This window comes from Glandiceps talaboti, chromosome 2 (genome assembly GCF_964340395.1).
Source record: "Glandiceps talaboti chromosome 2, keGlaTala1.1, whole genome shotgun sequence".
In the NCBI taxonomy this organism is placed as follows: Eukaryota; Metazoa; Hemichordata; class Enteropneusta; family Spengelidae; genus Glandiceps; species Glandiceps talaboti.
The window spans coordinates 27,573,790-27,634,737 of NC_135550.1; the positions used below are offsets into that span (position 1 = coordinate 27,573,790).

The 60,948-nt window shown below is 34.4% G+C and overlaps 3 protein-coding genes across 4 annotated transcripts; 2 read left to right on the forward strand and 1 right to left on the reverse strand.

Moving 5' to 3' along the window:
* Positions 1-20,735: 20,735 nt before the first annotated feature.
* LOC144450207 (nuclear pore complex protein Nup133-like) lies at positions 20,736-42,183 on the reverse strand. Of its 2 annotated transcripts, XM_078140800.1 has the most exons (35): positions 42,020-42,183; positions 40,920-41,047; positions 40,385-40,488; positions 37,604-37,828; positions 36,952-37,032; positions 36,514-36,612; positions 36,141-36,263; positions 35,659-35,715; positions 35,453-35,517; positions 35,174-35,244; positions 34,705-34,784; positions 33,922-34,024; positions 33,217-33,285; positions 32,726-32,807; positions 32,180-32,222; positions 31,645-31,758; positions 31,181-31,340; positions 30,636-30,745; positions 29,756-29,862; positions 29,222-29,324; positions 28,353-28,472; positions 27,676-27,775; positions 27,077-27,120; positions 26,660-26,882; positions 26,007-26,140; positions 24,965-25,004; positions 24,632-24,756; positions 23,940-23,999; positions 23,675-23,741; positions 23,400-23,461; positions 22,761-22,817; positions 22,244-22,324; positions 21,884-21,945; positions 21,667-21,752; positions 20,736-21,184 (listed from the first exon to the last, which is right to left on the reverse strand). In XM_078140800.1, the coding sequence occupies exons 1-35, from the start codon at positions 42,154-42,156 to the stop codon at positions 21,048-21,050; spliced, it is 3,459 nt and encodes a 1,152-aa protein (XP_077996926.1). In that variant the 5' UTR covers positions 42,157-42,183; the 3' UTR covers positions 20,736-21,047. The 2 variants fall into 2 exon arrangements, with proteins under 2 accessions (XP_077996926.1, XP_077996932.1); XM_078140806.1 differs by lacking the exons at positions 20,736-21,184; positions 21,667-21,752; positions 21,884-21,945; positions 23,400-23,461 and having other exon boundaries at positions 22,272-22,324.
* Positions 42,184-42,460: 277 nt separating this feature from the next.
* LOC144451627 (protein ZNRD2-like) lies at positions 42,461-46,779 on the forward strand. The gene is made up of 4 exons (XM_078142524.1): positions 42,461-42,567; positions 43,678-43,835; positions 44,294-44,378; positions 45,288-46,779. Exons 1-4 carry the CDS (start codon positions 42,561-42,563, stop codon positions 45,740-45,742), a joined length of 705 nt encoding a protein of 234 aa, XP_077998650.1. The 5' UTR covers positions 42,461-42,560; the 3' UTR covers positions 45,743-46,779.
* A 4,006-nt stretch (positions 46,780-50,785) lies between these two features.
* Positions 50,786-59,927, forward strand: LOC144447783 (protein FAM89A-like). Its single transcript, XM_078137868.1, has 2 exons — positions 50,786-51,074; positions 54,924-59,927. Exons 1-2 carry the CDS (start codon positions 50,811-50,813, stop codon positions 55,164-55,166), a joined length of 507 nt encoding a protein of 168 aa, XP_077993994.1. The 5' UTR covers positions 50,786-50,810; the 3' UTR covers positions 55,167-59,927.
* Positions 59,928-60,948: the final 1,021 nt, after the last annotated feature.

A 60,948-nucleotide genomic window follows, 5' to 3' on the forward strand; every position in this document is an offset into this window, starting at 1 on the left:
ATGAATGGCTGTCTCTCAAAACTAAAACCAAAAGTTAGGATAAGAAAAATGTCACATCTTTCCTGATACAAGAAAAGTGTAGTAATAGTGGATAGGTGGTAACTTGCCTTGAGTACTTAAATTTAATGGCTGGAAAAGTTAATGAATTATGTAAAAATAAAAAAAATGGGTTAAATTTAAACCATATCAATCATTGTTCCTGGCATCCTTTGTCCAGTAATGGTATTTCTACCTTGCAATCTGTCTTCCATTTGTAAAATATCGGTAAAGAGGGGTGGCGACATACCCATGTCCTCCGAACCCTCTGAACTCTTAATGAGACACGATACGGTAACTGTGTCATACCGACAAAAGATCTGGTTAGACCTGTAATCACACCATACTTCACATAATGACATATTTTAAATCTACGATGAATTACAACTGATTTCTACTCAGCAATGATAACACCAGTCGCTAAAACTAACCCAATCAATCCTATCAACATAGCACATACAATGCATCCACCACAGTTGGTAAACATATTTCAAATTTTAAAAAGTCATTGGAAAATTCCAATGATTGGTAGGGATGACCAATATTATTGATTGGTATGCTTACACTTCCATTGAACTTGTCTGCTGTGTAATCAACAGGTTAAAGCTGATAAATAAATAATTATGTTGACTAGCTTCTTACACTAATAATTCAACAACTATAGGTATGCAAAGAACAAACAATAACTGAGGTGTCATTCAAGTTGAATGGTAAAAACAATAACTGAGGTGTCATTCAAGTTGAATGGTAAAAACAATAACTGAGGTGTCATTCAAGTTGAATGGTAAAAACAATAACTGAGGTGTCATTCAAGTTGAATGGTAAAAACAATAACTGAGGTGTCATTCAAGTTGAAGGGTAAACTTCATAATATTCCAAATACCATGTGGTCCCACATGCTACATGTGTAAGCCATGTGTACTTGTTGACTTACATGTAAGTCTGCGTCATCTCAAAAGGATGTATTTTCCTCTAATATTATGATCACAATACTTGCCTTTCTTTCACAATTTGATGTTATTGTTTTATCATCAACTTAAGTCACTGCATGTATCGATGGTTTACATGTATTAACACAATCAAAGTATAAACAGGTACATGTATTCACAAAATGTTATCAACTTTTTTCAAATGTGATTTACAAATGTGTTCTTTCCGCAACATAATTGGATAGTTAATTCAAGTCAATAACACTTATACTTTCTCTATCGTTTCATGTGTGTGTATATCACAAGTCTTCTTGTACCAGATCTCAGGTTTAAAAGTTAATCTCTCTATTTGGCATGCTGTACTTTAAGATGACATGAATAAATTATATTGTACACTATATATGGAAGTATCACAAAATGTTCTAACCACTTAATGCCAAGCAGAACAGCTATGTCTGTGTTACATACCATTTTTAATAATGAAACTTTTCCTCTTTTTCTTTCCAAGTCTAGAATCATGTCAAGAGGAGGCGTTTGGCCTATTTTTTGGACATAATATTTGAGCACTTATTGACAAAACACAGATGTGTATTGTTCTAAGGTGTGATCATTTCAAGGACTCAGACTACCTGCTTCATCATACTCTAGCAGCACTTGATCTTTGCTCATATTGAGTCACACAAGACAAAGAGCTGGCGACATACAAAATTACCGTATTGACAATGGTGTAGTGCCATATACATGAACTGAAATCTGAACTTTTAAATTTCAATGTTTTGCTATCATTGTATTAAAATTATTGCAAATGTTGCAATAAATATAGTTTAATATTGAATATTATTACATAATCAACTTTCTCAGTTGCTATTCAGAAATACAATAAAAAATACTAATAAACAAGGCAAATATTTTTTACATGAATTAATTTATGCACGCCAAATTTAAATAAATTGTTAATTTATTCTTTCTCTGAAATCTGATTCTTTAACAATTCCCTTCCAAACAGTAATATATTATGTATATCTTATCAGATCCACTTTTTTATTATTAGATTTTTAACAACTTTTGGAAAATAATTAAACACAAATTTAAAATGCATCTTCTTTTCATTGTAATATATAGTCATCAGCTGTAATGCCTGGGAGCCATTTTGTTATTTGATGACAAATATTATGCTGCATTATGGGAAAATTTTCAAACTAGAAACCAGTGTAAAGATGATGACTATATCAGATATTCTGTATTTAGTTATAGCATACAAATATATGGAACTGAAAAATCACAAAAAGCTCTCAAATGCTCATCATTTTGTGACATAAATGTGCAAATTGGAAAAAAAAAAGATATCATGTATGTTAGCCATGGTGACTGTCAAAGTAGAGTTGATGGAATACCAAGAAGTTTGACACAGAGAAGTCTACTGTTTTTCATTTACTTAGCTCAGGCCAACACAGTTGAAATATTGACCAGTTAGTTCTTGAGGTGCTAGCAAAGCAGTATCTTTCCCATCACTAGGAAACCTATCAAGCAGGATCAGACATCTAAAAGCTTCCATTTCAAGTAGAAAACAAACCTATCAGTGCTTCAGTAACTGAGGAACAGTACCAATCTTTGCCCAGTAACACACATTTGGCCAGTTGGTCAGGACCTACGTCTTTATTTTCATATAAATATTGATTAAATGAAGGAATACATGAAATGTTGGAGAGCATTACAACAATAGGATTATAACCACTTCAAAAGATTCAGTGTTCGGTCAAGTATTTGTTGTAAAAATGACAACAGTATATTGTAATTTTCGTCAACCTTTTGCCATCTTTACTTTAATCACTGACTGAGTTTTCTTCATACAACAGGATTATCTACACTACAATATCAGTAATTATAAATTGTACAGTTCAAATAAATGACATCATACAACTCCTGGCTCCATCATCAAATAGCCTGTCTATACACTGCTGGATCTGTGGCCATGCTAGTTTTCGCTAAAACAGCTTAATCATCAAAGTGAACTGAAACTAAACTTGTTTTTATAAATTTGAGAACCTGCCTAGTGTCGGATGTCTCTCTGACAGCTACAACTAAAAACAGCTGTTTACATGTTCACACAATTGAACATAATTACCATTTTTGCAGAAAATGTGTATTTGGTCTTTATTAATATGCATTTCAAAAATGGCTACCGTATTAAAATATCCAGCTTTGTTATATTTGCAAGCTGCATGTTGCGTGTGACCCATGGGGAAATTTGGTATGTGTGCTATTCTATTTTGGTGAGGGATGGCCTTATTATAATCAGCATATGGTCCTCATCAAGTCGTGAAATCAAGCTGTATTCACCATATACAAAGTTTTACTGGCCCTCCAATATACAAGTATAGCTGAATTGACATTGGGTGATAAAACATGGCTGCCATTTCATTTTTAGTTGTGTATATGATCCAAAATTTTGATACCAATTATATTGTAGGAATTATTTCTATAGTCAATCTAAAATAAAGCTGAGATGCACCAAAAAATAAAGCAAAGACAAGATTTTGTTTGAATAATTTTTGACAGAAAAGTACATGGAAAGGTTATTATCAACCAATGATTATAAATGGAGAATGAATGGTACTTGGGCCAAGCCTTTAAACTCTATAGTGGCTATCAATAGGCTTTCATAGGTTGCCCCACTTGTCCTTCTTTTTCCCCACTATCTCGGTGTTTTACCTGTTGAGGGGTGATTGTTATCGACAATAATAACACCAAGAGAAAGCTTTAATACTTAATGAATAGTACTTCCAGTCCATGTGTTCAGGAATTCATCAAGTCATTGGTTAAGCTTTCACCATGTATGAATGAAATTTAAAAGCATTTTCCATCCTTCCACATGACTGCTAATATGACCGCAGGCAAATTTTGATTTGGTTACCCAAATGACTGTTTAGAGTAAACTAGAGCATCTAGATTGAGTTACCGATATGCGTAGGGGCTAGTCATAGTGTTATGATAAAAATACCACTCTATGCTTATATATTGCTCTAACCATGTCACTGATATGCAACTCTGATGGAAAAAGTGAGGTCACCAGAGGTCATACTGATGGTAGCTTTACATATACGCATATTGCATGTCTGCATTATTATAAATAAATTGACGACAGCTGCCGGTGGCTTTAGTCTACACTATGTACAAAGCAAATTTGCAACAGCCAGTTTTTAGGCATCAAAAATATTTTTCAAATATTTCAAACAAATAAAATTTAAAGTCCAAAATTTCAGTGCCATGAAAAAATCTGATAAAAATATTATTAGTTATCTTTTGATGAATTGTCTTTTGTTTGATTAAATTATTCAAAAATATTGAATTCATAAAGTGGTCGTATATTTCAAAAATTTGTGAAAATGTATACTTGTATACTCTATTCTAATATTTCATATTCATATTAATATTTTTTATAGTCTGATGTGCAGCATATAGCTTATCAATGCCATCTGAATTTTTCAACAATGCTTTCTTTTTTAATAAAGAAATCGCTCTCTGTAGCTACAGATTAATTCTGGCATAGAAGAATAATGGACATGGTTCATTTCAACCATCCAAGAGTTTATTTTTAAATTTTCTGAACTACACATAAATTCATATTCATAACCAGCAAAAATACAATATTGGTGTAAATTATCAATATGAATAAAAAAATTGTTGAATTTTGATATGACTCAGCAAAATATGTAATGATAGCATATGGTATTTTATATTTAATCATGGATGCAAAATTCAAGGTAGGTTTTATTTCTATTGTTTTTCATAACAGTTGACAGTAGTTTCGATAGCAACAGTCAGTTATACTTTTGTGTGTGTCACTGTTAGTGTATATAGTAGAAGGGGTACAGAAATAGATACCACATTTAGAATATATAGGACCACAGACGCACACACACATCTGTTCTTAAATCCTCAAATCGGCCGTCTGTTCTCCTCTAAAAGGAAGTATCTAGTTTACTATTGAAACTGTGATTAATTAGCCATGAGATGACAATTGTACCAACTTTCCATCTGTTTTCAGATCAAATTTCAAACCCACATATTTTTTTCATGCGTAATACCTACAAAATAGAACCAAAGTTTGCCAAAGTCATAATAAAACCACATTTCAAATGCTCTACATGTGGCCATTCCACTGTGGTCAGGGACGACTGCAGTTCTGTATTCAAAACCAAATAATCTAGGCAATTTGCTTGTTTGAAGAGTTTGACATTCTGAGCACTCAAAGGTCATTCTCTGACCTCATGGCAAGAGAGGTCATAGGAGGAAAAAAATGGATAGATGATGTGAGAATACTGTGGATGAAACTGTAGGGAAATGAGGTGTTACCAAAGGTCAAATTCATGTATGAAAGGTTCAACTGAATGCAGGAATGGAAACTTCATCCAAATTCTAACAGCATTGAGTTTTAGAATCCCTCTTGGGACAATACCCTAGCATCCTATTATCAACACTACAGTGATTTCTCTACCTACCTCACTAACAAGATTAACTGTATTTATCTTTAGTAACCATAGCTCACAACAGTTTCAACACAGACAGTTAAATGAGGTGCTAAACACCAAATACTGCCACAACCATGAACACTAAGCCTACCAGGGCTTCTAGGAGACCAAAATATAAGACAACACTACTAGGAAGTGTCCTGGGGAGCACACTGCTTGGTGTCTTCAAGATAATTGGGTAGTAAGAAAACACAGATTGCAAAGATGTCTCCTGGTGGAATATTACTGTACTAGAATGTGGGCTTGATTATTTACCCTCACTTAGATTCAAGTCATGCAAGACAAATTTCACATGAAGGGTGTTCTCGGAACTAATGAAATGGAAATTATGACTTGGCAGGATATGATGAAATATGAAGACATCCCCCCTTGTCATATTATGTCTTCCTTTATCTTCACAAATAATCTAGGGTACTCAAAATCTAATGCTTCAATAAATTATTTCAATTCTTTGATAACTTCTTTTACAGATGATTCTATGACATTATAGATATCTTAAAATGATATCATACTTCAAACCATGTAAAACCAAGACCACATGCTTTATGTGTGACATTACTTTTTTTATTATGTAATTTTTGTATACTTTTTTATATATATTATATAGGTGACTTAAATATTTACCACAAATAAAAACAAATTATTCCACACTAACTCTGAATTTTCATCTAAAAGTTCATCAATTTCAACAAATTATTAAATCAATATTAATTTGGATCAGAGTCTAGTCACTACATAGAATGAATGTCAGCCTACATTAAGTACCCAATCATATCACAGTAAATATACCTAGCTTTATTCTACCCAATGCACTTGTCTCTGAACAAACAGCCGAGAGAAGGGGAGTTCCCATCTTGTAGTTCTTCCAAAGCCATCAAATATTGACTGTTATTTCAACAATACAGTTATTAATACATATATTTCTGTGATAAAGTCATGTCACGATATCCTACCCCTACAATAAGCTAACAACCACATATTATGACTGACAGCAGCATGACACCTAGCTTAAATCCCACAAAAATGGTACCTCTATCATTTAACAGAAACAAATCAATAACTAGGATTGATTAGTGTGTGGGTGGCTGTGCCTCCTTTCAAAAGTCTCCACACGATCACTGGGATTGCACCTCCTGTTATAAAACATTATCACAGTAGGGCAACACATAGTTTGGGAGAAGATACTGTAGTATTGGTGGTCATTATTAGTGTTTTTACTTTCTAATTTGCAAGCACAAAAACCTACAACTTACTAGCACTAGTGTTTTTTACTCTGTGTAGCAAATGAAATGGAACTATTTAAAATATCATATTGGAGTTTTGAAAACTAAAACTTAAACACTCATAAAATTACACTCTTTACACATGTACACTTCAAAAACAAATAACTGAAGTACTTTTCATTAAACATATTAGTACAAGTATATGGAATACTTTGTTGAAAGAAGAAAGAGCGTAATTTTTCCTCTATTGACCATGCTCACAGCAAAGTCAAATAATGAACTGAAATGCACTTTATAAATTCTTTATCTAAGAAATCAATACTAATATTCAAACATAAGTGCATTTATCCACAATAGAAATGCAATGAATTGTTAATGGTTTGGTCTAAATGATGTTAATTAATGACTTTAAAAATAACCCCACTGTGTTAATGTCATTGTTTTTCACAGTTGGCCTCATTATGTAAAGCACTAAGGTACTTGTACACTTGCATACTACAAACCTTGAGCTAACTTTGTTAAATCATCCTAACACAAAGTGTTCGCCATGAATCACAATTCATCACTGTAAAACTCACTCAAGCATTACTTCTACCTGATGCCTAGTTGTGGGTAAAAAACTAATATTTGTGTGTGCAGTGGGACTGTGTTATATTAGTTGTACACCACCATTTTTATGAGTCTGTATAAGTTACAAAGTTCGACCCACTGGGTGAAACATGCCAAGAACAATGACTGCTCAAGGACATGACTACCTTCACTAAAGTTTTGTTCTAAAACTGAATACATATTGTCATTTAAATCTTGCTTCTCCACCTTTCACTTGTTGTTTGCTGTTCCAATTTGAACAAGAACATCAAGTTCTTTCTCAGTTTGTTGTTGTCAAAAGCTCTGACGTCCTACAAGATGATTTGTAATCGGGGCAAATGTCTTCATTATCATTTCGCCTTACTTCAAAGTCAATGATAACCTTGTAGGTTAGAACAACACACTGAACTACAATAGTTATGGCGTCTCTATTGTAACCAAGGAAGTTTGGACAACCAATCTTGCCCTCGGTGAAAATACTGTTTCTTAGAAGAAAAAAAGATACGTCATCTCAGTCAAACTGTCTTCTTCACTTTATCACCTTGAAAGGGATTTCTTAAAGATGGTTTACAACTTAGGGTTAACTTAGGTTTATTAAGGATGGTTTACAACATAAGGTTAACTCATAAGTCAGCATGTTTGAACTGGTGGGGCTTACAATTCTAGCCCTTCCCATCTATACTCCTGCCATTGTTATAGGAATGGAAAGTACCAATTAAAATGTCAAGGTAGAATATGGTCACCTTGTACAACAAATTGGAAGGCATGGCTGTAACAAGGTTACCGCTCAGTAACCATGGCGGACATACCCTCATATAAATCATTCAATTAAGAATGGTCCAGTCAGGGCTCTGGGTCCAGTCACAGAGACGCTAGTTCAAGATGACCTGTTATCAACAATTTCTTTACCAACAAAGTACAATAACACATGAAATGGGTCTACTTCAAAATGAAGGATGAAGCTAATAGTGTCTTTTTTAATAATACTCATTAACACAAAGTAGGTGAGAATTGACAAATTAGATTACATGCTCTAATCTGTCAAGAAAACAGACATCAGATATTTTCTTTTGACAAAAAAAGGGATTTCACAGGATTACATTTTGTCACCTTAACTTATCAGGGATTAGAAGTGTCAGATGTCTTATTTATCTACATAACATATCACAGTTATAATTGTCCATAACACCCAAGTAAACTGTTACTACCAGTAGCAATGCTGATTTTTCCTAAACATGTTCCCTACTTCTTTCCTGTTGACAATTAAGCATTCCTGCCAACCAACAATCTCCAGGAATTCATACCCCATGTAGTGACAGGTAACAGTAACAGTAGTCAACTGGTGATAATGAACTATCAATTGTTGTCTATCTTCAAAATTGACACACTTGACAATGAGATAGGATGACCTTCACAGTGACATATAAACACTTGAAGCCACAGTAGTGCTACTTGAAGTGCTTATGAACTTGTCCATTTTCAAGCTTTTGAACTAGTACATTTTAAAGCTTTTGAACTTTTACGAAAGTTTTTTTTCAGCTGCCTGGTGTACTATATCCCAATCTGCAACATTTGCAGGTATACATCATTCAAGCCATTGACCATGGATTTCCTCATATGCAAACTACTCAAATCCTAATGCTAAAACTTCTTACATGATCAGCAATATATGCAGGGTTGTTAGATAACTTGTTTTACCTAATATAGTTTTGAGTGAATAGGTCAAGGTGAAAGTCATCTAGCTGCTGGTATACCTAACTAACCTATCAGTTGGCTGCATCTACTTCTAATGTATACATACATACATGTCAACTTATTACATCATACACAATGACAATAATGTATCACAGGTACCAGTAAAGTATTCTAATTTTAAATTTTTTTTTTACATATCATCTTATTTTTACGAAAAGTCTGAGGAATAATCTACCACTAGTACCAGCAATTTATACCAAGACATTTCTACAAAAAGCAGTATCTCCTGTAAGAAAGCCACAATACTGATAGAGGACTGTGAAGGACATGCTTGTGATTCTTTCTAATGGTGGAATAAGTTTTAAAAGTTGAATCTAGACTTGAAACCACTGTGATTGAGACATGTAAGTACTGTACACTATTTATTTTAGTTAGGTTGGGTCTCATTATTTGCAAATATCAAATTCTGTCTCAGGGAGAAGAGGAGAAATTTGAGTACAAGTCCTCAGTAATTACCTGGCAAATATAGTTAAGGTCAAAGCTCTTGGGGAGTACAGCAAAATGTGTCCAACAGGCAACAACAATTAATGATACTTTTAATGGTCAGAAAGTGAAACAAAGACAGCAGACAAACTGTCAGACAAAGATGTTTTACTCCTTGTCAGATTGGATTGCTCCCTTGATTCAACATCAATGCACAATCTTTCTTTTACTAAGTATCCTGTCAGTGTCACACTTTTTAATGAGAAACATTAGCGTTCATGGTTTAACAGGCACATTATGCTACAACCATTGGAGGTCTAGCTAATCCCATTTTTGTGCACACTGTGTCCAGCTTTCATGAGCTGAAAATCTGCCTCAGGTTACATCCCCTATCATGAATTTGATAATACGTAACATATACATTGAATTGAAAGCCAGACAATATAAAGAACTAAAAACCCACTGATGGTGAGTGGGCATTGTAAATAAAGCAACTAGATTTGATGGGCAAGCTGTGAATGAATGGACATAAAAGAACTGTTACATAACTTTTAAAAGTCACCTCCTTATTGAAATTTCCTTTCATTCTAATGATTCAACTCTAAGAAAGTTGAACACAAAAGAAGAAAATCTTTTTTTTTTCTTTGAGACAATTGCTTTTAATCCAACTCCCTGTTACTGGTAGGTGGGAAACCGTACTGCCACTATGAGATGAGATTTAGCAGACATGCAAGGTGCCATGATACATCGATGGTGACACTAACCAAAATCAATTGGCAGTCGGCCATAGATAAAAGATCAATTTTGTGTATTTTTACTGGGAGGGGCTTATTTACAGAGCATCTTAAAACTCTTTCAACCACCAAGAGCAAGTTTAATGGGGTTACATGGAGTTTAGAAAGCATTCTTACATACTCTGTTTGGTGTTCAGCTGGTTCTGGTTTACATGGAGTTTACAAAGAACTCACAGATACTGTTTGGTATTGAGTTGGTACTGGTAGTGTGTGTTGAGCTTTGTGAGTTTGAGGAATACAATGGAGCTGAAACGATTTCAAGTGGCAGATTGAAGGTTACTTAAAACCATGCATGAACTTTTTTTTTTCTTTTTTAATAGAGGAGACATCAGGTGTAAAAGTGCCTGGAGCGAGAGTTGTGTAATTACACCTTTTCTTACAGAACAACTAACATCCGGTTATTCCTTGCAGGCTTGATTTTGGTACAATAGCTTGGATAAACGTATCATACAAAGGGAAGACAGTGTCATTTCCTTCCAATTCTATGAACACAATGCCACTGTCATAGAGGTAGTCATCACATACCCCCCTCCTCAGTGTATTGTCAGCTTCCCTGTAGTTCCCTGTATCATGCTGAAATGAAAAGTTTCATTTTCTTCCCATGATGCATTGCCATGTTTTAGTGCTTTAGAAGTGTAATTATACAAATGAATGTTTTCATATTCATTTCATATGCTCATAAACATTTCATAACATTGTTGGTTGACCATACAAACATTAGTTTGATTTGATAAGATAGCAGTATTGTTATGTAAACAGTGAAATTGGAAACCAACCAAATAACAGTTCCTGATTAGAAAGAAATGAACCAGAGAAATTGTTGTGGTGACTGGAACTACTCAGATCTTTTTAAACTTAATGCCCTGGAAACAAAAGAAAAGCTGTTATCTGAGGGATTTGAGTTGTACATGTAGCACTGGCCCCTACATGAAAGGGTAGGGTCTAAGCTTGTAAGTCTATTCTCATGACATAATGTTTGACACCTTTTTGTCCTGAAACAGTTTTTGTTACTGCCATACATCCATCAAACTCCCTTCATCTCCAACTTTGAGATTTTGCTATGGGTAACTTAGACTACAGGCTGCTGAGAATGGGCTGACTCGCAAACCATGTATAAATGTCAAATGGGGATTTTCCAGCAAGATTTCTACAGAACTTCACACTTGTGAAAACAACAAAATTAGAGGAGTGATCAAGCCGTCAACAAAACAAAAGAGTGTGTTGTACAATACTGAGACAAAATACTTTAGCGTAAATGACAGCTTTTAGACACTGTTGTGTTTCATTCTTAAAGTATACTGTCATTTGGACTATGATATATCTGTCAACTACATGTAAAAAAATATTCAAAGTATTCAATTCAATTGTTTTCAGTACAAAATTCAAGAAACAGTCAACAATTTGACATATGAATGATATCTATCTAAATCCTTACAAGTAGAGTAAGCTAAAAACATCAATTCAAAATAACCACACTTAAGTCACCATACTTCAAATTGTCTGCCACTATATTTACAGCAAAGCAGGTGGCTATACAAGCCTAACTGACCAAGACTATAGTTATCTCATAGAGAAATTCAAAAGAATAAAGCCAATACCTGAATATAATGTCCTTCACACCGGTGTCGATATGACAACTGAATTCCCGAATTTCAACAATATTATTCCTTATACAATTTACCCCTATATTTATTTACAACTGATGATTTTCTTAGAAGGAATAATTAGAATTATACAAGTTTTTCTCTCAAACTACACATGCTATTATGAGAATAACATTGAAATTCTAAACTGACGGAATTGAAATGAATGCATTTTAATAGTGGTTTATTGTAGTAAAGGAATTGTTGACCCCTTGTACAATAAGCACTGACCCAGTTGGTGTACATTTCAATTGTAAATAATTAGCAGTGTTTGGTATTCCATGTAAAATACATCTGAATTGAAGTCACAACAGAGCACCCTGACTGGTAGGCCCTTGAGAAAAAGACGTACTTGGTGTGCACCAAGGTGAATACAATACTAGGGTATCATTTTGTCTGGAAGCTAGGGGATATGAATCCACCTGCAACATGTTTCAATGTAAGCAGGTAATTAGATAGGCCAGGTAAATGTGCAAGACAACACTACAGGTATTTAAAAATCTAAGTCAGGTGTAGAAATAAACATCAACCACAAACCACTAAATGTGGTACACAGATGTAACCTGATGCAAGGTCTTACTTGCACAGGTTAGGTAAATTACAAAGTATCGGATAAACGTTATGTCAGGAGTTTAGAACTACGAGAAGATCCTGATTTGTATGATTTTAGTTCAACTTGCATTTGAGAATAGAAAATAGTCTTTGCAAACCTGAGTTTGAGTAGCCTTGCTTTTCAGAGTGAGACCATACAAAATGTACTTAATAAAGGTGATAGGTGAGAATGCATGGCACTTTGCCTACTGACAAGCCAGACCTGGTGCCCCCACACACACAAATCTTGGTTGCCAGGATATATGATATTGGTGAACCAGTCATGACAGGGCACCCAGCAAAGATAACACCTACTTGGTCTAGTTAGATTTGACCCTCTCCAATCATACAATTCCATAATGCCCAATCCAAACATCACTACTTTTTTCTAATTTTAGTCCAAAAATACAATTGTGGATATGTGTTGAACACAAGGGTTGTAATCTGTTTGATCGCTATAGAATATTGAGACATTGTACCCTTAGACTCCTTCTTGAACTCAGGGGACAACACAAACAGACTGAATGGCCAGTCTTAGCAAACAAATCAACAATCATTTGTACTATTTTAGACAGTTATCAGTACAATCTGTGAGTACTGGCAGATTTACTGCTCACTCTGAACATGTTCTGATTTGTATTTATTAACATTTCTTTGAGCTATATATCAGATTGTTTGCTTACACTGAGGTCGGTACTTTCTGTCATCATAATAAAAGAATCAGCCATTAAAATTTAAGCTTTCAAATTTGCTGACTATTCTCTTTACTATCCCCCTCTGTGCATAAATCCAATATGATGATAAACGTCAGTCATATTGATCAAAGGTGAACATGAAACAAAACAAAAGACATCAAACTTCAAAATTTATTTTAATCTTGGTACCCATTTGCCCTAAACTCTTCAAACAATGTAAACAAATGAGGAAATTATCTTATTGAACACTGCACCTCAAAAATAGATATCCTGGCAAGTTTCCGTAGTGTGGAAATTTAATCAACAACAGAAAAATGTGGGTTTGACTTGCATCCTTAGAGACACCGGTCAACGCGTGCCCAGGGATATCTTTTTCAACCACAGAAATAATGACATCTATACTGTTTCCTGATCTAGGAGTGTTTTCTGGGCTCTCAGTGCCGACTGACTGACATTACATAAAAGCAATCCTTCTCCAATGTCTGATTAAATGCCTACTTGATTGAACTTGGTACACAAAAGGTGGACACACCACCATTATGACTATGGCCTTGAAGTTGGAATTTATTTCTTGTCTATTTGCATCTAACAGTGAATAAGTAAGAAGCTCTTCAAAGTTCAGCAAACTTTACTCCCTCTCTCTTAATGGCAGAGAAACAAGCCAATGTCAATATTGCGTGGGTAATTTTTTTGATTTGATAGTATAGTTTTACTAAACTTGCTGACAAGGATAACAAAAGAAAAAGTACAATAGGAACTGTTTGGACCCCTCAGCATACTGACAATGTGTAATTAGGCAAATATTCAAAAACAAAAGGTTGTAATTAAAACAGTTGAAATAAAGATGATACACAGTTTGAATCGTTTAACACACACTTGACATAAAGTGATGCGATAAACAGAATGTTTTTTGTAGCAGAAGTAATGGTTTTACCAGATTTAATTATCGCCAACAGATAAGATTTGCGTTCAGTTTCTAAGTTTGGAACATTTAAAATAAAAGTCCATTCAGAACAATGTCACAGTGAAATGACAATTGTGGGCATTAATCCACCACAACACAGGAAAACAATGCAATTAAAAATTTCACAACTTCCTGATGAATAATATTGATACTATTCCACAACCAATTGTTAGTGTCCACAGCCTGTAGGTATGTTTCTATTCTGTTTGACCTACGCAATTGGTACACAGAACACGTCAACCACGTAAGAAAAACTCTCCTGTCTCCTGCCATTGTTGGCCACTTTTCCAAAATTGACAGAGAATCACACCTGTGTATTTTTCAAAATAATCTTAATGGTCGAGTCTTTCCACTTTAACACATCACTTTTATTGGGTTGAATCACTGTAGTGTCAACTGTGCCCTAAAGTCAGTTCAACAGAACAAAAAACACAGTAGCCCAATGGGAACTGTGTTCACTGTCCTCTATTTACGTGTGTTAGCACAGTGAATGTTCATTGAGTTTGTTTTACGCTTGTATTGGCTATATACATGGAAATTCATCTACAAAACTTATGTAACTGAGCAGACAGTTTTCAATTCTCTAGGTACTAGCTGCTATTTGCAGTCTATTCACGTTCTATCCTACCCTCTCTAATGGCTATGGGCTACCACTTCAGATACGATAGTAACGACACCCCCTTTTACATGTATTTGCCTTCTTTCAAATATTCACTAATATTATTTCGATAGAGGAATGTCATTCACTGTTAAGTTCATTCCCAAATGTGAAAGTTCACAAGGACATTTTCTCAACTTTGTTCAAACAATGTTGTAAGCACTGTCAACAAGAGATAGTAGTATAAGAAAACTTTGTTGTATAATGAGTAGAATGGATTCCACAGACTGTCACACTTCCAGTTTCTATTTTCCCTTTCAATGTATTTCCTGGACCATTGAAGATGGCACTTTCTACAGTGAATGTTGACTGACATAAGTTTTTTGTTTGACACCAAATTCTAACTATGTGTGAAAAGAATATTCAATTCTTGCCATTTTCACTTCTCTTCCATATTGTTATTTAAATTAACATGAAAATATCAATTACAAGGCAATAATCGGTTCTTTAAAATATTAATTTACAATAGAATTTTGATTTTCAATTTCTTTCATTCTGCAATACTATTGGGAAATTATTTCTAGTTTCTATTAATTAGTCTTGAAGTATGAAAAGTAATAAATTATAAATATACGGACTTATATATACCAACCCCTAAGCAAACTCTCTTTACAAATAGTTGTGTTAAAATATTGTCACAGAAAAAACAGAGATATACTTATAAAAAAAAGAAAGAAAATTAAAGTGGAAACTATGGTTTTAATAACATAAAAATAAATACTAGATACTGGTTCTCAACTTCAACTTTGGAAAGAGGGGACTAGAAGAGTGGTAGTTTGAAAACTTATTCACCCCCTCCAAAGTATGATTTTCATCAGCATCCAAGGCTTACCAGTTGAGAAATAAATACAGCAAGAACTGTACATATGTATTACACTTACATATTTTCAAATCATAACAACAATCGTATTTGAGCCAATGGCAGGGCTAGTACGCGATTGCTAGCCACAAATAAAATTTATAATGAGCGTCATGTGTGCTAGGGAAGCGGTGTTGGGTATCACTCGTAGTAAAACTTACCAGCTCTTGGGAGGCATATCCTGGGTTATTTCTATCCACCGACAAATACGCATAATCATATACAAAGTAACGTGTCCGCTCCCGATTTTTATCGCCATCGGACTCTGTCACCTAACGAAAAATAGAAGTCGCGTAGAAAATTGTTATCGCATAGCTCGGGGCGAAGAAAGCAAAACGGAGCTGTGAGATAACCCCGTCACACATGGTTGCGAAATTGCAGTTTACAGTTGCGAGCAGAATGATTCGTGAACCCCTCAACAAAGCACCACTGACGGATCGTAACGTAAACGGTAAAGTTCAAACGCATGGAATTTTACTACAAAACAACCTACCTTACTATTCGTGAGAGCGACGGTACTTTCATTTACGTTCACAATATACGTAGCCCCTTGCTCGATCTCCCTGCAATAAAAGAAAACCAGTGAACGATAAATTGCAGTGCAATATTTACACCGGCTTCAACAGAGTATAATGCACGCAAACGCTATGGATTACGAACTCTATACCAACTAATCGATGAACAAACTTCGGACCAAGCCAATGTAATTCTGTTCGCATTTACCGGCTCATACACATGCTTACCTAGGGAAAAGAGGCCTGACACGCGCCGCTACTTTTACACTCGCCATCTCGACGGATCGGGCATCATTTCTACGTCATTTTGCCCGATTTTCGCGTTACGATTTTACCGACGACACACGTAGATCCTATTTCGACGGCTTTTCGCTTTACGCTTTTGAAAACACACGCAAGAGATATCGACAAAAGACCCCCTAGCACGTCACCATTTGTTATGGACAAAGGGGCGGAGTATCGACCTCGCCAATCAGGATCGACAGTGGCTGCCCTAATTAACTAATTCAACTTTAGCACGAGTGGATTTACTTTGGTATTCAGCTAGTATTTATTATTTGCTTTTCATGAGCAGTTTGACAAACGAGAACATTTCTATCAAAAGTTAGTCTTATGCCAAATTCCACCCCAATAACCACGATCATTAGAATGATCAATGATACACATAGGCTTATACATGTAGCTGTCTGTCTATCATGAAAATAAACAGAAACAATAAACAATAGATCATTGGAGGTTTTTTTCTGTCAATGAAAATTTCAGTAGATACGGACTAGGCTGACATTGACCGACATTGCGAACAATTCAACCTAAATTGCGAAAAGAAAAGGAGGACCCGTGAACAACTTGATGAGTCGTTGGGATATGGATCGGATTCATTGAGATTCATCGAACTTAATAGTTGGTAATTGTACCATACAAGTCAGAATTAAAACCATAATATTTAGATAAACTTGTGTTATTGTACGTTCACATTGAAGCATACAGAAATTAATGAAAAAAATTACACAACCAATACGTCTCCAACTGGTGAAAACCAGACCAAGAATGGTTGGTAGGCCGAAAGGGGATACTAAAGTGAAACATCGTCTTAGTGCATGGAGATACGAACAATACAATTAAACCGTAGAAACTGCCATGATCTGAGAAGTATTTGTGGAAAACAATTTATTTACTTGATCGGTGGGAAAACAAGACACTTGACAGCGCAGTGTTTGATGATTCCACAGATACTGTTTGTACTAGACACCTATGTACTAGGAAATGACTTAATCAGGGTCCAGAGAGAAAGAACAACGGTCACCTCACTACAGCTGTCTTTTAATTAAATAGAAACAAGTAAACAGTTAACTGGTATTTTGGTGACCGCAACGAAAATATGAACACCGGTATATCGGCTTGAGAATGTCCTGGTTTCTCCGCTTCAATGAATGCTCAACATCGTTGTGAAAGAGACGTGTGGATCTTAACTTCGATAAATAGTCATGTTTAGTAGCAACACCATTATTACATAAAAAAATATTGTAAGTTGTGTATTCTGTCCTGCGGAAGGCTAAAAGTGTCGTTCTTTACTAAAGTTGTCCTTCCTACCTCCATGATTATAATTTATATCTAGCTGTTGATGTATATACACTACAGGGTTTCGAACCGATCTTCGATTTCTTGGAGGGGAGAAGACGTATAGAGCTAAACCACAGACGATTAGTGTTAGTTGTCTGTGGCTAAACTTACAATGATGTAAGATTCATGTTGGTTTTAATGACTTGCAGGAAAGTGCAGATCACTGCAGAACACACCAAACACTGTTATATCGAATGACAGACACTTTATACTGCTATGGAGAAGAGCATCGGTGACTCATCAACAAGGGTAAAAAATAGTTGTATTTTCACTGGCACTAAGCCTATAACTACATGTATCGGTAAAGATCAGCGGGAAAGATGAGCACAGAAAATTTAGTTACGCGAAGTTTGGTCTACTGACATGAATTTCCCAGCAAGTATGCAGAAAACGAAAGTGTTTCTTGTCACGATGTGGAAAGGGTTGGAAAATAATGTATATTCATGGGATTCGTCCTTGTCTGTGGATGTACAAAGCAACTGGCACTTGTAGGTAATTACATGTAAAAATACAACTGCAATGTATAGATGGAGAGCTGAGACTCGAGATGCACACTAGTATCTTAGCATACGCTAGTTATCTTTTCTTCTTTTAGTCCACGAGACGAAAGAGGGTACATGACAAAGAAAACGAAACAAGAGAAACGGTCCACTGAGAATACGGAAGATCATATACTTCCGGACCCGCACCAGAGTGTTTGAAACCCAAGGGAGGGGATTAAGAAAGCACGTGACATTGTTTTCACGTTTCACACTATTTTAATAGGCTTAATGGGTTTATCAAATATAACGGCGTTCCTTCACCCTTACGCTAATTAGATTTGACAAAGACATTCTACACAATACAAAGGTATGCTCAAAATAGATATGTGTTTGAACGTATCCTCAATTTGTTATGGTTGAATGAATTCATCACGTGTATCACTTTCACCTAGCTCTTATGGCGTGCACTGGTTCCCTGTATTTAAAGTACCGCAAAGCTATGAGACGATGCGCTATCACGCAGCGCCATCCAGGACGTGACGAAGTCCAGCCTTTTGTTTTTTACATGTAACACACTTTGTCATTGGCAAAAGCAACATGGAGGAAATCACAGTTTAGTAGGCCTACTACATGTATGTGCGTTTCATTATCGGTTCAGCAAACAATGGTTGTGAAGATTTTCATGACGTTTTCGAAACATTGTTCCTGGATAAACATCATACAGCCGACTACGGAGCCTTTCACAGATTTGAGGGCAAAGTCCTGAATGAATTAAAAATTTTACCACTTGGTTTGAGTAACAAAATATACAATTTGTAATATTCTGATGACAAATAAAGATTACAAGTTTTTATGCAGGATAATACAATGAATGCCATAAAATGTTTGATAACATTTAATATGACATGATTTGATAATGGTTTTTGAAAAGTAACGAACTTCAAAATATGATGTAATATAGACAGTAAAGCTATCCATTCATTCATAAGATTACGTTGGGTATACAATAACAAGTTATTACTTGTTATGACTTATCGGAGAGACAACATGAGAGAAACGTGGAGAATCTTATAACTGACCCCCTAGCTTTAGGTAAAATACTATCATAGACAGCGAGACTTAACAAAGGATTAATCAAATGAGGACATATACATAGTAACACGATATCTTAAATGACAACAAACATGGCTAGTATTAGACGATGTCAACTGTTATACAGATTTAGAACAGATACAACTACTTTGACACGACCTTTGCAATTGATAGAATGGTACTACAACCATGGAATTCATTGATTTATAAAAATCACAATTTCTCACACACCCCACCCCCACCCCATAACTATGACAATTTCTCACTAACTGTTACAATCTACTTTGATGTTATCTGTAAAGTGCACCACGTTTTAAGTCAAAACTTTGTTTAAAACTCGTCTAGTTTGCATTCAAATTTGTGACAACAAACACAACTGACTAATGTTGTTTAGTACTTGTACCAGTCTGTCAAGGTTAATGTGCAGAATTAAGTTTTGATCAAGGAGGAACTCTACAGTTAAAACATTTATAAAAAAAAACATAAAATGTGACATGAGAACATTAGTAATATAAGTAGAATAGTGGAATTTTATATCACTATTGACCTTAGGATTTATGAAGAGCTGGTACAACAAAGACTTGATTATAACCATTCAGGTCTACATCTAAGATCATGATACAAGCTAACCAGATTAAATGAGGTACAATCATAATCTGTCAGCTGTGGACCAATATACTAGTACCACAATATCAGTCATAGTATTCTTTTAAAACCATGGTGACCATTTATGGTCCAGACAAAGCATCATGACCTGGTTCATCTTATTTTGAAACCCAACTGCTGAATTGAAACTTTAGAGACAAATACCTTCCTTATCCACATTTCAAAGAATTTTCTTTCCATTAAATGTTCTCTTCTAACTAAATTAGGATGACACTGACAGAATTAAAGGGAAACTAACTGACACATCTAAACATGAAATCATCAAATCATGTCTGGTTCTCGAGATGACTTTTGAAATGTTAAATATAAAATCTATCTACAACGCCATAACATTACTGCTACCTATGGATACGTTTTTGGCATAGTTAATTAACAATACATCAAACCTTAACAATTTCTTATCTACATTCATTCCTAACATCTACCTAATATGCTGTGTATTTACAGAAACAATTATGATAATTTCTAACATCAATAATTTTACATATATAATTACATAATTTGCATATGAATTGCATTTTCCTTCGCTTTTCCACATATGCAATTATTTCACTACATATGAAAGGCAATACTGATTTTTACTTTATGAAATGAATGCAATAGACAACTTTTAGTTTAGAAATACTCCAGGTTTATTATTTCATAAGTACAAACTGACAAAATATGACAATATCTGTTTGAGTCACACAATACCTATGTGTGAAGTGAAAAAAAACATTTTCTTCCTTGTAAAGTTTTGGAAACTCCTTTTATTCAAATGTGGCCATGTAGGCGTATCTTATATTTCTGTGAGAGAGAATTGTCCAATGGTTTGTTGTCAAATAAGCAAGACACACTTGGGGGGTCAGGACTCTTGATTATCAAAGCCAGATAAATGAAACAAGGAAAAATATCTTTTGTCATCATCAAATATGACAGCGATCAATAGTTTCTTTGCTGGTGAGTTCAATTTGCCAAGTAAAATATTTACAGACTCTGTTACTTATTGTAAAACTCTTTGAATTTGTTCATATCCTGCTTTGATAAGGTACTGGAAATGAGGGTTGTCTTTAAGGCCTCCAAGCTGTTCAGCCTGAATAAGAGTTTCTACGTCTGGAAGACACTCATGGAGATCCAAACCTGTGAAGAAATATGAATAGAATCTGTCAAATCTGACCTTCACATTCATGGCAGTGAGAGCATGTAATTCCTACAAAAGATAACAACAGACTTGCTTGACACTTCACAGACAACTGTATCACCATTGTTTGTTTATATATCTAAAATCTCCACCGACTTGAAAATTGCAAATAATCTAAACTACCATAAAATGTTATTCAAAATTACTATGAATACTATATTTTTAGATCCTCGTATACTATTGAAACTTGTCCTTTGTGCTTGTCTGTTTGTTTTTTGAATATCTCATTCATCTGGATTTGTAAACATAAAACTAATCAGAATAACATTTCATGAGGCTTTTCTGATATCAAGTGACAAAAATATTATAACTTGATTCAAACCGAGACTTGTAAATGAGATTACATACGAATGACAATTTTGGAAGAAAGTGTAGAAGTACTGGTAATAAAATTGAATGCTAATATGATAAATCAACTTACCACTATTGTAAGCTACCTCTATTGTTTTGAAAAATATTGTTTGTCGACAGGAGGCTAGAGGTTCAGGTCCTTGAAGCTGTAACCAACTGAAAATGAAAATGAAATTTTATTAAAATACGAAACACAAAATAAGTGTTTTACAAATAACATTTATCAAAAGATCAAAGGACAAAACAACAGTTTATATAAATTTCAAATCTTCAGAAATTTGACTTACTTGTCTTTTTTGATTGCTTGGCACCATATGTGAAGTTTATAATCATGTAATTCTTCATCATCCTAAATAAATACAACAATTATGAAAGATTAGACAAACTTGACATGTTATCCTCTATAATGGGTGATAAGATTTCTATGCGGTAAATACTCTCGTGATCTATGCGGCAAGTACTCTCAAAAGTTATTTGGAGCAATTTTTTTCACAACCTTTTTTGATACAATCATATCACAAAACATGTACACAATGAAACCTGACTTTATAACATTCATTGATTTGCATTTTCTTTAAAACTTTTCATGATATGAGTAAAGTAGGAGTATAAGCTAGCAATGACAAAGAACTACAACATATACATACCTCTGAGATGAAACTCAGTAGATCTAAAGCACTTTTGAAATCATTTTCATCTGAATTGAGGTTTTGTTCATTTGTGTACAACTGTTGAGAAAAATAGAGTTTATAGCATCTAACTGAGTTCTATTTCCAAACACAATCTTGAAAATTGCTAAAGTTTTTGACTGCACACTTCAGTCTCTCTGTCAACAGACTGACCCCACCATTCAGTACAATTTTCAAGTTTGTGTCTGGAGCAAAAGCTATGGTTTGCCAACACAGATGAATTTTCATTTGAAGTCATGAGTTTATTGTTAAAAACAAAAGCAACACAGAGAAAACACACAATTTAGCAGTAAATTTCTTGATTTCACATGTCAAAACTTTTCCCTAACAGTATGTATTCCCAACAATCAAAACTGAACAGAAATTGATCTTAATTTAGTTTTAGCCTCATATGCCATCTTGCTGTATTTGAATTCCTGGAAATTATCATAAAGTTCAAAAAAAAAATAGCTCAGAGTAATTGCATCATCCTTACCTGTATAAGCTGCTTGGCAGTCAAAGGGGGCATAATATCAAGGTCAATTTCAAAATGCTGTAATAAAACAAAAAAGACCATCTATTCAAACCTACAAGATGAACTTGATCAATATTGCAGTGACATCACTCCAAATAACACTGGTAAATATATAAGCATAGTCATCATAAAACAAGTCATCCTCTCCCATATTTCACGTTGAGGGCAGTATAGTGTAATAATTACGTTACCAGGATGTGTGTTACCCTGTAGATCCTAGCCAATTTTATAGTTGATCCATTTTGTCCTTTAATATTGCTCCAATTTCTTTATCATGATGAGTCACTCACTCAGTGAAAAAAATTCATATGAATGAATGATTTGAAAAATATAAACATTAAATTTGCTAAACATATGGCAATTCAATTACAAGATGTAAATTATTATCAATTATATTTGAGTTAGCAAATCACACAACACTTTGAAAAATTTTCCATTACAAACTACATTTCTTTTATAATTTTTCCCCCAGAGATCCGTATTCTAATTATAATGGGTAATGGTATGGAAAGTTCAAGCTGAATAGGTCTCATAAATGGATCAATATGATGACTTCATTTTAAAGAAGAAAAAAGAAAGAGATTCCCGATGTATGTATACCTCAAGTACTTGATTTGGCAGTGATTCCTGATGTAGAAGTAAGGCTTGTTCATTCACAACTTCTACAGTAATTAGAAATAGAAAATATTGTATTAAAATATTAACGATCACGAACACACATCGTGAAAATAGAAACGCCTGCTCATCAAAGAGATTATGTAAAGTGTAGTGCTTCTACCATAACCTCTACACCAACATTATAGTACATGTTGATGTCTAAACACAAAGTCATACTTAGCTACATGGAACAGGACATGTTATAGAATCTTACTTACCCTGTACACCTGCTGGTGTAACTTCATCACTCGCTAAAGCTGATAACTTGCTCAAACTAAGCAGTGTCTAGAAGTTAACAAAAACAGAAATCAAAGTGTTTAGAAATGAACACAGTCTGAAACACAAAAACCAAGGTGTTTAGAAAATTTTCTGATAAAATGATGCAACAGTGTGGACAGCAAACTTCACACTCTTGCAGCAAGTAAATAAACTTTGTGTTACTTTACACAATACAAATGTATCACAAGAGTCAATGTATCTTACCTTTTTCTTTGAAAAACTACCGGTTTCTTTGTAGGCAAGTCTTTTCAATGTGTCATGTGCCTGTAAACAAGTATCAAAAACAGCATTAAATTTGTAATACAAAATATGAACATAAAAGTCCATAAAAGTATGGCTTATAAAACAAGTTGTTTCCCTTTGGTTTCACAAAATTATTGTCACAGAAAAGCGCTGTGCTGTGTAGTATTAAAGTGACACAACATTGTTTCACATCAGTGAGTTTGTCATGTTTGCCTTGAGATATTGCTTGACTAGAAAGCCTACTACCCCATCCTTGAAAATAATCAAAACCAAACAATCCCTTTTCTCTGCAGAGAGCTACTAAAAACTGCATCAAATGTACAGTACAAAATCACAAAATGTTTCCTACTCCATGTTTCATGACACTGGTAAAACAAGCACTTACAGATATGGACACTGGCATCAAAAATGAGTATGGGGAACTAAAGTTGTCTAAGTTTTTCAAAACAGTCAAAAATTGTTTTAGCACCAAAAGTTGTCATAACGCATCGTTAGGTGAACATGACACAGATACAAATTAAATTGTGAAAGGTTATCCATATAAGAACAACAGCAACTTTCACAACATTAGAGAGATCTTTTCTAGAAAAAATATGAAAACCATGGTTTCTTAAAATCATTTAATTTCCCTGACAACATATTGATAAACATACCTTTTCAAAGGCATTCATTTGAATATCATGAAGCCAGCTGAGATGGTCATGTGAGTCCAAGAACTCACTAAGAGCTGACTGCTGATTGGCTGGTAATGGCTGGGATAAGAGTTTACCTCGTTTTCCTGGAAGACAAACAAATCTTCATCCATGAAATTTAAAAATCTCTACACTTACATTAAATTGAAAGATTCCAGGAATTTGTGAAACTAGTGTAGTGCCTTGAGCAAAATTTCCACCCATGCTAAGTTTTTGTGAAGGGTATACAAGCTCAATGAGTATAGCTCTGAATACATTGAAAATCATCATCATCATCATCAAGTTAATACTTACCTTCATCCAAATACCATTTAAATACAAAATCTGTAAAACCCTGCAGACAGAACAAAGAGTATTTGGTTCAATATGTGCTCTAATCTTCTCAAACAAGAATGATAAATTATCACTGACTTTGTACACAGTAGCAAATATTAAATCAATACCAAAGTAATACTGCACACGTTGTCCATTTTATTGCACATTATATTATAGCATTACCAATTCCAGTGAATTTTGTGACGTCATCGCTGTACATTATTACTGATAATGTACTCCGTTATTGGGCATCGCGGCCCCGGAACGAGCATAACAATACAAGCTTTAATATTTGTTCTGTTTCTTCACGACTAGGTATTTTTTCGAAATGCATGTTGTTACTTATGATTGTCATTTCCACTGTTTAAAAATACAACGCATTCATGAAACAAATTTGTGTTCACAGCAGTTCATTGGAGTGTATATGTGTGTACGTGTACGTACGTGTGTCGCTATGATTAGTATTCAGCTTCCGGGCCGAACATGGCAGACGATGTTCAGCGCTGTGTATATTATACGTTGTTTTGCGTTTCTCGGTCTACAAATTCACTGGAATTGGCAAAACTATAAAATAATAACAATAATGTACGTCCTCCCAGTCCATAATGGACTCAAGCAATCTTTGCACTCCATAATGGGCTCGGCTGTCGCCTCGCCCATTATGTCGTTCAAAGTTTGCTTTCGTCCATTATGGGCTGGGAGGGCGTACATTATTGTTTAAGTATTAGTTGTTGAAATATCTGTGGTAGGACTATAAAATACATTATGCCAAATTATTTCAGAAACAGCTTATGGCTGGCTTTAACTGGAAATGCATAGATCGTCTTGTGTACACACTTCACACTTAGGTTTATGAGTAGAATGTTCACCACAATGCTCCACTAACTGCACAGCTCTTTGAAATATTTCCAAAGAATTGTATTTGCCACTTTGACAGATTGACTGCACAGAACAGCTATAGCTATTCACACATAAAGGTATAGCAGAATCTTAATTTGTTTTTATATAAATGTTTGCATACCTTATCAGCAAACTGGTTCATATAACGTTGTAACCTTTCTTGGTTATTTGTATCTTCACATAACTTGACTAATATGTTGAAATCACAATACTTCTCAGCTAATGATGCAGCTCTGTCTAACTGACTATGGTCCACTATAGGATGTCAACAACACAGACAAATAAAAATAAATAAATAAATAAATAAATAAATAAATAAATAAATAAATAAATAAATAAAATAACAGTTTTATGCACTGGTCTGAGAGCAAACACAGCACTATCAGCTTTCTAATATATTATCTTTTGGTGGCATGTTGGATATCAGACTTCACAAAGATCTTAATTACTTCTATCAAAATATACTGTTTAATTAGATTTTCTAATACAGTGTTGTGGATTGCAATATTCAATACACTATTCATGTTCATATAACAATTATGAGAAATGCTTTGACCAACTGTTAGGTATTTCTACTTCACAATATACCATATTCTATAGATTTCTCCGCATGCAAGGTCACTTATCATTCATTCAGCTGTGTTATGTATGGCCCATTATAATCACCCCTACTACCTGTACACTTTGGACCATCCCTATTCTCATAGTTAGGATAGCTGATACTATTACACACACATAGGGGTGGAGAGGATAATGTTAGACACAAGAACTTACCAAATGGTATAATTAGAGTATATCTCTGTTGTTCAAATGTATGGAATATTTCACTATAATAGTCATTGTCATCATCATCCCCTGTCTTGTCTTGGATGGAGTCTAACTGAACCACATAACCATCAAGTAAAATATCAGTTAAGTCTAACAACTGCTGAAATAGGGTGCCTTTCTGTTGTACATCATCTGTTCCGTTTACTCCAAAATTCAACACCATACCATGCTGTATATAAATTATAATAACAAAGTCACTTAGTAGTAGCTCTATGACATTGACATGACATAGAAAAACAAACTGAGAAGCAAATGACAACCTTCAATTGTTGGATAACCTTTGAAATTCTGCCACATGGCCACCATGTGTCTGTCACATGACCTCCATGTGGCTATCATAACATAGAAATGAAATTGACACACCTGTCTTGCAAGGAGAGCCCTCATTCCTCTGGGACCAGTTGAAGCTGTAATAAACATATTCATACAAAATATATCATTTATCTCAAATGCTTTAAATTAACATTTCATAAGTATATCAAGAAAGATGCCAGGAACATTATACATTTATGTATGAAAGACTATGATGCATACAAATGAATAGTCAGCTTACTGGAGGATGTCGTATTTCACAACAATCACAAACATCCCATCCAACCAACTCAAATGTTTTAGGGAGGCTACTACGGTAAATTTTACCTACTTCTTTCATCAAAACAACATGGTATTTCCCAGTTTTAGGGAAGAGTATGTATCATTTGTTCATTTGGGAGAATTTCTATACTTCACAGTAAAGCTGTAGAAGAAACTGAAGCTTTTGACCCAGGCACATTCATCAGTTAAAAACATAAACACTTGCATGTTAACAACTACATTTGCATATAACTTGCATGTTAATACCTATATTCGCATATAACTTGCATGTTAATAACTACATTTGCATATAACTTGCATGTTAATACCTACATTTGCATATAACTTGCAATCAAATCTTCCTGTGAATTGATTAATGACATAATTACCTGTCCACGGAAGAAATTCTCTGTGTGAAGCTGAGTAGTTAGTTGATTGGTATACTAATGCCTTAGACTGTCTGTATTGCCATGCTTCATGTAACATACCCTGTAAATCAACAAACATTGTTCTGTAATTTGTATTAAATTTCTAGAAAATATTTCGCCCTCAACTTTTGAGGAAATTAAAATCTTACAATAATGTGAACCACTACTTTTATATGAGCATTTCATGCTTCACTGAAGTATAGACACTGAGACAACAATAATTAGCAGTAATGCAAGGTCAAAAGCTAAGCAATTACATGGTAAGTGTTCTTAGACACATTTATGCAAGTTTTCATAATGGCACACAACCAGTATTTCTGATGGAAGGTTGTATGAAGTGCTTTTCTTTCAGAAGAGGATGGGGAGTGTTTACAACACTTTTGAATTTCATAACCCTATTGTTGTCATATACACAAGATTTGATATAGCTACATAGTAAGCAACTCTTTGCTAATCTAACAAACAAGGTTGTTTTTATCTTTCATGGTTCACTCATCAAAACAGTCTACTACATGATTCATAAACAAAATGTATGATGTTGGATGCTGATGTAATCTGATCACAAAGTGTGCTGTGTTCCTAGGATTTCATGTCACTATTGCACCACAAGAGGGCGCTGTTTATCACATGTATCTTACCTCAATGACTGTATTAACATTTGACACAAACGTAATCTGGTCATGAAGAGCCATTTGTCCATTCAATTTTTCCTCCTCATAGTCTAAAAGAGCCTCCATAATTTCATGGATTCTGGAAACCTAAAACAGGACAAAACAAGTCTTCCTTCATACAAGACACAGGCTGCAAGATATTTCAGTTGAATTAATAACTGAACATTGATTTCATGTACCCGTACGTTATATGAGAAAAACAACAAAACTGTTCACATACAAACATTGCTTGTAATTAGCAGGTAAATCTTTCTTTTGACATTTGACCATGAAATTCAAGTTCAGGATAACATGACTACACTTAACCCAATATTCAGTCCAGAAACTATAAGTATAGACGTGTAAATTGAGTCTGTTGAACATCTTTTTAACTGGATATATTTTTTTTGAGATAAAAATATCTTACATTCAGCTAACCCTGATGACATGAACAAAAGTGATAGGAACATCATGTCTCATGTATGTACACAATTAGAATCAATCATTTGGTCTAATTTTCATACAACAATGTAGTTGATATATTGAAGGTCAAGGTCATTATATCATATTTGTATTAAACATGACTTTCACCAGATTATGTAGGTTTAAAGAAAAACATGGATCAAGTCTACTTATCATAGTCTAAGTTTCTAAAACACTATCAACGCTTTTCAAAATAAACACCGCACATCTAAAAATAAATTTCCTTGCAATATTTTGTGCATCATCAAATGTATGAAATTTATATGACATGGCTGAAAAGAAGGTATGAAATGTCAACAAATTTGATGTCAAGTGTGACCTTTATTCTGAAATGACCTATAACCTTTGACCCACATATCACTATGGATGCATACCTCCCTGTAGAACACATCTTGTGGAGTTAATCCAGATGGAACTTTCAGATTCCCTCTCTGATGTAAAACTTTACGTATAGCTGCATCAACCACATTTGGATATCTGAAAACAGTAAAAAAATCAAGAATTTTTATAGATAGTAAAAATTATCAATACTATGGAGCAATAAAATACTTCTTCTGACTACTACAAAGTGGGAATGAATATGAAACTGTTGTATACCATGTCATTCTATGATTTGCTGTAGTGTGATATGTTTGATTGTTTCCATGCACTGTATTCTCTATAAATTATTAGATAACAAGGAATAAAATCTGATATAAAAAACTCAATAAAATTATTTTTGGGGTTGTTTTACATATAGATATCTATACTCCCCTTGGATGTGATAGTTGATTTATGATGGCAATAAAACTCAAGTGTATATATGTATTGAATAGTTAATATTTCATAAATTCATCACACATGGCAGGAAAATTGAGTTATTGCCAATATTAATATTTATGACCATATGAATAGGAGAGTAAACTTACGCTGTGTGATGTCCACGAAGTGATATAGCTGCCATTAACTTCTCAGCATGTTCACATAACATTTGATGAGTACAGACTTGTTGATCTCTACTTATCATGCTACTAAGCTGTTTTAACAATTGGTGGAAAACAGACAAAAGAATCAACATGTCAATTTCACTGATGCAGGATATCTCTTGAAATTCACATTTCTTGCAAAAAATATGCAAATCTGGTTTCAAAAGTTCTTAAATTAAATACTGAATATAAGCAATGATCGCCAGGCCATAGACTCTTTTGGATCTATTTCTAATGACATTAATATCAAAGGTCACATTTGCTCAATTCAAAGTACCTTTCTATTATATTCTATTCTATTCTATTCTATTCTATTCTATTCAATTCTAGACTATCCATAAAATATAAGTAGTTTACAGTGTTATTGTCAAACCAAGATGACAGTAATGATGTCATCATGAATCTAATTTACATAATAAAAGTTTTTCCTTAACTGAATATGCATATGTGAATATAGGAACCAATTCTTTAAAATCATTAAAGAGCACAGTACTGAGTATTATATGCAATGTTGTTTATTGACTGCATCCCCTCTAAAGATTAATAATTCCTTTGCAATGCATACACTGCTTTGTGGCACAGTTTGTAGTTGGTTCATAAAAGTAAAGCATTCTAAATTCACTTGAAAAGATACATGCACAAACTTAAATAAACCACAATTGAATTCTGTAACCCACTTATACTTTAACTTATACTTTACTAAGAACAGTACAACGTTATTACTACCGGAAAGTCCAAACATATTTTCAGGGTTGATAAGTTATATTGGTGTGAACAAAATCTAAAAATACAGAATAACTAATTGGTCAAGACATTCACTCACCCTATCCCATAATCTTGTGTTCTTGAGAAATGACAGGAAGTAGTCATGAGCTTTCAACTTATCTTCCAGTTGATGAAGGAGAATTAAAGAGCTGGTAGAAGAAGCTGCATCTGAAATACAAATAGAAAATTGAAGGAAGTCAGAAAACTACAAACAATGGCTTTCTTTGGTTGGATAATGTTATTGTACATGAACATGAAATCTCATAGATTCTGTAACACATCTTCAGTGAAGATCACATAACAATGTACTGAAGAATTTCTATTTCAGTTTGATTTATTCTGTGACAAAGATAATGGCATAGAGGGATACAGACACATACACCCAAAATACTCACATTTCAAAATTGAAATTTGTTCCAATTAGTAAATTTTCATACTTATCATCTATGAAATTATAACCAGATAGTTGCTGGGTTTTAATTTCTTTTTACATACATCACATTTTCACACAAACTTGCATACCAATGATTACATCACTTCGCCATGAAAAACAAACAGAAATTGCAAATCCTGAGAATATGCTGACAATGCTACAAAACTCACCATGTGGTACTGATTCTGCCCATCTTGGGTCTGATGCAGGGTAATCGTCAATAATTTCACGACTCAGTGTTGCTACAGTTGTGTCTATGGTAGCAGCAGGTTCCTCAAGGAGTGCAGCTGATGTTGGGAATATTTCATCTACAATACTTTGAGCTTGATCCTGTATTGTGCATCAAATCAGAAATAGAATTACTTGAGTAAAAGTACACTTTAATCTCTACTAGTATATATCACACATAGGCACATAAAATGACATTTTTATATCAACTATCTATTAATACTGATTTCATACCCTTGCAGGAAAGCCCAAACAATGGTTGAACCTGTGTCAAGTACAGAAGGGCTCCTTTACAAGATTTGAAAGTTGATAAGTTACAGAGGTGTTATTTTATGATCCGAAATCATATTAAAGTTAGTAAAGGCAGGAATAAGTCTGAGTGGACATTTCCTTTACATCAACTTACAAGATTGTGTCTGCATGCATGGAGGAATGCAGCTTTAAGTCTGTGTGTTAAATCTTCACTAAGACTGAGTTCTTCTACTTTATCTACCACAACTGGTGTTGCTGTCAGCACTGACTGAAATCCAAAAAGAGTTGAATGATTAACTTTTGCATAAATATTCAGTTGAATTTAATTTTTAGAAGGCATACAGACAGGAGGTATAAGAATGCACATTAATGATTTCAAAACGTTGATATCAAGTTACAATATCATAAAAATTTCAATACATATTCATACAATCATACATACAAGTTATATAATTGTTGGCATTAAACTGAGCTGTGAAAAAAAATAGGGAGATTTATTGTTTTATTTCTTGACATTTACTGATGTTTTGATGTTCATAGTCTGGAATTCGTGCTTTCCAGTACAAAAAGTTGTTTTTAATGACTACAACTCAGGCTATGATGATTGGAATACAGCTAGTCATAAAGACATTATTAAAATTGATCACTTCAACAGAGAGAATCCTGATATCTGCCAGATAGGTACCTACCTCCGAGCAGACACTGGTATCGACAGTAGCAGACAGGTCAAAACTACAAAATAAATCAAACATTTAATTAGATCTTTTATTATTTTATATTGCTCTCTCTCTCTCTCTAATATACAATTGTATAAAATATGTATGTATTACTGTTATGTTGACGAGTATCACATAACATTGAAATCTAATTAACACCTGTCAAAAATTCTGTTGTTATTACTATATGACTAGCTTACCTGCCTGAAATCAATATGATACCTAATTCAAAACAGAGTGTTTGCTCTAAAGATTTTAACCTGTCATTCTACTGCTTACAGATAAAATTGACCACTAATTAACGATACAATGTCATTTTGTAAGTAAATGAAAAACATTCGTGAATATGCTGATGATTTTAGTGACAAAAATGCAGCTAGTGCATTTTTAAGTTTTATCAGTACTCTTACTTGGATTTAATCTACCCACTACATGGCTGTTACTTATGAATATAGTTAGAACAGTCATTGCACTGGTATATACATTGTGGCTTGTACCATGGCTGACATGACTACATACCTAGACACTCTCTGTTCTTGACTTCTTAAACTTACTAAACCATGGTTATTGGAAAAGAAGATTGGTTGCTTGGTATAGGAACCTATAACACATAGGATTAATATTATTAGAATATCTTTGCAGGACATGAAAAATAAATGCATAGGTGTGATACAACTATATTTGGTTTGCCAGTTGTCATAGGATGCATTAACTCTCAACTTCACCCCTTGCCACCCATTTTTTAACTAAAAATGTTCAACCATGTTGAGTCTTATTGTTGAAGGTGATGGCTTTTTGAAAAAGTGGGTGGTTATTCTTTTTATTTACACTTTCTTACTAACTGATATAAGTTATCAGTAAAAATGAGTTACACTTTGGCTGTTGAGTCATTTGTCAAAGGCAAATCAATCCTTTCAATCTTGGCCAAAACTTGGACTTAAAAACTCTCTCTACTATGAACACTCATCATATCACAGTTTAGTCTAGATGTATTTATTAATAAACCTTACCTGATCCAAGTAAACAGTCTCCGGGGGACTGGAAGTCAATCCTATCATAGGAAGCACTTTTGGATGAAACTGTCAGAGAGAGAAAAAGTATAAAATATCTCATTATTGAATTGTTTACCTATCTATTCTATGAATAGACTGTATAACACTGGTCAATAATTTCCTATACTTAGATTATTTCATTTGTCGAAAAAAGGCAGAAAGACCAAAAAGGCACAATATGATATAGCTAGGTTTAGATACACCTTGGTGATATTTCTAACACACATACAAGTTAACTTCAGTTTATACGACAACATATTCAGGCTGAAGAACTACTTTTTCCAAGTGATTGACATCAAGTCTCACCCATATTGTTGCTAGTCTATCTGACCTTGCAGTCTACAACAAGTCCTTCCAGTCATCACGAAAAGAATACACGATGCATATTTTCAGTCTTTCATACATTGAGAGATAACAGGTCACACCATTTTTTTTTACATATTCACAAATCCAGAACATACAGAACAATATAGTTTGAGGGTTTGTTTTCATTGTTGTTGTTTTCAATCAATAACAAGGTACATTATTGCATTTATACTCAACTCTTCAATACTATGTACAGAAAGAATAATTTGTGAAGTTTTTAGGAGTAACACAGTTGGAAATACCAAAACATAAGACACACAAATTGAATAAATTGGTAATTTAACACTAGGCACCAACCTGAGAAAGAAATTATATAATTTTCTGAATACATGTATGCAGTCTTGCTTCTAGGATCAGATAACAGTAAACAATGGTTGAGAAGTTTGTCTTCTATGGATGCCTGTGGAAAATGTTAAATTACACTGTTAAGGTACTACTATACAATCAAATTCTCCATGAATTTCAATTACGATAACCAAGCTTTAGAATCTTTCGTGTGAATTTGAATTTCTCATAAAATGCTGAGTTTTCTTACAGGCTAATGCATGCAAATGACTCTCAAAGGTTGCCAGAAGAGTACATGGAGAATTAGAAGGCATTTTGTAAGGATGTAAATGAACTAACTGTATCAGTACCCACTTAAAAGAAATATTGGGGTACATGAATGAAACTATGGTCAGATTTGATACCCATCTATCCTCAACGAACACTGTATGAATGGAAAGGTTCGTCAGAATATCATCAACTGCAGTCTAAAAGCAGAAAGGTTTACTGTAATATTGACTGCCACAGCAAATGGTGGGAAGGACCCTGCTGATTTGGATACATATTCTATCATTTTACTCCATACTGCATGAAGTTGATATACATTATAACAATAATTTGACTCCCTATGACTTAGCAATAATTAGCATAAATTAAAACGTTGTTGACAATATCCCATATATACACATCTGTTTTGTTTTGTGTCACCTATAGAGTTTTACATGGACAGTTGTGGTACACCTAAAAAGCTATAAGATGACCTGTGTAATCTCCCTACATTTCTGAAATAACTACCACATTATTAGTTCCAATTACCTCATACTTGATGGAATATTTCAGCAAAGTAAATGACATAGCATACAGAGGTGTATCACTCCCTGATGTATCAAATACACCTACAAATAGTTAAACAAAAATAAAACATGTACATGTTAAAGGTTGATAAAAGAGATATGATTGGGCAGACCATCAAAGGAAATACTTCACTTGATGTCATATTTCTATGATGTATGTTCTTCATATGATTACTGGCTTCATTTTATAAAGGTAACAGAAACATCAATTTTTATCACCAAGTCAAGACATTTTAGTGAGTAAGTTCGGGTATCAGTTAAATTTTTTGTTTTCATTATAAGAGTGAATGTAATATCAAGCTTTCTTTTTATGCTATCCTAACAGCTAGCTTTCTAATAATATTCATTATGACACTTTGTGATAGTAATATCACTTTGTTCTGTATTTTCATTTACTGTGTTCTGGAACGAGATGCAAGAACAGTACTTACCTACAGCATAGTACATTGTGGGTATAGCAGTTTTGGTATCATAAGCAGCTCCAAGTATTGCAATACCATTCCTGTCATAGCAGTATGAAGTGGACATGAAAGTGTCAAACATTAGCATTGGGATTGTTTTTATAGAGCACTGTAGGTTTACTCTTGGAAATCAATACACAAGTGACTACATTCTAGTATTATGCCTATATGAAAAACACCTACAAATTACAATCAGCAGTGCAATAACAACAGGACATCAAACCTGAGTAAAATAACAAGACGAATTACCTGACAAGCTGCATGTCCAACATCCAAACTTTGATCTGACCAGGGTCCTCAATGCCATCAACATCCTTTGTTAAAAAAATAACAAAAACAGAAATAAGTACTGAGTTATAATTTGAATGTACTTAGATTTATTAAACATCAATTTATTGATAAAGTATATAAATATTTCTTTCTTCATTCATGTGTCCCACTTAATGTCAACTTACCAATTCTTGTATGAAATGATCTCTCATCATTTTCTCAACTTGACATTCATACAGAATCTGAAAAGAAAAAACATTAAAATCTTAAAAATTAAACCATAATTATGACATGTGAAAAATTCACACTTTTTTCACACCTCCACACACTAGTTAACTATTGTAGAGAACATCTGTATAAATGTATACACATCATGCATATTATAATTTGTTCTCATGTGTGAGGCTATGGAAGTTGTTTCTACCTTTGACCTCAGTGCTGAGATTTGATAACATCAAATACATAAATCATATATAGAAACACTACATTTCTGACCGACAAAGAATTACAGATATTAAGATTATATTTGGAAGTACCCTGTGTAAGATAACCAATCACTTTTTCTCTACACTGAATTTTCTCAATATCTTTACTTCTTATTTGTGCATCAAACAGCAACTGTAAAGCAAAACCAAACATGTTGGAACGATGCAAGATAAAGAGTTACCTTCTCACTGGTACCATGACAAAGCTGCCATTTTTGGACCACACTACCAGTCAAGGCATAGAAATACTTATTATCATCATCAGCATCGTCTTCTTCTAAACCAGCAAGTACACAATGTGCAGCCTATAACAATAAATATGCAAACTTGAAATTTATTGTTTTATGTGTACCTCCCTTCATTTTCTATGGTAAAAGATGTCCACCTACATGGAGAGAAATTCTTAAATTTCTATGCCTAACCAGAAACTTACATAATTATCTGGATATTCATGTCATATTTTACAAATATGGTAAACACTTCAACAATGTTTCTGTCCATAAATTGCACTGATTTTATCCACTTTGTAGAGTCAAAGAAATATGAAACACTTACCAGCTGACTAGACTGTGTCCTCTGAGATCCAAATATAAATGATGACATCCTTGAAAACATGCCTTTATTAGGACTTAATTGATGCCAGCTGACTGTGTTCTGAAAGTTAAAAACATGTCTTTGCTAGGACTTAATTGATATCAGCCAATTGTTTTCTGAAAGTTAAAAATATATTCAACCCCCCCCCCAAAAAAAAAAAAAAAAAAAAAAAAAAAAAAACAAAAAAAAAACATGCCTTTACTAGGACTTAACCAATGTTAGCTGACTGTTTTCTGAAACTTGAAAGTACAAACATATTACACATTTCTATCTGTACCAGGACCTTGTAGTATTTGCATTGTATTTGAATACATGTTAACAGTGATTGCAGACAAACACAAATTATCCCATCAAAGTTAATAACTTAGATAGAGAAAAAAAAGGAAAGAAATATCTTACCTGCATTCCAGAACTTGATGGTGACAACAACAGTAGTTGGTTGGTGGTGGTTGCTAAAACATATTCACATGGATGCTGAAGCTTCAAATAAAAAAACACAGAGGTAAAGTTTTAGAAGAATGAACTTCCAAGTCGATCACACGAAAGAAGATACTAACAGTTATTAGAAGCAATTGCATTTTTGTCCTATGGGATAAAAGTTAAAATCATGGTGTTTTTTTTCAATATTGTGAAACTAAATGTATTGATTTGAAGATTTGAAGAGACTAGAATATCAAGTCCAGGGTCATCCATGTAAAACACTCTGAATTTTGATTAACCTTTTGTACAGTATCACAAAACTATATATTATTTGTGGCAAAAGGCATTATCATAGTATGTAATCAAAGTCATTATCATAGTATGTAATCAAACTAAAGTACAACATGGCACTGACTCCCTGTGGCACAGTGATTAGAGCTAAGGATTAGCAGTTGGGAGGTCATAGGTTGGAATCCCAAAAGGCGACAGATGATTTTTCAACTTAAACCCAGATTGAGTGTTCTACAACCTCAATGGCTATATCACTAGACCATGTCTCCCTCACAAGACAAGTGTGAATTTGGAGCTTCCAAAATAGCCCTGTCACAGTACAACTTAGCTTGGTTCTTACCTGTACAGCAGTCAGACTGAAACACTCTTCACCATTAAGATCAGCACTGGTCTCTACAAAGGCACCCTCATTGGTCAGACTTGGCCAGTATCTGATGATACCATCAGGGGTGACGGCCATGACACTGACTGTTGGTCCACCATCACTGGCTGCTACTACACTGACTAAGTCAGCTTTGTGTGATAAGTCACTGGGTGGCAAGGGTAGTTCTTTACATACAGTAGCCTAAACAAATAAAATAACACAACACAATTAAACTCATGTTTCACAAGAAATGCAAGTTTGACGCAAAGTCCATTTCATGTATGATGAGTTCAAGCAAGCTGCTATGTTCCAACTTCTTCATGGAATAAAATCATTGCATTACCGGTACCTTTCAACTTGAAATGTTTTCACTAATATCAAGTGACAAAAATGGTACTAATTTGGGAAATTTTAAAAGTGTTTGTTTTTCTTGCAGGAAACAAGTCTTCCTTAAAGTGTACATGCAAAGGTACATACTTTTTTTCGTAATTATGTTTATTTTGCCATAAAAATAAATGAAATTGCATTCATACCTCTAAATATTGCGCGCATTGGCAAGAAAGTCGCAAAAATACTTGCCCCCTTAATCCCCTGTGCTTCGACTAACTTCGGCACCGCAACCAGCTCACGAAAGGTGCCGAGGTCCCACGTGTTACAAAAGCCTTCTAAGCCTTTGTGTAATGTTTACTTATGAATTACTAATTACGCTTGCCATATAGTATTATCTGTAACTGTACATATTGTGGTGTACCAGTTTAGTCTTCCGACAACAATGGTTCCTTGGTGTTTTGTCGGCAGCACCCGCAGTGAAACATCACCCTACACACATTTCCGAGTGATATAACTGAGTAGGTAATAATGGGTTAATGGCAGTTGAAATCACGTAAAAACTGGACAGTGACGCCATACAGTGAAAGTCGGTAAATGTTACCGGGGCCGGGGTTCTCCACGCCACCGGTGTAGCCATGATCAAAGCGAAAAAAGGAAGACAAATAAAATAATTTGAAATGATGTTTTCAAGAAAGCAAGTTAGCTTCATAAAATATTTTCATTACGATAGCATTTGTTTTTAAACAATGCGTAGTCCGATTGTATGTTTTGATTTCCATGTTGCTGGGAGTCGATCGTTTTCATTGTGATACATCACATACATCGTCGGAATCATATCAAAGTAAAAAGACGCAACGCTCATTATAATGTTGCTATTTTTGTTTCCATTGTTTTGTCTACATGAACAATTACTGTGTCATGCCAATCACATGTCAAAAGTGGATGGACACAGCAAAGTACAGTCAGCACTAAGCTTCACGCTCCCAGGTCAAATAACTTCCACAACGTAAGACATGTCTATCCATAAAAAACTCAAACAAAAATGGTCGGAGACAATACACCACAATACGGCCGGCTTCAGTGAACATGGGCCGTGCTTTGAAAGAAGATGAAACCACTTCATGTCACTGTGTGGATGGTAATGAACGCAGTAAAAATGAAATAAAGTACGCGTACACATAGCTTTCAAGAGGGACGGTTATCCAACAAAACGTTCTGCTCTAACGAATTTGTGGGTCTACTTTCGCGAAGATTTTGAATGGTCATAGATTGAATGTACTGTTACAACACGCTACATTTGAACAACTTGAGAGAATATTATGGGGAACTCTTGAAGCCATTCTCATTCTCTATGTTTGATGGGTATGGAAATATTACATAATTTTCGTTTCGATTACATTGTCTGCAGGAGCTGTTTTCCACCCATTGAATAGTTATGTCAACAAAGGACGCTGATAACAGCATCCACTTTATGTAAACAACACGGCTTCACTAGGACATACTCATTCACTGCCAGAGGAACTATCGTTACTGCTAGCGGTCGGTTCGAATGAATTTGGCTAAATCACACCATCAGATGTTAATGCTGGACTGTATTGCTCTACGCTTGAGGAATCTGATCAATATTCAACGTCGGGTTCTGGCGAAAACGGGTTTTGAAGTTGACCTTCTGGTTCGACCATAATGGCTTTGCATGTAAAGATACACTGACGAATGCGTTTGTGTTCCCGAAGTGACGTCATAAAGTTCCAAATCCTGTCCTATCCATATGCAAATGAGAGGTACTTACCTGAAGGTGCTCTGTGGCTGAGCCAAGAGTGCCTCATTTTTCGCGCAATTTCTCGTGTTAGAATTATATTGTACTATTACAAACCCAATTTCCTTTATTTTTATGGCAAAATAAACATAATTACGAAAAAAAGTATGTACCTTTGCATGTACACTTTAAATACATAGGCCCACTACTATACAAGGTATGTTGTACCATTTGGCTAATAATAATAATAATGTTGGGTTCTTATATAGCGCTTTCCCACTCCGTGCTCAAAGCGCTTTACAATTATTACCCCTGGCTCGGATCAGAACAGCACAACAGCCCTTTAGTCTTCCTCAACTCCCCGGGGAGCATACAATCCATTGCAGCCATTTAAGCGCATAGGATTAAAGCCTTCACATTGCAACCTACATCCTACCAGGTCCCCAGTTATACAGCTGGGTTGACTGAGGCACACTCGTGGTTCAAATCTTGCCCAAGGACTTTAGCCACTCAGAAACAAACAGCAGGCAGTGACGGGGCTCGAACCTGCAACCTGTAGATTCCAAGCCGGTCACGCTAACCATTCACCCATCATGACTCCTACATGACTCCTAATTATAAAACAAATGTCTGAATATGTGCAGAGAAAATGGCCAAAGTACAGAACTCACCCTGACAATCTGTGATTGTTTATATTTCCACACAAACAATCGCCTACCACATACTAACCATGCCCATCCACTTGGATCTATTTTAACACTTGTTTCAGTGGTACCTACAGAAACAACAAGTTATGATAAGGATCACAAACAATTCATTTACAATGCCAAAATACTACAAGTCTATACATTATAAGAATGGTATTTACAATGCAGCATGTTCCATATAAATTGTTATTGTGATTTTTTATCACAATCATTCAGTCTCAAAATCTGTCTTTTATTCCAAAAAGCATGCACCCTCATACAGGAGAATATCATTTCCATTATTGTTCATCTATTTTTCAATACGTTAATTGTATTCCTTTGACTTTTAATAGCAATTAAAATTGTGAAGAGTCACTCTGTACTAATACATATGTCTCTTGATACAATTTTTTATACCATAGATCATGATATATTTGTCAGTTTACACTTAATACTGTAATTTACAGGTAATTATGGTACACCATTAAGCTGTAGGAATTTTATACAAGATTTGACTTACGATCTGCCAACATTAGTGCCTCTGTGATTAGTACTGGTAGAGATGTTCCAAAACTTTCTACAACATGCTGAGCGGATTCTTCTACAATAAGAGATGTCTGTAGAGCTGATTTATTCAAAGCTGGACTCCTGTCAACAAGTCACATAATTATTGTAATATACCAAATACATGGCATGCAACTCTGCAGGAATCACTTCAATTACGCCAATGGTGTAGTATAATCTTGTGAAAGAAGTGCAAATAATATCTTGGCTTAGAAGGATTCATTAGTGTTATCGGTATTAAATTTTGAGATCTTGGGTATTTATAATCTATTCAGCATTCCACAAAATGGCTTAACTTCAGAGAGAAGGGACACAAAAACTCCTAATAGAAGCAGAGAATGTGGTCAAAATTGACTATTATGTGTGCGTGTACAGAACTACACAGTCAGATAACTGAGAGATGAGGAGCAAACTGCTAGGCATCCTCTTATCATCACAGCTCATGCATCATCATAAAACATCAGTACTATATTATGATGAAGAATCATCTGTGCAGGTGAACATTTACAAATAAATGTAAACTTTGTGCTGCACCAAAATACTTTGATAATTCCCAGCAACCTGAGTTCTCAGGTCTTCTTCTTGTATTGTTTAGACAGCAGCAATATACAGCAATAGACAAATAGGAATCTAAATTATGATTTCATGTGTAATAGAACATCAACATAATAACACAACACCATGTTCACAATAAAATACAAGCTGTACATTGTAGTAATAATCTTACAAATAAATAATTGAGTTATTAAGAAACAGGCAGAATTTATGGAGAGGACTAAGTCTCAGGTGAAAAATATTTTAGTCAAAATTTCTCACAGCCTCTTTAAATATTGGTCTCAAAAAAAATCATACCCCCCTCCCTCCCCCCCCCCCGAAATGAACTAAACTTTTCGTGGGGCCAATCCCCTCAGGCTCCCTCCCCTGCCATAAATTCTGCTTGTTCCCTTAATTCTTATGTCCGAATGGTTGTCCAGTGCAGTGTGACATTCGATTATTCAATTTATTGTTTGGTGGTCTGAGTCTCTATAGTATACATAACATGCATAAAGCTCTTACCTGGCAACAAATGGTGTTCTCTTGCCCGTTGAAAACATTCCAACACTTCTACGGCCAGCTGCCGTTGACTTTGACACTTTCGCACCCGCAAAGGGCGAATAAATTGACTGAGAACCTGACACACGTCGAGTGAACATCTTTCTTTTCCTTCCTAATCCATGTAATCTAATGTTAGCGCCAGTGTAGGTTGTAACCTTTGACCTACCCAGAATGCAGCTGTAATCGGGGGTGACACATTGATATACAAAATGTATATATTTTCCGAAAATGGATACAAAGCATCGAGAAAATCATATCTTATTGTATTTATTTTTTGTGAAATTCTTAGATTTTAATGATCCAAAAGTGTTTATTTACAAGGACTTTTTCATTCGAGAAGTCTAAAGTTTGAAACAGCGATTGGGGTAATACCCCTTTATAATCACATGTTTCAGAGTTCCTCTTTTTTGACGAAGTAGACTGTGATCGTAAGCGAACTCTCCAAATATTTCCCCAAAGGCTTATATTCAACAAGTATATTCCCATCGAGACGAGTACGACAATGAGTGGTGAGTATTTCACAGTTTCATCATCTCATCGGAGGACTTGATTACATAGGATGTGGATCGCGTAGTGGGTTTTATGGTATCCTTGGAAAGAGAGATTTGACAGTTTACACTGACTACTGGTAGATGCTAGATGTGAGAAGAGATGACACCAAAACTTTGTACTAGTATTAATGTGTCTCAAGATATGTTTTTGGGTGTGATTTTCATCTCCGGTCGATGAATTTATTGAACTAATTTTCGCTAAAATCACAGACTTGTTTTGACTCTAGATAACAAAGATTTGAATTTTCACCTTAAAATTCAACAAATGATGTACATTATACTTAGCATGTAAATGAATACATGTTTATAAACAACTGTTCAACAACAAAGGAACATAACTGAAACGCTAACTAACTTACACTGGTTTCATTTACTAAGTACAGAGAACTTTATACAAAACCACATTTACTTAATTAACTCCTCCGAGACTTATTGAAATTATAGTCAGAGAAAGTTTTGAAATATTGTAAATTTGTTATTTCACATGTTGCACCAAGTATAAAGTGCTTATGTATATGTGGACATTGAGGCTATCAGTGATGAGATTTACATTGTAAATAAAACATTCACTATCTTGTTTATTTTTGTTTTTGTTATTGTTATTGTTATTTGATGATGATGACCATTGGTACTGAATTTTATCACATCTGTGTTTGATGGCCAATGAATATTTTGTAAATAATGTTACATTCTACATAAAAAATGTGGCTAGAGTGTTTAGCTGAAAGTCAATTACCACCTCAACACAACAGCACACCCCATTGGGCATTGAGTTGCTGATGGCAGCCAATCAGGTTAACCGTTTGATGGTGATCGAAGCTGAATGCCTTTCCTTCAAGGCAGATGATGGAGAGATAGCATAGTCATAATGCCTTGATTATTTTCAAGAGGGTTTACAAATGCTACATTCAGAAGCCAAAATTAAAAATTATCCAAGTACATGTAGTAAAGCTTGAATCCATAATGGTGATTTCTTTGTTTACAAATGCTACATTCAGAAGCCAAAATTAAAAATTATCCAAGTACATGTAGTAAAGCTTGAATCCATAATGGTGATTTCTTTGTAAGGCATGGATCCAGACGATTACACGTGGGAGCCACCAACAGAGTCTCAGATGAAAATTCTGCAGGCGAAGAGAGAAAGGACAGACAAGATTAGTGCCATCATGGGAGATTATTTGTTGAAAGGATATAAAATGCTTGGAACTTGTTGTGATACCTGTGGTGTAAGTAGTGGCTACATGACTGACTGTTAGTTTATATAATTTTTGTTGGTCTTTTTGTTGTGATATCATGGTCCTTCATGAAAGGTTGTTCAAAATTTGATGGGACAAGTTTCAAGTCAGTGTAACCTTTCTTGTACACAATTCTTACCGATAGTTGCATATACTTAGGAATATCATTAGCAATGATAACATTATAAAAAATTTGTAGAATATACCTACAAAATTTGCAGAGAAAAAAACAATTTTAATGGAAAAATGGTTAGTGGACATACTGATCTCATATTGATTCTTCTGTCCAAAGAAAGCCCTACCAAAGCACGTTCCTGTAATTTGTGTTTTAGTAACTTCAAGTCAAGTCTTCAGTATCATGGGAAAGGGAGTTCAAGAGTTTATGAGCTATGTGTAGTTGAGTATTATTCATGTGATTAAAGATATTCCTTTGTCCTTGTTTTTTTCAGACCATTCTTTTACGAGACAAACAGCAGAGGGATTATTGCATTGCATGCAATGAACTGGACTCAGAACATGCCAAAGACAATCCAGGTAAAATGCTTTTGGTGTCTTAGTAAATATTTATGTGACCATTGTCATCTGTAGTGAAGTGTGCATAGTATGGAAATTATGAGTATGCTGATATCAAAATGTTGTATCTATAAACAAAGAATACCTCGGTTCTCTTTTTGTATGTGTTGTATTATGAATGAATTGGAAATAGTACATAGCTCCTGATTCTGGTTTTGATAATGGTCAAGTTAAGTAATTTCTTTTGGCTCACTACTTTGCATCATTCTCTCTAAACTTAATATCTCAGTTCTGTTTGATGTATTATATTATAACCAGGAGTGAACAAATCATTTTGTGAACTGGTGGTACCCGGACCAGTGCCTTAAAAAATCCAGTGGTCCTGCTGAAAGAATTAGTGGTCCCAGGTCCCGCTAATTTGAAACATTAAGTCTTGCCTATGAATCTGTATATTCAGACGACTTTTTAACATACTGTAGTTATTAACAGTAAGGTACTGGTCCGACAGACCAGACAAGGTAAAATTTGAGTGGTCCGCCCCAAAAAATCGCTAGTCCTGGACCCAGGACCAGTGGATTTGTTCACCCCTGATGACTATGAGTTCTGGGAATAGCCCATAGCTCCTGTATCTGGTTTTCATTGCCGAGTATAGAAAAATAGAAATTCTCTATAGACCAGTACTTTGTATCACCATTGCTAAAATTTTCAGTGATGGTTCACAGACCATTCTACTTTTGAATACATATTGGGTAGAGGTAGATTTATGTTCTTTAAAAGTAGTGTGTGTACATGCTGTGATACCACTATGATGTCTCTTAGTTTCTGATATGCATAGAACTCTTGTGTTTGTACATTATGTGTATGTGGGATAAAAGTCATGTCCGTGTTGAATTTACAGTGATACATTGTATGTCTTTTTTCTTGTGTCAGTTCTGAGTTCAGAAGCAGCAAGAGTGCAAGCAAGGGAATACACTCTAGCTTCCCAGTCAACTTCCCACTCTGTTGCTCCATATGAACACCCATTACAAAATCCACAACAAGAAGATGGTGCAACAGCTATTGAAGCACCAGCCAACATGAATCCAGTGAGGTCTCAGTCAACCAGTCAACAACAACAACAACAACAACAAAAGCAGCAGCAACAACAGCCTGGCATTGCTATTAGTGTTAGTTCTACACAGGCTAGTCAGTCAGGTGCAGATCATCATCCACACATCGTTGATAATGCCATGGAAGTCGTAAATGCTAAGTTAGCATGGGCCACTGAGGAGCTGGCTAGGGCTACATCAGTTGAAAAATGTTCTCAGTTATGTGAACTGATGAAAGCTTGTGCAGAGGCATTAGTACCTCTGGAGCAGCTGAAAAAGAAATTGATGAATGTGTAAAATCAAGTGCATGGAATTCATGTAAAACTTTTCAAGATATAGTAGTCTTGATACCCCAATTCATCATCATGATGTTTCAAGCCAGTTCATCTGGCACCAAAATGTTTAGGGGACATACAACAGATGCCCAGTGAGCTTCAAGAAAATATTCTTGCAATGGGTCAATTTTCAATGCATTTGATGCCATATTCCAGTATTGTTTCTCTCTGCCAGCTTTTCAGTCATGTACACTTTTAAGGATAATTTACTTTTTTGAACCATTTATTTTGCTTTGTTGTTACCTCTTTATTTATATTCATAAATGACAACAACAGGGAAAAGTCTTCCCAAAGATCAGTTCATCGTAACCACTATATATACTGCCCTCAGTGGCAGCCACCTGTTATTTGTTGTTTAGTGTTTGCAGCACGTCTGTTACTACCAGGGGGCATATACCTTATATATAACAATATTATAATACACATGATATTATGATATTAGGTACATTTTTTTCAAGAAATACCTGTTGTGAGTGGGTTAAGAGATATAAGAATGACTAAATGATAACTGCAGTGAACCACTTCATTAGCTTGACGAGTTTCCTTGTTAGTCTGCCTGGCACGGCTATTGTTCACATTTGCAGATACAAAAAAAAATGCAACCAGATGACAGATGATTGTGTGTATTCAGGCAAGTATTTAAACCTAATGATACTTTTTCATCACAGATTTATGGCAACATATTTTTTACCGATCAATTTAATTTATTGATTTCCGGATGAACAGATGAACAAAGGTATTTGAATGGGTACAGAATATGATACTAGTACAACTGTATCTAATTAGTACCTACAGATTGATGACTGGTCCAAACAAATTATGTTATGTATAATTGAATAAAAGATGTGATGGCATGTAGCATAATGGAAAAAATCTGTTCAGATATTTACTTCACATTTGGTTGATATTATTTGATTATTTACATTTAATCTGTTGAAAATCATGACACCATAGTGTTCATTTTATGAGTTTGAAAACTCCATCAATAAATGGACAAAAAACAGTGAAAGACAAAAGTTTGTCAAAGTACAATTTTATTGTGTGAAGTACATGATTGTGTGTTTGATTTTCTTCAGACTGCCCCAAAAATGTACCCCTGGAAAGCCATATAGAAGACAAACTTGATTTGTATTAATTACTGCAGTATAATCTCTCGACTAATAGTTCACAAACAAATGTGATGTCCGGCCAACCTCATCCTCCCACTCACCTCTTTCCCAAACAAGGCATTTGTATAGAACATGATACTCCGCATAGCTTTATGATTAGTGGTATGCAGCGTATGATTTACAGCATTCTCCCCAAACCATTATATAGTAGTGGGTTCCATCCTATGATTTACAACGTTCTCTCTCAGCTTTCACAGAATGTGGGTTCCATCTCTTTGATTCACAAGGTTTTATGCTGGCATTTATGTATTATTTGGTTTAATCCTATGATTTTCATGACCCCCCCCCCCCCCCCCCCCCCCAGGCTTCTTAGAGTTATGGGTTCCACAGAATGGTTTATGAGGTTCTAGTTCCATCCTTTGATTTACATGGTATTTCATGGCTTGTATAGAGTAGCAGGTTCACTCTATGTTAAACAGGGTTTTCACCAGGTCTTATGAGAGTAGCAAGTTCCATTTACAGGATTCTCCCCAGGCCTTTATAGAGTAGTGGGTTCCACCCTATAATTTACAGAGTTCTGCCCAGGTCTTTGGGTTCCACCCTATAATTTACAGGGTTCTGCCCAGGTCTTTGGGTTCCACCCTATAATTTACAGGGTTCTGCCCAAGTCTTTGGGTTCCACCCTATAATTTACAGGGTTCTGCCCAGGTCTTTGGGTTCCACCCTATAATTTACAGGGTTCTGCCCAGGTCTTTGGGTTCCACCCTATAATTTGCAGGGTTCTGCTCAGGTTTTATAGAGTAGTGGGTTCCACCCTATGATTTATTGAAATCAATAGAATATGATAAAACAATATGATCTTTTGTTATACAAATGTCCCATGCATAGCTATCATTATTTTGTAGGGGAGAACACCACTGAGAACACATTTCATGAAGACGAACACTTTAGGCTTCAACTAACCTTTCTCACGTACAACAATGAGGGGGTAAGAGTGACACAGTCTCAGACCAGACATGGTGGATCTACTATACAAACTAGATTTATGATAGAAAGAGTAAGAAATATTTCCATAACTTGTAATTACATCTTTTTATATTTTCATAAACTGTAAATCTTCCAAATAAAGATAATAAAGCAAAATTTGATGTCCGCCATACTTTGTAATCACTGATTAATTTTCTACATAAAGTTTTAACAAATACCATTTTCTATATACATATTAAAGAAATTTATCAAAATTGATATCACATAATGTGCAAAAGACCATTATTTTTTTAGTAAAGTGTAACGATTATTTTGTAAGGATGTCGTAAATTTTACCTTTTTATGTGTAAATGTAAATGGAGGATTCATAATTCCATGAATTTACACTTTATTTTCTACATAAACGATAACACCCTTTGACTAGCCTTATTCTTCTATATAATATAACCTGAGCCTCACTCCGTAGTCTGAATATAAATACACAGCTCTATTATACAGGCAGTCTTTTGTTTCATTAAGTTGTTATTAAATAATGATGGATTGTCAGCTGTGCAAAGTATGAGTTTTGTAACATCTGTTGATGTAAACAATATAGTGATAGTGGTCTATAAATGATAAAATGTGGACTATACACCAGCTGACAGTCCAAGTATCAAACTTGTGCTAAATGATATTGAAATGTGAGCAAGAATATAGTTTGATAAACCAAATAGGGCTTTATAGATATATGCTCTGAAATACAAACGATGTTCTTAAATGTTTTCATAGGCAGTTACTCTGCCTCTCTGCTCAACATTCAGCTAAAATTGTCTAGGGAGATGTGCTACTGAAAATTCTGAGATTGAGCACACCTGAGCAAAAACAGTGAATTTGGGAGAGAGATACCCACATCTTAGATCAACTTGTTAAATAAACATCAGCATGCATCAATAACTGTAGGTTTTCAAGAAACTACACAAACAATAGCAACACCTATTTGTATCCCAGGATTGTAGAATTTTATATCTCTAACTTACAACACACTGCTCTTGAATGGTCTATGGCTGTATACTGCACATCTGTGATTGGTTATCTTGGCTCAGCAATTTCACCACACTCTTCGCTTAGCTTGCAGTTGGTTATGTATAAAATGACTTGGTATATAGCAATATATATATATATATATATCATTTTATTTATTCTCATGGATGTATTAATAGCTTCAAAGTTTTGGTGGTTGTACTTCTTATGTAACTTCTAACAATCCTTCAGGGTTTTGTAACATGTTGAATATATATCAAAAAAAAGAAGAAAAAAAAAAGACTTGGTATATAGCAATGGATATATATATATATATATATATATATATATATATATATATATATATATATATATATATATATATATATATATATATATATATATATATATATATATATATATATATATATATATATATATATATATATATATATATATATATATATATATATATATCCATTGCTATATATCAAGTCTTTTTTTTTCTTCTTTTTTTGGATATATATTCAACATGTTACAAAACCCTGAAGGATTGTTAGAAGTTACATAAGAAGTACAACCACCAAAACTTTGAAGCTATTAATACATCTATGAGAATAAATAAAATGAGTAACATTTTACAATGTTACATTAGGAAGATAGTAAAATGTAATAAATGTAATTGTTCCCATAGTAATGTGTATAATATATGCAGTAATGTCCTGACTGAGCTACTGCCCTCTATAGTCCATGGGCCAATAAAACACAAAGGTAAATTTAAGAAAAATGTGATTTCAATTATACTGCCCGGGTTTGATTCATATCTTTAAAAGAAAATGTTTTGACTGGCTGCTAACATTGTTTCTCAGTGATGTTTATTCTATATTGAATTCTACACATATACAAATATTTAACATCTATCACCTCAAAGAATTATCACACAAAAAATGTACATTTTTGTTCTTATTGTGTATGGTTTTCAGCTAATTAGACAGTCTTACATGTAAAACAAGACAAGGTAGTCTTCCTGTGAGACCACACTTTTTGCCATATGATATAAAATGCTTTTTTTTCCATTTACAACAGGGTATAGCATTCATGTTACAGTCAGATGATCAATCATGTCATATTCAGCCTAGTATACACTGTTTATAAGTCATCTCTATTTACTAGTTGATTAAGAAATGGATATTTTAATTTTCACAAAACTCCATTGATTATCATTACTATTCAGGTCATGGACTTGTATTATATTCAATCAAAGGGAACATTTGATGCTGATGTACAATGATAAAAATATGAAGATTAACATTTTAAAGAATCTATTTTTTCCTGGGTCATATACACACAGCAAAGATTTATAATTCATAACATAAATCTCCTTTACTTTACTTTAAAAACAATCATTGTACAGGTTATATATACAATACATACCAACTAAACTATCCTTTCCTAAATACACTATTTTATACTTGTGGCAATTATGTTGAAGCCAGGATTTCCGCCAAACTACGCTCCTGGGTGTTGCCCTTGGTTGTTAGTTGACTTTTAATGACGACAATTATAATCATAGTGGGTTGGGTTAGTCTTGTCCTGACCCCATTCACATTGACAGAGGTTACGCCTCGGCTCGTGTCCCTGTTTGACCCCACTCAAACAACGATATCATTCAGAACGCAAAAATGCTTCCAAACTATTGAAACGCAACAGTGTATCACTTTGCTTCTCCGGCTGAATGTTCAAACAGCTCGCACTTGTTCCGAGATATTGTTTTGTTATGTGTTCCAATGCTCTCGGTCTCGAATTACGTCAAAGAGACGTGTTCGCCTATTCATCAAGCAGGAATTTGAAGCATTTTAGAGTGGTGTCTCACTTCCGGTTCACAATAATAACATGAGTTTGAAATCGAGGCAGAAACTCTTTTGAAGCACCAAAATGGCGTCCAACTCGAATAACACTGTCGGGCCTCCTGCAAATATTGCCGGCCTTCCAGCCTTACCAAAAAGCCTTAGTGGACTTTTAAACGTTTCGAGTGGTACTTGGAGAGAAACTGGTCGCATTCATGCGATGAAAACCATGATTCAAAACGACTACTCAGGTTCAAGTGGTCGTGGGAGAGACCCGAAAGACAGAAAGAAAGCTCTGAAGCCTCCGCCCGGAAATCTTGACGCTGCGCTCGCCATTCTTCGTAAAGAGATGGTATGTAAAGTGCCAAAGTACCTTTACTAGTAGCCAGAGAGATAAAATTTAAACTTTCAACTATTTTTGATGTTGTAAATGTTAGTTTTAGTTTGTCAATACTAATATACTAAACAAGAGTGTGGGTCGGAGAAAAGTTGGCAGACATGTTACATATGGCAGACAACTTGATATGGAAACACTGCATTCCATGCTCGTCACCTTACAGTGTGTCAAGTGGTTGATGCCATATAAGGTAATAGGGTCATCGTTTAGAGACATGATTGATGAGAGGCTGAAAGTGAGATCTTCGACATCATTATTACCATGTTCGACCACCATTGGTGTCATAGTGATCATCATCATCATCATCATCATCATCATCATCATCATCATCATCATCATCATCTCATCAATAACAATCACCATCCTTTTGCTTTTTCGCATCTCCATCAACACCATAATGTTTCTAATCATTAAAATTGGAAACATTACATCCCAAATTTCCTAGCCTAGAATCCAGATGTGTAGGGATTTTTGCCCTCGCCTTCCCCTACTGCCTAGTATGCTAATGGTCTTTTAGTTTTACTTGCAAAATTTCTGTCAGAAAGCAGCAGGCTCAAATTCTATTGAGGGTTTTAATGTGTCCCACTGTGAGTTGACATAAAAAGCATTGATCACGCATGTGATTAGAACTAACTGCAAGGGTTGAGCTGTACGATGTAAACATGACAGACTATATTGAATAGTTGCGGCAGGAAATCATAATCTTATTTTAGGTTCAAATACATGACCTTTAGCAAAATGCCAGGTGTGGTAGGGGAAAGACGAGAGCCAAAAATCCCCACACATGACTGGATTCTAGACTAACACATTATAGTCATTTGAAATTCATGCCTGGTTCTGCCAGGAATTCACTCATGGGGTATAAATGAAAAAAAAAATGAAACAAGTCAACGAACTGTTGTGTGTTGCTTTCAAACAAACTGTTTATTATTAGTCAATGGAGTGGCAGGATTTCTCTTCATTTATAATTTCTGACACATAAAACGTGACGGCTTTGAAGACTTTGAACTTGTGATATGTTATGGCACTGGCACTTCATCTGTTGTGTCTGTCCGTCTGCACTGGGTTTGAATGAACACTGCAGGTCCTTATCTTGTAATTTGTTGACAAAATACTTAGATTTACTTTCAAAATATGTACCTCTCTTTGATAAGCCTCCACACATGGCTGGCAATATGATTGATAACTAATTTGTGTTTTGCCCAGATATCACATCCCTGCTTTATGGTTTATTTACTATAATTTGGAAGGATCATTTGATAGGATACCCTGTGTCATTCATTCAACACATGTTGATGAACTCCCACAAAGCAGTTATAAGGGGACATGCCCTTTGTGTCACCTCTTTGAGTGAATAGAATGGGAGAAAGAGATGACAATTGTAATACCAAAGTGTATGCTTTACTTCAGCACGTAAGCAGTTATATTAAATGTTGTCTTGTAGTTCTTGTTTAACTTACAAGGACAGAATAACAAATATAAGTAAAATATGGTCTCAGAGAGAGTGATAAAATGATTATAATTCAAATTATACTGTAAGTGAGAGACCGTATGTTTAACCTTTGATAGAATAATGTGGTTTGACATGATAGGTGGTTGATATACAGGTAATGAATATGTAGACAGAACTAGGGTGACAGAGAGGACTACCAGCAAAACAGATGTATATATCTATTTTAGAGGCTAATATCATGTAGGCCTGTCTGGTGTAACATATTCTCAAAAATCAGTCAACAGGAATTAATTAGTATTTTGAAAATGACTCACTCACTCTCCATTTTGGATAATTAGAAGGCTACTGATTGTTTATTTCATGAATTCATGAGTTAGTTGTTTATGTTTAGTTAGGTTTATGTATGTTGTCATTCAAGAGGAAAATGTACACTAGAAAGTCTTTCCTCAAATTCATTTTAGGAAGTCAGATCAGAGTCTAAAATACACAATGTACATGTGTCTAAATAATCAAGAGGATTATTCATTTCATTGAAATTTGTTACTTCTCTTAGTAGATCATTTGATATCACCAACCATCCGCATCTCCTTGCAGCTGTTGTTTTATGTTGTAAATTTAGACCCTAATTTTGAACAGAGTCATCAGATGAAGTCTGGGAAACTAAAGAACATAAAAATATAAATGTCATGCCACAAGGGACGCATAATGCAATATGATACATGACTAGCTATAAATGGCACAGACAATACACCCCACTCGTGAAGACGTAGGAAGTCAGGAATGCAAGGGTCATAGATACATGCCAATCATAATCAATATATGCTGCTATAATAAGACTTCTTTGCATGTTGGTGGCTTGGTAAAGCTTCCATATGCTGGTAGTGTCAGCTTGGAATAATGAATAGGAAGAGATAGGAATATGCTTCACAAAGAAGTTACAACCATGTATGGTGTGTGTCTATTGAGCCAAGTGGGTTATTGTATTAACCACGATGTAGTCATTATGGTTTATAAAGTGTTACTGTGTGTTCACAAATTGATGTCAAAATACAGGCAGTACAATCTTTTCAAATTTGTTGTTTCACCCTATCCTTCAGGACACTAGAATTCCAGGAAGTAATTGTATAGGTACAGTTATCCAATTCATCATACAGTTTCCCCCTCACTTGCTAAATCCTGGAATGTTTTTTTTTTTTCAAAGCGAAATCTATGAAGTTTGATAGTTTATACAAAGGATTAACCATCCTGTTTTTTTTTAATATGATTAATTATTGCACATTGCATACATGTTATCAGGTTGCACTAGTTGTAACAGTCCACTATAGGGTATCAGTTTTATACCCATCAAATCTTTATGAGGTTTTTGTACACGTACTGTGGTACCCAACATTAATCATAAAGTATTTACGTAGGCTTTGGCATCTGTACATTATGGTTGTTTTCCATACCAACTTAGTAATATTTATGTACAACTACATGTATAGTTCAGAATGCAACATACATTTTTATGTGAACACTTGAAGCGAAACATAAAATATTTACAACGTTTACAGGCACCTGATGTTACAGCTGGAGCCACAGCTGAGCTGGCTAGAATAATAGGTTGATTGATAACAGTCTCTTGTCCTGTATTTTTGGAAAGCACTGAGAGAAAGAGGAAAAAAGTTTCTCTCTGGTACAGATTATAACATTGTATTGAAATTCTTGCATTGTTTATTCACTAGGTTGCTGTTAATTTCACTTCAACTTTGTTTCCCCTCTTCAACCAAAGTTTAGGTGAAAAACTTTCAGTATTCGCTGTACCTCTTGGCATACTGATGAAATTGAAGTCCACACTTAACAAGTGATTCTGTTTCAAGCAAAAGTTAAAATCCATTGGAAAGATATTCTATAGTTTACAGTATTTTTTAAAGATATTGACACTAGATTTTATGGTCTGTATTCATGTTATAGTATTGCTGTTTTTGTATTTCCAATATATTCAGTTATGCAATACTTGTAGTCGTACCATGGATATGTTACAAATTCTGTAATATAAATTTCTGTGTGAAATATTGAAAGCAAAATACTTGTGGCAGAGAGTCCCAGAGATTTCAATATTGCAAAGTATATAACTGATGTAACATGAGATATGCTGGCTTAGTTGATATATCCAATGTCCAAACTAGTAGTGGATGTGCAGCTCCAGTTTCCGAAAAAATATATTCTTTATTAGAAAAAATTATACCAACGTTTCAGTGTCACACAAGAGACCTTCTTCAGGGATGTATGGATAGACTGTACAAAATGAAGCACTGTAAAAAGTGCATGATGTCCAAACTGATACTAATGCTGTGTTTTCCTGTTTTCAGGTTGGACTTCGTCAGCTGGATATGTCCTTATTGTGCCAGTTGTGGAGTTTAAATGAATCAATCCAAGAATACAAGTCCATGTGCCTTGATTCAGTGTCAGTATCAGAGTGTGGTTCATGTGAGAATGGTCAGGAAGATACATGCCCACACCATGGACTAGTCAATGGACACCATCCAGAAGACTTTTCTGATTTAGATTCGGAACTTGCAAGTCCACGTGACACTTCAAGAGGCGATTGGTAGATAGAGAGTGTTGACATTGACTGATTGGCAAAATGATTGGTAGACAAGAACACAGTGTTGATGTCAATCGTCTGCTTTAAGTTGTGATTGGTAGATACAAATACAGTGTTTATGTTAACCACCTGCTCTGCGATGTGATTGGTGGGCATGAAGACAGTGTTGATGTTGACTGACTTTTAGTATGTTACCTACAATGCAATGACAAACGGAATGAAAATTTTACATTGAGGTGAACAAGTAAATTATAGACAGTTTGATATACTTGTTATTTGTGTATGTTGTAGTCCTTGTTTCCATATTTATAAATCACCAGATATATTGTATATTCAAAATATTAGTAGACATTCTCTCTGCACAACCTCACAAATACATGTTGTATTTCAATCATGTGAAATTGCAGCATTTTTATTATTGCAAAGTTACTTCATTTTTACAAAAGTGTAATATAATGGTGCTAAGTACTAGAACTGAGATGTAGATCCAGGGTTGACCCTTCATATCAATTTACACAATTCAGCCATGTTTTATGCTTCCATGAGAACCAATAGATTCAGCAAGTTGATTTTGTAAGGTTAAAAGAATCCATATAGATTGCTCACTTATCATTTGAAGAGGATTTTCACTGAAACATTCACATCTTTGTCTGCAAGGGTTGGCTCTCTGTAGGTCTACAAAATGTGGCTAAGTACATGAAGTAAAAAGTAACTTGATAGTGCTGAAGACCCACACAACTCCCCCATTAGCAGATTTAGTAGCACATACAAACAGGTCCTGCTTGGTATCAAGGTATTAGAAATTTCAGTGTCTGGAGTTTTGTGTAAACATCAGGTTAGTGCTTCACAGGGTTAAGCCTCCTCCAAGTTGTATTTATTGTGCTTCAGCTTTCACGAGAGGCTCTTAAAGTGTGCAAACTTCACCAACCTGATTTGGAGATTCAATTGCTACTCCCAAATGAACTCTGCACTTCTACATAATGACACAGAATGTGCTAGTGCCAGAAAAAAGTACAAATTTCACTTTTGCACATCTCAGATCATGATCAACTCATGTCAAATGAAAATTTTTTCACTACAAAAATTGATTTTAGGTTCATTTTCTTTTGTGTGTATCTACAGTGACTTATCTTTCTGTAAAAGCAAAAAGTAATATATTATAAATCTCATTGAGAGTATGTCTGAAAAAAAAAAGTTTTGTGTTGGTTTCCGTATAACAGAACATTTTGTATTCTATCATACCGATATCGGAGCATAGCCAATTAAAGGGGTATGTCGATGTTGAAAGTAAAGGTATTTTTGTAATCAGGAATTCATACAGAAGAATTCCATCATTCTATTTCACTTATGTCACAGTCACTCAAAGATATTAGCAGTTGGAAATGTATTTATTGTATTTACATGAGGACCATACACCACTAGGATAACATTTGTGACCTGGCAGTCACCTTTGACCCCACATTGGTCTCAGGTCACAATGGTCATCTTCATGACCCTAGCTTCTTACATGAATATAACAGTAAAAGTATTAACTATGTGTGTATGTATATCTTTGTAAGCCTGTGATGTAAGTGAAATAAATGATCCCTCTGTCAGACAAACTCTTTACAAGAATAGCTTTGCTTATTCCCTCAAACTTCTTGTGAAGGATATGTTTAAAAGAATCATAACATATTTTCAGTGCAAACAAGATTTGAATCATCCACTAAACTACACATGCCAAGTTGTTCACTTACCACTGAATAATTATGTTTTTGCTGGATTAGTTTGTTTACACTCAAAATTTAGCATTACATTTGCTCGGAATGAATTTTTTCCGGCCATGTATTAGTTATGTTAACCATAATGTTGTGTAATACATTTACATTTTGTAACCAACCAACCATACTGATAAAGTTGCAGGGCAACTGATCATTTATCATAATATTATCACAAAAGATTTTTCAAAACCTGAATTATTCTATCCACTATTTTCGCAATTTAACAAATTGTATTTTGAATATTTACTTTTTCAGTAACTTTAACTTTCTAAGTATTTTTCAAACAAACTGAAAAATTACAAAACTGCCTAGATGCTAGCAAGTTTCTTGTGAAAACATTCTGCCAAGTTATTTAGACTTTCTAGTTAAACTTACTACTGGTTTAGCATTAGATGCAAGTGAGGTGTGGTAGTCTACAACTTTTTGGAATATTTTTGTCTTTTAAAACAATATTTTTTACAACTTTAAGCTTTTCTTAACTGTGATGTTGATGTTGATACAGAGTTGTAATATGCTGCCTCTTAAGTTGTCTACTTTGTAATGTATAGGATAGGATAGGAATACCCTGAAAAAAGAAAGAAAATTATTTTGTTATGTTATGTTGTGTGATGCTATTGTTATGTTATGTTATGTTGTGTTACATTATGTTGTATTTTTAAGTTGTGTTGTGTTGTTTGTTATGTGATGTTGTGTGATATTATGTTTGTTATTGTTACATTCTGTTGTATTGTTGTGTTGTGTCATGTTGTGTTGTGTCATGTGTTGTGTTATGTTATGTTATGTTATGTTGTGTTATGTTATGTTATGTTACAGCAACAATGAGACAAAGGAACCTACTAATCTCTACCAATGATATTATTTTGTTCATTTCCTCGCAATATACAGTCTACTATAATTAAATGTTTAGGACTTTTACAGGGTCAAATTGCAGATTCATTTTTGCAAAGTTTAGAATTTTCAAAATTGTTGTTAAAGTTATATAGCATTATTTTATGCCATGCTATAAGTATGTAATGTATAATTTATTTGTGTTGAATATTATTTAGCCCAGTACTTTGATATATAACTTTTCTGTTTCCCCTTTCATATGGTCATTGCTGTGAGGAGATTTCATTGTTTTTTGTTACTACACAAAGAACATTTGATTGCTTATGTCCATTGACTTCAAACAGATCTCTTCATGCAGGGATGTAGCTAAGCAGTTGGTCATATATGAAAACTAGGCAGTAATATCCATGAATGAGATCCATGAATCCGCCTACCAATGGAAGTAGAGTGCTTGAAACAAGAATGTGAACACAAATTCCTGAAAAAGTATCTGGCAAAACAGTGTGGAATGGGCAGTTAATTTTGTTGACTACCAGCTCTTATCTACATCCCTGTTATCGTGTGATGATCTGTTATCTAAAGATCATTTGATCTTCATAAAATGGGAATGAACACTGAAATGAACATGAAAAATGATCAGAGCATAGATTGGTTTACTCTAGTCAGCATAAACTACCATACACTACTTTTAGAACACACAAAATAAAGTTGAGAACTTGGGCTTGTTCATTCCATTTGTAATATGGATACTTTGGATGATAATTTTTACTTGGATATAAAAGCTTGGATTAGAAAGATTATATCAGTGACTCCAATCTAGATGATATTTGAAGGAAAAAATTCACAGAAAAATTATGTTCAGATGACTGGGCATAGGTATATTTAGTACTAGAGATTTCAAAGACATATCTGATTCAAAGTTTATTTATTGCATGATACTTTGGTCAAATTCATAATTAACTTTCAATGGGAACTCAGAAAATGACACAGAGTTTGCAAATTATTTCATTCATTTGTCACTCATTGTTTAAAAGTATGCCATCGTCATTTAGTCCATGTGATGTGCTTGGAGATTTCCCTGTTAAAACTTTTCTGTATTCATTGTGTCAGTCTTCTTGAATCAAGTTAAATATTGCAATACTACATAATTTTACATCTGTTGTATGAAAACACTATACTATGTTGTTGTGTGCGATTTACTTTGCAGCACAGTGCAGGTTACTGTTCACTCTCTGTTTGATAAAATCACATGGAAACCAATAAAAAACTACACATTCTACACTTTAAAGAAAGTGATGTCAAAATTTCTTGCTACATTTAGTCTGAATTAAATAAAGAATTTAAATGTACTGCAACTAGATGCAGACATGTTGTCACCAGTGCTTTGATGTCTGCATGATGGTATGTTAGTTCATTAGCAAGAAACTGTATTCATTCAATCTTGCTATCTTAAAGTGTAACATGTGCAGTTTCTTACATGTAGTGGTTTGTGTGTGGTTGTATCAACAGAGAGAGTGAACAGTAGCGTGCAATGCGCTGCATCGTAGTTGGCCATTTGAAATTGATTTTTACACAAATAAAAGAATCATTTTATCCAGTTTAAAATTTGATACCTTTTTTGTGCTGTGTTTTTATGTGTTGTTACAAACCATTTTGAAATCGCACAATTTGTTCATAGAATTTTCTTTTCTTTGATCTGTCGTAAATTAATGTCACATTTGACTTGTCATAGTTTCAGCCAAAGACTTAAATATTTGTTTTTTTTTTCTTTCTATGCTCAACAGAGTGTTATCACCCACTGATATACATATTTATGGATCTAGACACATTTATGTATAATTATGGTGTACTTGTGAAGGAAGTGTATTAAATGGGGTTTTCCTTTCTCTGAAAATAGTTTATTGTTTTTTTATGTCATCAACAAGACATAGCCTAGCCTGTTTTCTGTATTGTTGAACCAGTTCTTAAATCTATAGGTGATATCATTCAAACTATTTGAACTAGAACTAATTCTTTCATACTTCAAAAGTTACAATTTTCACCCATTTCGGTATTTATTTCGTCACAGGGTTACAGGTATTTGCAATAATTTGTTTTGAAAGTAAACTCTAAGTTCTATATCACAGTTATGTTCCTTCGATATCCAGAAATGTTAGAATTTTATTTGTCAAGGTTTATTTTTGTTACATATTTCATAGATATGTGTAAGTTTTATATGTAACTTTTTGAGTATTTTGCAAAAGACTTGCATTATAATAAAGAGTTCCACTCAATGTCAGTTTTGTCTGTCCTTTTTTGAAAGTTGAGTCCAGAAGAAAAAATGTGCGAACACTTTTTGATCACTTGGCAAAACTTTTTCATATAAGGTTTGAAAGGTTAATGTTGAGATTACTATGTCTAATTTCCAATTCAAACTGTTTATCCTAGTGGAATCGCCAATTTATCATGAATGGATTTGATATGAAATATTTCTCCGCGAGGAGCTTACGGTACGGTGAGCCCTCTGTCGGTCACGTGCGATTAAAATAATACATCGTTGGGGGCGCTGTAGTGTCCTTAATTGCACTCAATAACATCGAAAACACTGGGCTGATCACTGCTGCCAGCATATTTGTATATCCGTCTCTTCAAAGTCTCATATTATCATATTGTCTGTCAGTTACGTAGCTGTCGAATTGTAAATGAGTTTATCTTTAGATTGTGTTAAGTCTATTTATAGGTTTACGTATGTACTGCATTCAATTGCAATAGATAAAGCTGACAGCTTGCACACAGGCGACGAAATTACGTTAATTTTTTTACGGTTTAACATGAAGTATCAAATGAACATGTGTGTCAATTTACTACATCCTGTAAAAATGTTCACACAGTTGTTGAAATGTTGAACTGGCAAACATCATTTCTCCTTGCTTTAGTGCAAAATATTGTTAGTATGACCTCGCAGACTAAAATATGCCAACAAGATTCCCCTGTCGCATCACTTTTGTTGTTATGACTCAAATTTTAACTGTGATGAAGCGATGATAAATATGTCCTTGAACTAACGTACCCAATTGGTTGTTATTTGCCTTGACCACTAACAGTAAACAGTGTCAATTTCTGTATTGGTATATAAAGCAAACATAACGCAACACATTGTTTGGTTTTACCACTGCCCTGTGTACATAATCTTTGATATTCGCCCAGTTACGAATTCCAGAC

Excerpts from the sequence above, each read along its gene's own strand:
- LOC144450207 (XM_078140800.1), bottom strand. The coding sequence starts at position 42,156 with ATGTTCACTCGACGTGTGTCAGGTTCTCAGTCAATTTATTCGCCCTTT. Across the intron at positions 41,048-42,019 it reads AGAACACCATTTGTTGCCAG|GAGTCCAGCTTTGAATAAAT; the intron begins GTAAGAGCTTTA and ends ACTTGTTGACAG. Across the intron at positions 29,325-29,755 it reads CTTCGTGGACATCACACAGC|ATATCCAAATGTGGTTGATG; the intron begins GTAAGTTTACTC and ends TACTGTTTTCAG.
- LOC144451627 (XM_078142524.1), top strand. Across the intron at positions 43,836-44,293 it reads CTTGTTGTGATACCTGTGGT|ACCATTCTTTTACGAGACAA; the intron begins GTAAGTAGTGGC and ends TGTTTTTTTCAG. Across the intron at positions 44,379-45,287 it reads ACATGCCAAAGACAATCCAG|TTCTGAGTTCAGAAGCAGCA; the intron begins GTAAAATGCTTT and ends TTCTTGTGTCAG.
- LOC144447783 (XM_078137868.1), top strand. The coding sequence starts at position 50,811 with ATGGCGTCCAACTCGAATAACACTGTCGGGCCTCCTGCAAATATTGCC. Across the intron at positions 51,075-54,923 it reads CCATTCTTCGTAAAGAGATG|GTTGGACTTCGTCAGCTGGA; the intron begins GTATGTAAAGTG and ends TCCTGTTTTCAG.